The sequence below is a fragment of the Eptesicus fuscus genome, chromosome 11, assembly GCF_027574615.1.
Source record: "Eptesicus fuscus isolate TK198812 chromosome 11, DD_ASM_mEF_20220401, whole genome shotgun sequence".
In the NCBI taxonomy this organism is placed as follows: Eukaryota; Metazoa; Chordata; class Mammalia; order Chiroptera; family Vespertilionidae; genus Eptesicus; species Eptesicus fuscus.
The window spans coordinates 67,215,636-67,287,724 of NC_072483.1; positions in this window are offsets into that span (position 1 = coordinate 67,215,636).

The window sequence follows — 72,089 nt, forward strand, 5'->3', positions numbered from 1 at the left end:
CCTAGGCATTTTTGGTTCTTTTTTAAAGATAGAGGTAAGCGGCTGTAATAATAAATATTTTACTTTGGAAATAATATCTTAATCTCAACATGCCTCAGACTGATGTACTCCTAAAAATTCCACTGAGGTGACAGATTCCTACATTTTATGTGATTTTTTCCCTTCCTCTCTCAGGCATGTATCCTACCAAGAAGTCTATGGTAGTTGCTGCTTCCTGCTCATATGGTCTAATCAGCATGATATCATAAATTATCTTGGATTGGCTTTACTGGTGAGTGTGTATGTGTGTGCGTGTGTGTGTGTGAATGAGAGAGAGAGAGAGAGAGAGAGAGAGAGAGAGAGAGAGAGAGAGAGAGAGAGAGATTTGTCAGATGCCAGGGGATGTGTTGATTTGTTCCAGTAATGATACTACATCTGGACCAGCAGCTGCAATTGGATTTCACCACCTGATTAAGTTTACAATAATGCACTGTCACTTTCTAAGTCCCATCTGTTTTCAGCACAGGCCAAATAGACAAGCTGAATGAGAATGTGGTAAGATGACCACACTATATTTTTCAAAACCTTGTTGATAGAATTTATCTCTGAAATCCCTCCAAGACTACGTTATTTGCTTTGCTTTCTTATTCTGGTAGATAGAGGCAGTTTTACAGGCTTCCCTCTTGACTTTTTATCATATTTGCTATGAGTCTACTCATGTACTTGGTTCATGTCTCTGAGAAGCTGATGAAGGAGATCTGGTAGGAGCAGAAGGAACTAAAGGTCTGATAACTGTCCCATGCTAACTAGGTGAACTGACAGATAAGTGACAACACACACAAACTGTCCCAGTGCCTGGTGCCCTATGCTGGTTTCAGAGTAAGAAAAATGATTACCACTTTACATAATTATGAATATAATATTTTATCTTACAGAAGACATGGTTTACTAGAGTCCCTGTGCATGAATTTGTGCACGGGTGGGGTCTGGCTGGCCCCGCCCCCCAATTGGGGTGGGGGACTAACCATGGGCGGGGCCAGCTGTGGGGAGGGGCCACAAGCGGTTGGCTGGCCTGTGTCCCCTGGTCGAACTCCCAGTCAAGGGGACAATTTGCATATTAGCCTTTTATTATATAGGATTATTGAAATTTAGGTCTATAATCTATCTGGAATGGACTTTTACATGTGGTTTAAGAGAGATACAGAAGCACATAGTTTTCCCATACTGATAATTATTTACTTCAGCATAATTTATCATGGAGAAGCCTCCTTTCCTGCATTGCATTGCTGTGGCATCTCTGTGGTAAAACAGGTGAAAGCAATGAAATAAAATTGAATATAGTGATTGTGCTTTAGTAAGAAGTCTTTATATGTAATAGTGCAAGTTCTTAAAAAATTTTGTCTTCACTATTTTGGCCTTTTGCCTTTCCATAAATACAGGATGAGTAAAAGTAGGTGTAGAGTTGTGAGTATGCAAAACACAGAGCTTATTCTTATATTGTTATTCATTATGTTATTTTCTATACAAGCAACTATAAATCTGCTTTTGCCCCACTCTGTATTTCAGAATTCACTTGTCAGTTGACGCATACATTTTTGTCAAGATTTTTGTTTGAATGTATTGAATGAATAAAACAATCTTTCGAGAATCAACAATTTTATAACATTGAGTCTTACAATCTATGGACAGGTTGTATTTCTCTACCTATTTGTCTCATCTAATTCCTTTTAATAGTTTGGTAGTTTACTATCTAAGAGTAATTCATATGTTAGCTAGGTTTCTTTTCATAGACATTTGATGTTTTTAATGCTATAGTAAATGGTACCTTTTAAATTTTTAAAAATTGTTTTGCTACTATGAACTACTCCACATGATCTTAATTATTAATTGAATTTTCTATATATTTAATTATGCTATCTTGAAATGACCCTTTAACTTCTTCCTTTCTGATTCTTATAACTTTTATGTTTTTTTAATATTCTTTCTGAACTGTCTAGGACTTCCTGTACAATTTCACCCATAGTGTTAGCTGTAAATTTGTTTTTTGGGTTTTTTTTTATTTGTAGATATTTTTCTACAGATTAAGAAAAATCTTTTATTTCTCTCCCTTGTTTGATAATGTTATTTTTTAAAATTAACTTCTTTTTCTACATGCACACTCATTCATTATTCTTCAGTTCCACCGAACACTTGCTGTTTCTTGAACACATCAAACCCAAAGCCCTGAACATGTGACAGGGTCATCACATGTGTTATTCCCTCTACCTAGGAAGTTCTCTGTCTAGACATTGCATGGCTCAGTCTCTCACATCCTTCACTTCTCTGCAGAAATGCCATCTTATTAAAAGGACTTGCCTGACTCATGCCACCTTCCCATGCAAATTATTCACAGAGGCACTGCGAGCCATGCTCCTTGCCCTCTCGCCCATAAACTAGTTTCCTTCACCAGTTCCTTTGACCTGTTTCTGGCCTCCATAGCCTGTATCACCACCTGACATTTTAAATTCATTTCTCTAACTTCTTCAAAAGAATATGAACTCCATTAAAAGGCAGGGCAATTTTGATTTCTAGGGCCCACATGAGTATCTGTTATATTATAAATTTATTTTTTACACAAAATATTTTTTGTATGAAAGAATGAGTTTCCCAGTGTCAAAAGTTACTTGATTTCTCAGAAATCCTAATTGTTTTTCCCTGTGAATTTACCTTTTTCTTCTTCTTCTTTCCTGTGAATCAAACCCTGGAGAAAGAGTAGCTTGGTGCTGCTATCATTATCTTCTTTTTATAGCAATCACTGCAGAAGGTGTTGATAGATATTTAACACATCTTTGACATGCATCCTGACTATGCCCAAGGTAACTTAGAGGAGGGAACATTGATCATTTGCCATGTGATAAGCTTCTGTGTTTGCTGGTGGTGCAGCAAGTACATAATGCCCACTTTATATGCAATATGCTTGAAAAATGCTAGATTATTGTTTATATCAAAGTAAGATATGCAATAAAATATGTAATTCGTTTCCCTCAATGGATGCCCTTTGGCTATATTCAATTCTGTCCTTCACACCTAGTCCCGAGATAAATGTAAAAGTGGGGTCCTGTGTATAAATGGTGCATCTATATACCAAATTGATTTCTGGGGCCAGAGAAATAATTGTAATTTATGAGATACACTTGTGACAGTCATGAATGTTAAGCAGTGTAGATAGTCTGGGTGGTATGACTTTGATTTTTAATTATAGGTCAACTCAACTTAATTCTGTAGTGTGACACTTCACCTGTCCTTCTTTCTCTAAACTGAATGCTAAGAGTACAAGTGAACTAACTTTTGAATGTCAACCTGAGTTCCGGAAACTAGATGTGCAACTGAGCTAGTGATGTGATTTCCTGGGTCCTTACTTGACCTATATGATATCTAATATCCTTAAATTTGAAATGCAATGATTCTGTTGCAATTATTTATTAAGGGGACTGGTTTGTATTAGAACTTAGATGAGAAGAAGGGATAAAGAGAGAGGAAGAGAGAAGAGGAAGAAGAGAGAGAGAGAGACCTAAGTTATAAATCTTTTTTTTTTTTTTTAATCCAGCCCCCATTCTAAAAACACAAACCCAGTTTGCCAGACTTTGCCTACCTGGGGGACAGATGGAGGTCAGATTCAGAGACTCTAGTTTTATGGGTGTTTTCCTTTAACTGCTGACCTGGAATTTCATTGTCTTCTCGAACATTCTTATTCTGAATTAAGGCCTTTCTAGGAATTCTCTAGAGAGTACATATAAGGGTGAGGAAGGGAATTGGAGCCAGGCTCAGGGAAAAGGGTTTTGGTTACCTCAACACCAAGAGTTGTTTCTATTATCTGACAGAGCATGGAGCATCTCAGAAATGATGAGGTTAAACCTAAAGAAGTAGAGGATTGGGGTAACATAAGACCAAAAAGAGAGGCAGGAGTTAGACTAAGCAGTGGGCTGTGCTATAGCATTTTCGCTTTTCTGTCTGATATGTCTGTTCACCACAATTTTAGGGTAGGGCTGAAGTCTAGGTAGGGAGGAAAATTCAAGTGCCAAACATCATGCTGCATTTAAGATGGGTCCTCCTCCCACTGCCAAGGTTTTCCTGGCTAGTTCAAATTCCTCCTGGGTGGTTCCTTTTCACCTAAGCATTTAAGAGGCCTCCCAGGAAGCCCTAGATCTTTCATAGGTTTCTTGGAGATCAGCCTTGAAAACTCACTAGATATGCCTGGTCATGTCAGAATCACATTTTAGGTAGACTGTGGAAGTACCTGTACTCAGGATGCATTATAATCAAATATCATAATACAAAGTTGTGATGCCCCTAGTCTAATAACTTTCATGCAAAGTATACTTTGACTTCTAATTGGAGAGAAAATATATTTTAAATAAGGTTATTGCTTTCATGTGTCATCAAAAATGTTTTTTGTTTTTTTTTCATTAGCTCCTTTGCTATCTTCGTGTTGGCCTACTAATCCCAGCCATTCCCACTGCTCTGTCACAAAGCTGAAGGCACATCCCTCTTGGAATACTAGTAGATCTCCTTATGAGTAGAACCAGGCTGGTATAAACTCTGTCTGGCAAAATACATTCAAGCACCCCTGTCTGGCCTGATTGGACATTGTTATTTCAAAGAGTGGCATAGAGTCTTTTGCACCTCCTTAAAGATTGATTGATTTCATATAAACATGTTAAGGGCAGACACACTGGTTTCCCATTAAAAAATATGATCAAATATATTCTCATGTATATGTGGCAAGACTGAATAGCAAGGACTGACAAAATATTTGTTTCAGCCTCAGGGATAAAAACAAATGACTGCATTTGGGAAACTTCCACTAGTGAAACCAATCATTTTAATGAAAGTAACACACGATGTTTATTTGAGGAAATGATGCTTTATTTAGTAATATTTACAGAACTTGATGAGGAAATGAATGGGCTACCAAACTGAAGTAATGCATTAATTTCTTTGAAAAACATTTTACGTGACTTAGCTATTTTGTAGGCCGGCTTAAGGGATTTTGTTTCTGTTTTTAAAGGGGAAGAATTTGTTTGTTGATTCTTTTCTCCTTATTGTGCTCATTAAATGATTTCAGGAACATTATTTAAGGTTTTTTATTGATAAGCTCCCATTGGGTTAATATTGTATTTATTTGTTTGTAAGATTTGATTCTATAGTTATTTGAGATGAGCTTGTTCACACCTAGATTTGGTGTGTTTTGTTTGTTTGTTTGTTTTTTGTACAAACAACAAGCTTTAATCACAAAGTTGTAAGAAGCATGGAGTTAGTGATATCTGCCTTGTTAATCTCATTATTTTGAAGGGCAACTAATAAGGACTCCTACCACACACCAGCCTAATAGCTTTATTAATAATTACATAGGACTTCTCAGCTCAGATTAACTAGAGATTTAAATGCGGGATTCCACTTTTGGGAATATATCCTAAGAATCCTGGAATACCAATCAGAAAGAATATATGTATCCCTATGTTTATAGCAGCATTATTTACAATAACCAAGATCTGGAAACAGCCCAAGTAGCCATCAGCAAATGAGTGGATAAAAAAGCGGTGGTACATTTACACAATGGAATACTGCTTGGCTGTAAAAAAGAAGAAAGTCTTATCCTTTGTGACAGCATGAACGGACCTGGAGAGAATTATGCTAAGTGAAATAAACCAGTCAGAGAAAGACAAATACTTTGTGATTTCACTAATATTTGAAATCTAATGAACAATATAAACTGATAGACAAAATGGAACCAGAAGCATTAATACATGGAACAGACTGGCTGGTGCCCAAAGGGAGTGGGATAGGGGGTGACTGGATAAAGAAGATGAAGGAAGTAGCTAAAGAACATATATGCATACCCAATGGACATGAACAATAATTTGGTAAAGGCCAAGAAAAGGGGAGGAGGGAGAGAAGGGAGGTGAGCAAAGTGGGAGGGGGGAAGGGGGATTCATGCAGTAATGTAAACATTAAAATATTTTGTAGTGAAAAACGTTAAAATAAATAAATAAATACAGGATTCCTTCCTAGCCCTGATGATAGCATGAAGAATTACATACTATTGAACAAGTGTTTAAAGTCTCAGTAATTTCTTTGCATCTATGGAAGAAGTAGTTTTTTATCTTTATTGTTGAAAGTATTACAGATATCCCCTATTTCCCCATTGACCCCTCCACCCTTCTCCCATCCCCACCCCTAGTCCTTCTCTGCACTATTTTCTGTGTCCATGGATTATGCATATATGTACGTAAGTCCTTTGGTTAAGAAATGATTTTAAGAAATCACTTGTATTAGTCAATTGTGTTGATTCATTTGCCCAGAGTAGAAAAATATATAAGGCTATGCATGACTAATAAGACTGTGCTGAAATTAAAATTTTCTTAGAGGTGAAGGTACAATTTACAACATGAAAATCAAAGAAAAAAACATTACTTTTGGTGCTATTAACTCTTGAAAAGTTTGTGTGAATGGCTGACAGTCAATAACATCCACAGCACTAAAAAAATTGCTCTAGTAGGGGAGGCTTTGTTAACTTGTCCTGAGGGCTTCCTGGACATTATTAATATTAGGTCGTTTAATTCTCTGGAGATAGGTTTCTTATGCTATCTCCCCCTTTAAAGATGATGAAATTAAGATGCAGAAAAATAAGTGTGTGTTCAAGTCTAGACAAAGGGGGAGCGGAAGGGGGCGGATCTGAACTCAGGACCTCCAGCTCTGGAATCTTTGTTCTTCATAAATAGGTCCGAACCTTTCATCCTTTGCTTCCTGTCTTGGTAGCAGGTGGTGGCAATCAAGTTAGTTTTATGAACCCTGTGAAAAAAGAGTGGAATGGGGGTCAACACTGAACTTTCTTCAAAAGCTAAAAATAAAAATGGTAACAGAGTCAAGATTTTTCAAATAATAAACTTAGAGAAAAAAAGTGAAAAAATTTCTACATTTTGCCATAGCCTAGAATTGGTAGTTTTTTTCTGCATCAACTCTACTGACATTTTAAAACAGATTATTTTTTTGATGGCAGGAGCCCACCCTATGTGTTGTAGGAGGTTGACCAGCATTCCTGGCCTCTACTCACTGAATGCTGGTAGCACCTCCAGTGTGATAACTAAAAATGCCTCCAGACATTGCTCATTGTCCCCTGGAGATAAAATTGCCCCTGATTGAGAACCATTGATACACATATCTATCTATCTATCTATCTATCTATCTATCTATCTATCTAAGCCTAAGTGACCGTTATGACCAGATGACTGGATGACCAGCTGGTAGCTATGATGAGCACTGACCACCAGGGGGCAGACGCTCAATGTACAAGCTGCCCCCTGGTGGTCAGTGCACTCCCACAGCCAACCTCCCGCAGCCGGCCAACCTCCCATGGTCCCTCCCCCCAGCCGGCCAACCTTTCACAGTCCATCCCTTCCCCACCCCCCACACTGTCTGGCCAGCCCCAATTGGCCAGAATCACCAGCCAGGCAAAGGGACCCCACCTGTGCAAGAATTTGTGCACTGGGCCTCTAGTGTGTGTGTGTGTGTATATATATACACACACACACACACACACACACACTATATATATATATATATATATATATATATATATATATATATATATATATATACACACACACATATAAACATATGATGAACATATATCTAAGTAAGATGAAGTTTTTTTTATAACTTTATTAATGAAATTGCTGTATTTTTAGAAAATGGTCACTTTTATTTCTATGTGGATTAGAATTATTATTTGTCTTTTATTTAATTAACTGATTCTTGATGGAGTGATTAGTGCAGGTAATATAGAAAAGGCAGAATTTATTTTTCAGGTATAAAATATTGAAGGCTAAACAACCTAGAGTGCAAAGATACTGACTTATTAAGAAATTACAGAAATAGTTCAATAGAGATATTTCTAATCCAAGCAGAGTGGAAGTTTACCATATAAAAAGGTAGTGGAGCTTGAACCATCCTGTCAAGAATTATTGACAATGGCGACTTTCATCAACTTTCTTGAAAGAATAGTACCATGACACATCAGAGCCCAGGGCCCTTAAATGAGCTAATCTTATTAAATTCTCTCAGAAACAAGGTGGACACAGAGTTCCTGGTGGCCGAGGAAGGAATAGCAGATGGATCCCCTGATTCCCATTTCTATTGAATACAGTTTCTCTGGGGAATGCATGCAATTTACTAGTAAGTTTGTTGCCAGGAAGAGCCTTTAATTCCTATCTATAGAATAAAGGGCTCTTTTTTTTTTTCTCTGCTCACATAACTGTTTTTATCTCTTTAATATTTCTGTTATACTGCTGTCACCCTGTGTCTCTCTTTCATTAACTAAATTTTGTTTGTGTGTTTTGTGGGTTTGTTTGTTTGTTTTTTTTTTTGTAAAGAAGAAACTATCTTTATATCATGTCAGTGCCTAGAATAGTTATTCAAGTATTTAGAAAAACAATGTTCTTTGCACCTTAAGAATGATGAATTCCAAGCATTGTGGACTGATACAGAAGCTCCTGATAGCTGCCCCAATGACCCCCAGGCTTTCCCAATATGGGCAAAACTATAATTAGAAGCTATTGTTTTATTTGATTGATTTTCCTGTCCTCTCCTTTGAATGCTGCAGTGAATACAGGGTTCTGGCCTCTGTTGCTCAATTTTGGTTCCCCCGGGCCTCACATTGTAATTGGCAAATAGGAGGTCCTTCATAAATGTATTTGTTGAATGATGAAATAAAGTAGTGACTTTGCCAGGGTGGACATAGTGGAAATTTTCAAAATGAATTCCCATGCAACACCAGTCTCTTGACAACCTTTTGCCAAACAGGGCATGTATCATAATGTTTAGAAACAGCAGACACAGTCAGCCAGACTGGGATGAGAATTCCAGTTCAGATCATTAGTAGCTGTGACCTCAGTCAAGTTGCCTAACTCCCCTAAGCCTCATCTTCTGCATCTATAAAATGGTCATAATATTAGTATTTATCCCTTAGTGTCCTTATGAGGATTAAATGAAGGAATGCACTTAATAATTAGGGGCTGGGGTTGGGGGAAGGACACGTCTCTCCTATCCCATCTGGCTATTTTACCATGGTTAAATCTTTATTGGCCAAACCCCAGATTTTTGGAAGGAATTTTATGTGTAAATATCAAGAGTTATGCTGGGCAGGCCTCTCATTGCTTTCAGCATACAAGCAGTAGGTGCCCTTGTTTTCTTCCCTGACTGACACAGGTGCCAAAGGGCCAGGGTATGAGACCCAGCCAGGCTACCATCTTTGTGTAGTAACTACCTGTGTTCATGGACCAAGAACCTCCCCACAGGCAAATCATTCTGGATTCATAGAAAGGATAAAAGAAACAGCCCTTTGAAATTCAGCCCAAGTCCCTTGACAGAGCAGTGCTTTCCAGGGAAGTCCGATATGAGGGGAGGTATTGAGTGCTCAGGAATTATCAGTGAAGTGGATTTTATTTTTCACTTGACTATGTTCTTTTGTGTGAGGGAGCTCTAGAGAGCTCCCAGGGTATACTACCAAGACCCATCTCTTTTGATTATTATAAAATATAAGCTTTAGGATTCTACCCTTTATTTAAATGAGAAAATAAAATATCAATAATAACAACTAGCAAAGGGATGGCATCCATATACAAGTGATGCGAACTGAACACACCATACTTAATTGCTAAAAAGATATACTAACAAATGCTGGGTGCATTATAGTCCGTTCCTGCCCTTATACATACTACCATTCACCTTATCCTAAGTTCTATTGACATCTATTTACTTCTGAACCATGAAGTTGCAGACCTCCATCGTTGCTCAAGTTTTGGAATATATATATAGACTTTTTGAGACATTCTAAAATGGGATAATTAGAGAATGAGGACACTGAATGTTGCAAGATGGCAAAGCAGAAGTCTGAGGTGAATAGCATCCCTTGAGGGAGATGAAGAAAAGGGTCGAGGTGACATAGCCCAGCCCTAGGAGAGCAGGAGGAGGGGTGAAGTAAGAGACTGGGCAAATGTGGTCACAGAGAATGGCTGTGCTGCACTGGCAATGTTGAAGTGAGTAGATTATTGATTTAAAAAATTAAAATTAAACAATCACTTTATTTGTTTTTTGTCAGGCATGGAAATTTTTTTATGTCTATGGACCACTCTGAGCTAGAGAAAATAAGTAAACAATTCAGAGACTTAAACAGGCCTTGAACATGAAAGAGGGTATTCATTTATTCAAGTTGTTTATTCATTTATTCACTCATCCACTTGTTTATTCCTTTAATTAATACTTAGTGTCATTCCTTCTATGTTTCAGACAAGAAAAAGAAAACACATTGAGACATACATCTTAGCTGTATCAAAGCTTTTACTGAAAATCCTGGAGATAAAATATTTGGAAGGAGTTTAGCAATCCAGTGATGGCAGATTAAAAATAACTAAGAAGAAAATGTAATACCACAATCAATAAAGAAATTTTAAAAAATAAAATAATAAAATAACTAAGAAGTAGCCATTATTATAAATGAAGCATGTGAGGAATAGCAATATGTTTTTTTCATTATTTTATTTATTTAATAAATATTTATACATATCCATATAATTTTATTAGTCTTCTTTACAGGCTCTATCCTATAAAAGAATAATAAGAATAAATGTAAACTTTCTTTAAATTAAATCATTTATCACCCAGTTACTGGGTGATAGATGATTTGTTTTAGTTCATATCGTTGATTGTCTGTTTATGATAATTGCTTTTTGCGTTTTTTTTTGCAAATTGGAACTCAAAATTCCAAGGTGAGATTTACAATACCAGGAAGATTTTTATTAAGTTCTGAACAAAAAAGAATGTTTATAAAGTGTATTTTAATTATATTCCTTTGAAAAAGAAATTAATTCATATTTCACAATTAAATAAAAGCCACTTATTATTAAGAAATTTCTATTGAAATATTCTGAGTTCCTTGAAAAGGGTAAGGTATAAGATACTAAAAAATGAATTCTAATTTTCTGCCTCTAATAATCAATCTTACTCTAAAAATCATACATAAACTCAATAATTATAATGATAATGATAGATTACATTTATTGATCACTTGGGATGTGCCAAGCTTAGGTCCAAGCACTTGTCTACAGGTCATTTTACTTAATGCTTACTCATCCATATGAGAAAGGAATCATTATTCTGACTTTAAAGATGAGATTTTGTAGCACAGAGATGTTGAGTGATTTGTTCAAAGTCACACAGCTGATAAAAAGTGGAATGTGGATTCTCCAATTCTGTCTGGGTCCTGAGCCCACTGGATTAAGTATGCTGGATGCTATGATATAGAAATCACTTTCTTTAACACTGTCAACTGAAATTTGCATTAGACAAATTAAAAACAAAGCCATGCTGTGATCCTTGTTTGATGTCAGAACCTAGAGAAAATGAAGAGTGAACCCTGTCTTTTGATGAATCGTAACTTATCTCTCAAAGGGATGCACCCTTTGTTATATTCCCCTCCATCCTGAAGCACCGCCTCCTGATTAGCACTAAAAATCAATTTTTCTCTAAAAACATCACCTCCCAAAAATATAGACCATTTGAGAAAATTCAATGAGTGTGCATTATGTGGCTAAAACCCCAACTATAACCCTAACTGAAATGAGATGAAAAAAAATTTTTTTTGCTCTATTTTCCCCTTCTGCCCAGCACCATATTCTCTCACAGCCTCCATTTGGAAACACTTTCTCAACCTTCTCATGGTTTGAGCACATATTTAACATTTTGAGAAACCGCTATTTGTCTTAGGCTAGAATGTCCTTTGTAAACATTCTCTGCCTACTTCTTTAGAAGAACTCCTGTTTCTTCTCACACACTCTTCTTGCAAGTTCACTATTGTGGTAGCAATCATATCCTCCAAAATGTAATAATTAGCACTTAGTAATAGGAATGTAGGAAAGTTTATTCTTGGTTTCTCTTACCCCAAAATGGCATTTTTTTTAATCTCAGGGGAAAACTGGGTAGCGTGACAGTGTTCTTGAATTTCCAAATCTCATTCTTAAAGAATTCCATGAATAGTGATCCACCAGCTAGCACTGTGCTGAGGGTTGAGCTTCTCCATAAAAGATCTTGAGCGAAGAATGCCACCAAAAATGACATTTTAGTCAGAGATCCCAAACTGGATTGATTTCCTCTGTTCCAGTTATTTTTTAAGCCAATCATATATGTGTGTAGTATACATGCATTTGGAATGACAAGCCAGACAACTATCAGGCCGATCAAATAAAGATGAAAATAGAAAATGGAGCTGTAAGACAGATTGGGAATTAAAATGAATGCTTTAGGAATGTGCTGTGGTTTCAAATAAAACATCGCATTTATTTGTGGTACAAAGCCAAATATTAATTTATGAATAATGAATTATTTGGGTAATAATTATATGGGAAAATATTTGGCTTTCTTAATTTCATTTTTTTATACTTCATGGTATTTTCAATTTCATCCCGATTCATCCTGATTCTTTCTTCTAATCATTTAGCTTGTCTGCTAATTGATTTTTTTCTAAAGCTGGTTTTAAGGAGCCTTTGCAAACTATTCTTCACAGTCCTATGTAAGTTGTCTTAACCTCTTAAAATATCCCAGTTTGAGTTTTCTATCACTTCACCAGGTTCCCTTTTTCATTCCACATTTTGTGTTTGTTAATAGTTTCTGGTACTGTCTAGTTATAGGAATATTTGCTTCCACTTTTATTGAGGAGGAAAAAAGATTGACCTTTTCTTTTCTTTGAGCTAGAATACCTTGATTATAAAATTTTAAGACATCACCTTTTGGTATGTGTTTCAACTTTTTCAAGAGTGGCAAAATTGTCAAGATGGTAGAAAGGTATAATTGTTCCTTCATGACAATACAAAAAAGAAGTGATATGAAATACTTGGTCCTCTTTCCCCCTGAAATAAAACAATTAAAATGGAGTAGGCCTCTCTTTCTAAGCCTGTGTAGGTCACTTGTTTCTGGGGTCTTCAGAAGTATTAGCCGCTAGCTGTAGTGCTTTTAACCACAAATGAAGAAAATCCCAATCAATTTTGAAGGTTTATCTTTCGTTATGTTGATATTTTGTTCTTGGAAACATATCTTTATGACACTTGTAAAGATAAAAAGAAAATAAATGCACCTGTAGATCCAAACTATTGAATATAGGTTAGTAAAGTCATTGACATGTGATGGGTTTTGAAAGATTCTAAAATGATCTGATTCCTGGTCCCTTCCCCAAACTCTTTCCATTCCTCCCTACAAAGAACCATGTCTACATACTGGGGTAACCCTCTATTTACTCTACTTGAGTTATATCTGTCTGATTTACAGTTTTAAGTCCTATTAAAATGCAAGATCATCTTTTTTGTTGTTTTACAAGAAAACGATGTATTTACTTTGCAGTAATAGCACTATGGTTGTTGCAGACTGTGAACGTGATTAATATCACTTTAAGGTGGTGCCTGGCCCAGATCATGCTTACCTAGGATGTAGCCTCATTAAGATGGAATCTCATCTTCACTTTCCAAATGATGAATATGGGAGAAGGTTTTGGTAGGGCAGTAAGAGGTTGGGGGGTGGGGTATTTAACTACCTGCAGTGCAGGTAACTAAGCCAATGAAGAAGCAAGAAGGCACAGAAGGAGATAAACACTGAACACCGACAAAACCCTGCTTTATAATTGCACATAAAGCCGCTTTGGCAAAAACCCTCACTTATTTTCATCTAACTTGTTTACAGTTTTCTACCTGCATGTTAACATCACCTCAACCTTCAGATTACAGCTAAGACACATAATTATATAAATAAGAACACCTAACATTAAATAACACACTGTTACGTCCCAGAAGCAAGGTTGACAAATGATAGTCCCAGATTGCTACAATTGTGAAGGTCTTTATTTAAAACCTCAGCTCTCTTTAAACTCTGTTCATTCTGTCTTTTGCAAGCAAGGTTTCCACAGCAGTATCATAATGTGAATAGTTAATGCTCCTATTAAAACAAGCTTTTTAGGTGAGCCCGAGTTGTTTTTTATTCTTCACCCACACCATTAGCATATTGATAGTTGGGTATTTTAAGCATAAGTAAATAAAGTGTCTTTGCACCCACTGAATAATCCTATCTAATAAAGAGGGAATATGCTCATTGACCATCACACCCTCACAAAGATGGTGGTGCCCACAGCCACAAGATGGCAGTGCCCAGTCCCCTCAGCCTCGCTGGGGCGGCAGGTGCATGGCATGGCTGGGCCCGTCCCCAGGCAGGTCCAGCCGCTCTGCGTGCCTGCCTCTGGAGTCCCCCAGTCCCCTCAGTCCCCTAGCCTCTCAGGGCTAGCCCGAGGCACAGGCAAGCCTCGGATGGCAGTTGCCCAGCTGCCCAGGGTCGTCCGAGGCTCAGGTAACCAGGGCCGGTCGAGGCTTGTGCTGCCGGCAGTGGCAGCAGCAGAGGTGTGATGAGGGTGTCGCTTTCCCCTGATCGCTGGGTCACCTCCCGCCCCTGAGGGCTCCTGGACTGTGAGAGGGGGCAGACTTGGCTGAGCGACCCCCCTCCAGTGCATGAACTTTCATGCACCGGGCCTCTAGTATATTATATAATACATACATATAAAACACACATATACATAAGTGGGAAACAACCTTCTGTGTTTCTCATTAGCTTTAATAACTGGTAATACTTATTATCTCATGAGTCTAGGATTGTTATTATTGTTTCTTATTTGACAGAGGAGTTACCTTGGATAACCTATACCCACACAGAGTGTTATGGCTTGTTTTCCAAATTATACAAATTACTCTGTAGTGAAAACCACAGTGGAAATATTCCAGAATCACATTCCTGGCCCTGGAACACAATGCCTTGGTTGTTTGCCAATTTCCTTCATCATTTAGAGTAGTTTATAAAAATGTTTTTATATGCCAATATTGAGAACTGGCACTAAAATGTTCTCTTTAAATGTATTGCTGGCAGCGACCAAGATAATCTGGAAGAAACATATCGTTATCAATTGACTACTACATCTTAATCCAGGAGATCTCTCATTATCCTACATCGATAATTAATTTGTGACATGGAGACTTCATCTGAAATGTATGGTCAGAGAGTCAAGGATGAACCAAGATTTATAGGAACTTGTGATACAACAAGATGCTACTTCCAATTCAGGGTCTTACCAGGGTAAACTTTTCAATGCCTCAATAGTTTTATTACCAGTGTCATCAAAAAATCATTTAAGAATTCTGCATGTTTCCTTAAGCACTTAAAGAGTGCTATAGAAAGGAAACAATTCTAAAATATATATTTTATGATCAACATATTAAAACATGTCTACATAAAGTCCATTCAAGCATGCAAAAATGTTTAATATTAGGATATCTGCTTATCTACTTACATAATTCATCATATTAATGGGTTAAAGAAGAAAAACATGAAACCTAATAGATATTAAAGGTATTTGATAAAATTTCTTATCATTCTTATTGAAAAAAATTTTTGAAATGGTAATGTATATTTCCCTAATATGATTGGGGTGATCAAATGCAACCAATGAGTTGCATCACAGTAGAAGAAATCTCATTAAAGTAGAGAACATGAAATGAATGACACTATCACCATCACTATTTAATATTATTCTTTAAGAGCCTACTCATCCTATATAATAAAGAGGTAATATGCAAATTTAACCCATCGCACCCTCACAAGATGGCTGCCTACGACCAGGCCAGCAGGGGGGTTAGTGAGGCATGACCAAACAACTGAACAAGCAGGCTGCGTGGGGTGACCAGGCTGGCAGGGGAGGGGCACTTGGAGGCGACCAGGCCGGCATGCAGAGGCAGTGAGGGGTGATCAGGCTGGCAGGGGGGGACAGTGAGGGGCAACCAGGCAGGCAGGCAGGTGAGTAATTAGGAGCCAGCGGGATCATGCCTAAACCAGCAGTCGGACATCCCCCAAGGGGTTCTGGATTGGAGAGGGTGCAGGCTGGGCTGAGGGGTCCCCCCCTCGTGCACGAATTTCGTGCACTGGGCCTCTAGTATATTAGAAAAGAACAACAAAAAGTTGCAATGATGATAAAAAAGGAGGCAAAATGGTCAATATTTGTGCATTTTTAAATTATATAGATCTACAGACATCAATATAACCATTTGGGTGGAGGTTGGAGTATTAGAACTACTCAGAGTTCATCAGGAGAGTCATTTAAAAATTAATTTACAAGAATTTTTTTGCTCCATCTTGAAAATTATCAATCAAAATATAGTAGAAACAAAATAAATGTTTAAGAATAGCATAAATATGTGTTACCTCCATGAACAAAATTATAAAACATTTTCTTGAAGCACATAAGGTAATAATTGAACTATGTGAGGTTGTTTTTCTAAGGATGTCAATTTTCTTTGAATTAATATAAGGGTAATTCAATCTTAACAAAAGCCTTCTTTCATAGAATATGATCAAATGATTCTAAGATTGATGTGGACAAGTAAATATCTGACTAAAGGCAAACATTTAAAAAAATGAGTATAAGAGGGGATCTTAAATTGCATAGAAAATACATGGTAATCAGAAGATTCTAGTATTGAAATAAATATATAGAAAAAGGGAAATTTACACCTAATTCTGTAGGATACTCCCTGAATATATATATTAAACAGAAGCATTGTTTCCTAGACATGATTATTAATCACTTTAGACCCATTATCCTGTAGCTATATATATACCAATATTTGTTGAAAAATGTACATTTCTTGCTACTATATCCAATAAGTTGATTTTCTTAATTTGAACAGATAATTTAAAATTATCTGGCCTGCAATCAGGGCCATCTTCCCTGGCTGCCTGCAGTCAGCACCCCCCCACCCCCCCCCACCCCCGGTTCCCCATTAACCATTGGGCGATCGGAGCCTGACAGCCGGGGGAAGGGACCAAGAGGTCAGCCATTCCCACCAGCTCACCGGCCTCACCCCCACCGTGGGTTGCCCTCTGTGTGTGGGGTGACCAGTGGGGCAGGGGCCTTGGCCTGGTACCACCCATGTCCCCCGTCACCAACCCCCGTTCCCCATTCACCATCGGGCAATTGCAGCCTGCCGGCCGGTGGTAAAAACCAAGACATCAGCCATTCCGCCCGCTCACTGGCCCCACCCCCTGCCACCACCCACCCCAGTTCCCTATTAACCATTGGATTTCAGAGCCTGTCAGCTGGGGGGAAGGGACCAAGAGGTGGTCAGTGCACCTCATAGTGACTGGTCCAGCAGTCATTCTGGTCATTCCACTGTTAGGGTCAATTTGCATATTGCTCTTTTATTATATAGGATAGAGGCCCGGTTCACTGGTGGGGGCCGGCTGGCCTGCCCTGATGGGGTCCCTGGATTGGGTGGGAGGTCCCTGCTGGGGGGCAGGGCAGGCTGGGGTAAGGGGCCATGGGAGGTTTGCAGGCTAGCCATGTCCCCGATCGGGATGGGGGTCCCCACTGGGGGGCAGGGTCAGCCAGGGCAAGAGCTGCAATCGTTCTGGTCTCTGGTTGTTCTGGTCATTTCACCATTTCAGTCACTGGGCTTTTATTATATAAGATGTTAGAAACTATACACCTTTCCCCAGTCTAAGATATTACCCTTTTTTTCTTCATTGGCAATTAGATGTAGTATACTCAAATTGTGTGAAAACTTTGAAGCTACATTAATGTAAGGGAAAGGAAACTTATTATTGACAAGTAAACTAAGAAGATACAAAACTTTCAATGAGTCTGTTCCCTGGACTAGCTTTAAACAATGAGCTCAAATGTAAAGCTAGTGAGCAAAATACCCTAATATTCATTCTGAATATACTTATATTTTAACCCAGCACCTAGCATGTTCCATGTCCTATGCTAGGCATTTAGAATTGAAAGTTGAACAAAATTCAGTCTCTGCTCTGCCTTATGGAATGCACAGCACAGTGATGGAGAGAGAGGCAAACACAGGACAAATAAATACCTTGGAACTAAAATGTGGGAAAATAGAGAAATACAATGTAGGAAAAGGAATAGGGTATTTAGTGGCAAATAGGGAAGAGCATTATTCTCCTTGAAATGTTATATTTATCTTTAAAATTTTATTTTTTTAAAATCATGGTAAACTCCCTGCAATTCTTACTTTTACCATAGTATCACTAGTCCTTGTAATTTTTTTCTTTGTTTATTTTTACTTGCTAACTAATAGAACACCATGATCTGGGCACTAATTTTATTTGAGTAAAAATGTTTATTTATGAGAACTTAAAAAACAAATGGGTCAGTTTCAGTTGATTCCTGAGAGGCCTCGGCAATAGTTAATTGTTTGTATCCTAGGGCTATTATAACCAGCATTTCCCATGACTGTGACTTGGAATTCTTCCAGAGGTGGTTGATGGGCCTAACTCCAAGAAAAGTTTCCAAGTCAAATGAATTTTGGAAGTTCTGGATTAAACAAAGTTAAATAAGTTTATTTACCTCAGGATTACTTAGAATCTTTAATATTCTAGGGACCAATATGACTCACCAAAAAGTGAGTATTTCATTTGGGGCTTAGAAAACATAAGGGGTCATGGGCCCCTTTTTCCCCTAAGATTTGGCAGTAATATAGACTGTGGATCTTCAGTTACATCATATAAGAATATGTGCTTCAATGTCACCCTATCAGAGAAACTTTTGCCTACTCCCCTATCTAAATTAGTACCAGGCTCACATTAACATCTCCCTTCTTACCTTGTCCTAACTTTGTTCTTCATAAAACTCATTGGGACCACCATCCTTAATGCCTATTTCTCACTACCCCTTAGAATTTGAGGTCCATGAGAATAAAGTTTTGCTTTTCCTCAGTGCTTGCCACACAGTAAATTCTCAAAATGTATCTGTTGACTGAGTTTGTTCCTGCGTCACCATCTTAATGTGTGGGTTCTGTGTCCATGCCACAAGACGGCTGCTCTATTTCCAGGTGTCATGGCCATATTTTAAACAAAAAGAGAAGCAAACGGAAAAAGTCACGTACCTGCTGGGACTGTCCTTCCCCTCTGGAAAAACCATTTTTTCTAAGTGGTCCCACCCAATAGACTTCTTTTTGTATCTTATTGTCCCATTTGTGTCATGTGACCACAATTTGCAAGGGGTCTTACACAAATGAGTATTTTAATTGGGCTTTCCATTCTGAATAAACTAGGATTTCTGTTAATAAGGAGCAAGGCTATGCTGGGTATTATGGGGGCTACTAGCATGTATTCCCACCACCCTAAGAGGCTGTGATTGTTACACCGTTGTCTTCCCTCATGACACTTGTTTGGCTATCATAGGCACTTGAGTTTACAAACTTGAACTAGCGAAATTTAAAAAAAATACTTTTATTGATTTCAGAAAGAGGAAGGGAGAGGGATAGAGCAATAGAAACATCTATGATGAGAGAGGATCATTGATCAGCTGCCTCCTGCATGCCCCCTACTGGGAATAGAGCCCACAACCCTGGATATGTGCCCTGACTGGGAATCGAACTGAGAACTCCTGTTTCACAGGTCAGTGCTCAACCACTGAGCCACACTAGCCAGATGAACTAGTGATTTTTAAAGTCATTCCCAGTCTTTAAATTATATGACTTATGATCAATACATCTCCAGAAAATGATTTTGACTTATCTATAAACAAAATATTTTCATGTGTTAGTTTCAAACTATAAAGTTAATGATTATTTAAGGGGTGGGGGCACCTTTCCTTCTGCCCCCTTTCTCCCCCCCCACCCCGATAAAAACAAAACAAAACAATACTTCCAGGTGATGGTCAGCTCTGCTCTGACCTAATTCTTGGTCATGTTCACTGAAATAAAACAAATGTTCTGGAACAAGTGAGCGCCCCTCCCCTGGGAAGGCTTGTCACGCAACCATCACTGGTCCTAATCATGGTCTCAGAAACAATGATGACACTGTCACTAGGAGGCTAGGAGAGGAAACTGAGAGGCTCTGAAGTCTAAGCCAGAACAAGACTAACAGAGGACACAGGAAAAAACAAACAAACAAAAAAACACACTCAGATTCTCATAAGAGGAAATGAAGACACAGAAAAAGCACTTTGTGAAATGTGTTGAAAATTGGAACATTTGCTTCTGTAAAATATCCTGTCACCTTCTAGCAATTTTCCATTTTGCTGTTTGATCAGTGACAAGTTTCACATTGCACAGGTGGCCGATTTTACTAAAAATAGTTTCTTGAGCCCTATCACTGTCATTTATCAGAGGCATCCTGGAATGTTGTCTTGTACTAGAGACATTCATTCCAGGCCCATCTACACTCCTGACGGGCCAGTGGACTTCAGGATGGACGACGATGAGAGGTTGATATACATATATTGAGTGCCTACTAAATGGCAGGCATTATAGCAGACCTGTTCACATAGATCATATTACTTTTTGTAATATCCCTGCTAACTTCTGACAAAGGAGAAAACTGAAGCACAGGATATAAACTTAAACATATTACTTAAACCTGATGATTTTTTATTTTCTCAAATCTTATTGGTATTGGGCAGAGTGGTGTTTAATGTAATTGTCAGCAAATTTCTTAATTTCCTTAAAATTTTGTTTCCTCATTATAGAACAGACATCATAGTATATACCATGTGTATCTCACTGGGTTTTCATAAAAATCAAATGAAGTAATATTACATGAAAGTATTTTATTACTGTCAGTGATATGTAAAATTTAGTTAATTTTAGGACTTTCAATTTATATTCTTATTATGTTTTCACACACAAAAAAGCTGATTTTAATTTTTACTTATGTACAACATACAGGGTAAAGAATTATTTATTTTTTCCAATTACTCTATCACCATTTTTTTCTTTTAAATATACTTTTATTGATTTTTAGAGAGGAAGGGAGAGGGAGAGAGAGATAGAAACATCAATGATGAGAGAGAATCACTGATCAGCTGCCTCCTGCATGCCCCCTACTGGGTATCGAACCTGCAACCCCGGCATGTGCCCTTGGCTGGAATCAAACCTGTGACCCTTCAGTCCACTGGCTGATGCTCTATCCACTGAGTCAAACTGGCTAGGGCTCTATCACCATTTTTTAATCTATACTGACAACGCTCCTCCCATTGTACTGTGGTGTCACCTTTATAATAAATTAAGTGAGTTATGTATACAAATCTGTCTTGGGACTCTGTTCTGTTCCATTAGTTTGTCTACCTCTGACCAATTCTACGTTGCCTTAATTACTATAGCTTTAAAATAAACCTTGACACTTAGAACTGTTAACCTACTGGATTTGTGTTTTTTTCCAGATTGCCTTAGCTGTATTTGGCCCTTCACAATATTCAGTTTCCCAATCCAAGAACATGGGCTTTAACACCATTTATATAGGTCTTCTGTATTACTCATAATAATTTTTATAACTTCCAGTAAGAAGATATTACATATCTTCCCTTAGATTTATTCCTATGCATTATTTTTAAAGATGCTTTGGTAAATATAATTTTTATTTTAAATTTTATTTTGATATATTGAGTATTTTTGTTGTTGTTAATCCTCACTGAAGGATATTTTTTCAATTGATTTTAGAGAAAGTGGAAGGAAAGGGAAGGGGATAGAGGAGAGAAAGAAACATCTATGTGAGAGAGCCACATCAATCGGTTGCCTCCTGCAGGCTCCCAACCAGGGCGTGGAACCTGTAACCCAAGTATGTGCTCTTCGAGTCTTGGGCCAACACTCTAACCACTGAAAGACACTTGCCAAAACAATACATTGAGTATTTTTATATTGACCATGCATCCAGCACTTTGGTAAATTTACTTATTGATTCTACAGTCTGTTTTGAGATTCATTTGGAGTTTTAAATGTACACATTCATATCATATATGAATAATCAAAGTTTTATTTATTTACATATGTCCTATGATTCTTGTTTCTAACACATGCCTGTTGCACTGGCTAGGACCTGCAGTATATTTTGAATAAAAATAGTGACAATGGATATCCTTGTCTCATTCTCAATATCAAACAAAATGTTTATAATATTTTATTAATTCAGGTGATGTTTGCTTAAGTTTTTAATAGCTATTCTTTATCAGATTTCAGAAGCCACACCTAGACATACTACCCAGAAGGCATGAGGGTAGAATGGAAATATTGTCAGACATGCACAGTCTCAAAAATTTCACTCAATTCCACCCTCCCTCCTGCACCCTCCCTCTGTCCTCCCAATATAGCTGTGCATCCTTCTCCTTTCTTCAAAAGTTATCACAACTGTGCTTCACATGCAACATTCCTTCATGAAATACAACTAAAAATGAATGACAAGAGAAAATGAGCTGTAGACCAAAGTTTTATCAAATTCAATAGATATTAAATTACATTTTAATAAACATAATCAGAACAAACAGCATAAGGAAAAAAGAATTGTGAAATATGCACATGTTTGTCATTAAAAGTGAACATAGAGATGATTGAAATAAAAGTGGACCACCACCAGTTATTATTTTCAAAGACCAACCTCAGTACATGCTTGTAAGTAAATTAGCATGAACTCTTTGGTCTTTATTTCTTTGGGATCCCTTTGCCCTCAACTACCACATTCAGAAAATCTATGGCTCTTCTTAACTAAAACTCAGTAGAGCTTGTTTTACCATCAGTAATTTAGGATCGACAATAAATAATACAAATTATATAATTCTTATTTAAAGGATAAACTATATTTAGAAACAATTACTTAAATCATTATAAAGTAAGTTGAAATTAATGTTCACTTTTAAAATATTTTTATACACTCTTGGATTATTACAGACTAACCTTAAAATATCACTCAGTGTGATGTGGCCCTATTGCACCTGCCTGTTGTGTCTTTCCATGCTCCTTCAAAGATGCCTGAACTGATTCATGGCTGGTTTAAATGTGGCAATATTTGAACAGAGTGGCAATATAGAACTGGTGGAAATGCTTTTCAATGCTCACTGTTTATTTCTGTTCTTGTCTTATCACAAGCAATGATAGCCTTTGGATCAGTAGTGGTTTGTGGATCCCACTCCATGTGGCATTGCATTAGAGGTTCTTCTCCACCAAAACAGAAACAAAGCATGAAAGAGAAAGACACCTGCCCTCTGAGGACCCAGAGTAAATTACCTTGCAGGACTGTAGCTGAGGAGCAGGTATAGAGCTCGACTTCCAGGTTGGCCAAGGGCAGTGCACTCAAGGAAGAAGCTGCAAGAAAAGAAGAAACGCAACTCAATTGTTTGCTCCCTGAAGTGCTTGTCCGTGTCAAAAGCACTCAAGAGCCTTCTTAATTTACATCAAGAGCTTGGAAAACACTAATGATAATGACAGAAACTCATGAAAGCAAATAAAAAAGACACAATTATTAACTTCAGGAAAAACAAAGTCAATCATGCTTTAAATGAGCATAATTAAAGTGTGAAATAACTGCATTGGAGGATGCAGGGAAAGGGATGCAGGTAACAGGGAGATGTAAAAATGCTTCCCGTTTTCCAATAAGAAATTAATTGATGATGTCTAAGAATTAAAAATCTAGAGGTCAACGGAAATGTTTATGTACCTGTGGAGGTGGATACCAGAATAAACTGCTAAAGAATTGTCAGTAGTCACTTCAGGGCAGCAGCATGCAGAGTAGATGTGAAGTAGGAAATCTGATTTTAGGATAAGGTTTGTAAAAACAATTTGACTTGTAAAACTCTGCGCATGTATAAAATAATTCAATAAAGATACTAGCCTGATTTAGTATTTGTATTCTTAAATTCATAACATTTTGATCTAATAAAATATTTGTTTCATGCATATTTTAATGTATATATTTTTGCTTAATATGCCAATCTGTATAAATCTTTTCAAAATTAATCAGTTATCATGACCATATTTAATATTATAATGTGAGTTTCAGCCATTCTTAAAACATTTAAATTTTTACCTGAAAAATAAATTAAGTTTTATTCCATGGGTCTTGGTGTGTAAAGTTCAAGAATCCTGACATTTTAAAAGTTCAGTAAGGGTTATTGCTTTTTGTGCTTATGACTAAAAAGTGACTCAGAAGCCTTCAAATTATCTTTTTAGAAAGTCATCTCACCTCTGAGCAGAGAAACCCCTGCCCCTTAGAGGAAAAGCATTTGTACAAATTTCAACCAAGAAGAAATGAGGTTAGAGTGGAAAGTGTTTGGTAATGATAAATTTTAGCCCTTGCCAGGATTACAGTTATTATGCTTTAAGTTTGTAAAATTTCATATCATCATGCTTAATATAAAGTATAACTATGTTCTTTGGATATATAAGTTAACATTTATATTAAAGCAGGTAAAAACATAGATGAACTTGGCTTCATCAACTTGCTAACAAATTCCAACAATATTTGTCGAGATTTATTTTCCTATTATTGTTATTTTTAATCACAAAGATAATAAAACCAGAGGCAAATATTTTAAACCTGGAATGCATTCTATTCTCTGTTCAGTCGCCTGAAATATTTCCCTGGGAAATTCTTACTTTAGCCACATGATCCTTGCTTGTTCTTTAGTCCTCCATAACCCAAAACCTTTCAGGGATTCCCATCCTTCTAAATGAAAAATTACTCTCTGGCTGCAATTTAGAGCTTCTTAAATTCCCACTGGAAATGCTACTCGGGGTTGTAGAGAGAGGGGTGTCTGGAAAAAAAAAAACACATGAGAAATTGCCATGAGTTATTCTGGGGCAAAATGACACTGTGGTTAAAATGGAGAAGAGATTGCTTTCTTGCACAATACCGATGTTCTAAGTAAATCATACCCTGTCTGAAGATTCACTCTAGGGTTCACATTGACCTGGAAGCAATTCAATCTCCAGGGATCAAGGCCAGGGGGAAAGAGAGAGATGGCGTAAAAGCCAATTTATGACACTAGTCGTCCATTCCCAAAATGAGTGTGCCATCAGGTTAACATGAATGTTAGGGTCACAAAGCAGCATAAGCTGACCATGTGAAATGGCAAGGTTCAGAACAGCTTTTTTTTTTTTTTTTTTTGCCTGGGCCATAGCATGGCAGGTAGATTTTAATCTCAGGTTTTAGGCTGCTTTGTTTCTTTTCTGCTGGCTACCTCCCCAACCCACTGCCTAATCTGTTTTTATATAGTTCCCAGAGTCTCTGGGTTCAGGTCCACCCATTCAATTTCTATACCTTTGTGGTGAGTAACCTGCCACAGGGAGCAGAGCAAGAGAGATTGTAAGGATCCATCAGATCTATTGGTTCTGATCCTCGAATTATTCTAAACCATAGTTGGTTAAATTCAATCGTGACCCCCCATTGAAGGCTTAATTACCACAGCCAGTTCTGTCCTAAAGAAGGATCATTTGAACAAGCTTGAATTGTGTGAAGGGTAATAAGAACTGCCATCCTTTTTCTCTGGGAATTTCCTCAATGCAGTGAATTTCAGCTCAGACTCTCCATGATCTCCAGTTCTACTTGACTTTGGGATCCATGGTGTGTTCAGTATACCAGGCATGTTAGGATCAGGAACGTGTCTGAATTTTTCCCCTTGGGAACATTAAAAGGAACCTCAAATGTACATATTCCAAACTGCAATCATGATTTTTTTTTCTGCCTCCAAACACAATTCCCCCTTTCTGTTCACTTCTATAATTGGTGGTATTGCACTCCCCTTAATCACTGAAACCAGAAACAATGGTCTTTTCTTTAATTTCTATTTCTTCCATGCCTCATTCCCCACATCCACGTCATCTCCAATTCTTGATAATTCTTACCCTATCCTGTTTCTGCTATTAACTTACGCTGTGCTCTCCCTCCTATACTATTTAAAGATCTTCCTTCCTGATCTGCTCACCTTGCCCTACAGTCTTTTCTCTCTCCTCATTCTGCTGGTGGAAATCACAACTAGGATGATGAAAATCTGTCACTGGCTCCTTATTACCCCAGAATGAAGTTTCTTTTGTTTGCTAAGGCTTAAAAGGATCTGATCTGACTCCTGTGCCCCCTCCCCCATATATTTTGTTATATCCGACCATTCCATGCCCTTCAATGCTTTGATGATGCTAAACTTTCTTGTGTTTTCCAAGTAAACCAAGTTGTTTCATGCCTGTGATTTTCATGTGTTCTTACCTATAAAACCACCTCTTCAATCTAGCTGGCAGATATCTAAGTCTCTCCTCAAAGGCCATTAGGCTTCATGTTCTTGTCTGTCTCTCCCACCCACAGAATCCCCAAAACAGTCTAATCTTATTGTCCCACTGCATCATTTCCTTGGGTCTTATTTACTTCTCAGCCCACTATATTCTAGTTTCTACTTTCTCTATTCCTCTGGAAGTACCCTTACTAAAATCCAAAAGGACTTTCAATTTTCTAAGTCTAATGCACCTTCTTTTGAGCTTAGCTTATTTGGCACAACTGCTGTGTTTGAAACTGTGGACAATGTCCTTGTCTGTACTATTGTGGGACCCCACACTGTCCTGATTTCCCTCCTCCTCTCTGATCAGTTCTCTGTCTAATCTTCTGTCTACTCTCCTTACATTCTTAGCCCACCAGCTTACTTACCTCCTTGATGTTATCCACTTTCATATTATCCAACAATCCATTGAACTTCTCTATCCCAGATCAGACAAAAACCTGCAATTCAACATGCTCAAAACTGAACTCATCTTTTCCTTCTAATATCTACTTTTTCGTAAGTGAAATCAATTTTGGCCAATCATCCAAAATAGAAACAAAGTTTTCTTGATTCCTCAGTTTTTCTAAATCCTTAATCAATCACAAGGTCTTATTTAATTACTTCCCCAATATGTGTTGACTCTGTTGACTCTCCATCCTACACTTCTTGTTAGACTACTATGCAGGTTTGCAATTGGATATATGTCTCTCCCTAGACCTATATAATCCTTCCTCCCCATAGGTTCCAGAATCAACTATTCTCAGCATAGAACTTCCCACATTGTCCTCTTGCCTAAACATCTTCAACAATTCCCTCTTACCCATGATAAATTGAAGTCCTCATTCATTAATATCTCAATATAATTTGATCCCCTCCTTCCTTTTCTATATTATCTCTTGCACCATCTACCTTGCATTTTAACAGCATCCACACTGAAACAGTTCTCATTATCATGCCCAATACAATGCCCTTTTCTTCTATTTTTGGTTGACATTATTACTTCTCCCTGCAGTCTCACCAGTATGAAATTTCTACTCATCTGTAAAGATTCAGGAAATTTTTCCTGCCTCCCATCTATACTTCTATAACATTCAGCTATAAATTGTTTAATTTTATTCTCTCTTGCTCCATGTTTTCTTTTTTTTCCACAGAAAACTCATTACTTATACCTAAGTTTTCAAGTCAATCCCTTCTCTTCTTTTTTGTCAACTGATTTCTGAAATTATCCCTTGCTTTTATGCATCAACACAATCTCTAACTCCACTGGATATTTCTTTTCAGCCACCAAATGTGATCTTCTCTTTCAATTAATTTTTTAATGAAGGTAATATTTAGTTAATAACATTATATAAATTTAAGATGTACAGTATTATAATTCAACATCTGTACACTCTATTTCATGTTCACCATCCAAAGTTTGGTTTCCATTTGTCACCATATATCAGATGATTTTAAAAAATCTTTCCTTGATCCTACCTGCATCTTTTTTTATTTCTTTTATCATCACACATTTTGGAAGAGTAGGCTATACTTGTTGCTTCACTTCTCTCACTTTCTACTTAAGGGTGAGATGTGTGAATGGGCTAATTCTAGGCAAGAAAAAAAATGGCCACGCATAGCATAAAAGTTAGAGATATTGATATATTGAGTATCCAGAATATCAAGGGAAGAATGCTGACTGGGGTGAAGCGATAGAGTAAGAAAACCCCAGATAATGAGGGTACTTATAACTAACACAAGCACTTTGAGTTATACAATAACCAGTTGAAAGTCTGTTTTAAGCAAGGGTGTGATAGAGTTGTATATGTATTAGGAAGAACCATTCTGCCTGCAGTGTGAAGGGTAACATAGAAAGAAAAGGCCAGGGTGCAAGGAGTGTTTAGGAGCTATTGCCAAAATTCCTGGGAACAGCCACATTGGTCTGACCAGATTCTTTGTTAATGAAAGCAAAAGACGCATTGGTTTAGGAAACAAGAGAAATAAAAACTAGGATTTAGTCATTGTTTCGTTGTTCGTGGTAAAAGGTTAAGTAGAATATATGATGGGCAGTAGTCAGGAGATATATAAATCTAGAACTCAGGAAAGGAATCAGGGCTTGAGATGTAGATTTGTAATTTATTACCATATAGGTTTAACTAAAACTTTGGAAGTAAATAAGAATGCTCAGAGAGAGTGAATAGAATCAGCAGAGTGCCTAAGACAGTACCTGCAGGAATGCTAACATTTTAACAATGGTTGAAAGAGAACAATGTTGGTCATAGAAACATCAGAAAAACTCTTTCAATAAAGAAAGAATTAAATACAGTAAAATACAGCCAAGGGGATAAATAAGGGTTATTTTGGGGAGGGGATGGGCATTCAGTATAAAAAAATATCATTAGTGAGCTTGGTGAAAGCACTTTCAGTAGAGTGTGGAGATGCAGGCCACATTGTTCATTTACCTACCTTCAGGTCCATCTCCTGGGTGGCTCAGATAGGCAGCAGCCCTTGGCCTTGCACTTGGTGGTGGTTATGGGAAGGGACAGAGACCACAGGCCACTATACCTTACTCCTCTTTTTCACCATAAGTACAAGTTCATTTGGGAATTTCTGTTTATTGAAATATCAAGTAGCCTATGAAAGATGGTGGCAGCAAAACCTCCTTTCAGGTGTGATTATCTTGGGCTTCCTGTCTTAGCTGAATGCCCCAGGTCACACAATCTTATAAGGACAGAACTACCTGCCATCTCCTTTTCCTTAAAATTTCATTCATTTTTTAAGGAGAAGATAAAATATCACTTCCACCTAAAACATCCTTGCTCACAAGAGAAGTGTTGCTCTTCTTCTGTGTTTTCAGAGGATTTTTCATATAAATTCAACAATTCTTTAAAATGTTCTGCTTCATTATATAGTTACTAGAGGCCTGGGGGGGGGGAGGGTGTCCCTCAGCCCAGCCTGCACCCTGTCCAATCTGGGACCCCTTGGGGGATGTCTGACTGCTGGCCTAAACCGGCAGTTGACATCCCTCTCACAATCCTGGATTGCTGACTCCCAACTGCTTGCCTGCCTGCCTGCCTGCCTGATTGCCCCTAACCACTTCTGCCTGCCAGCCTGATCACCCCCTAACCACTCCCTTGCCAGCCTGATCAATGCCTAACTGCTCCCTTGTCAGCCCAGTTGCCCCCAACTGCCCTCCCCTGCAGGCCTTGTCCCCCCCAACCGCCCTCCCTCCCCTACAGGCCCGGTTGCCCCCAACTGCCCTCCCCTCCTGGCCTGATCACCCACAACTGCCCTCCCCTGCCAGCCATCTTGTGGTGGCCATCTTGTGATGACATGGGGGTGGCCATCTTGTGATGACATGGGCATGGCCATCTTGTGACCACAAGGGGGTGGCCATCTTGTATGACATGGGCACAGCCCACTTGTGACCACATGGGGACGGCCATATTGTGCGAGGGCATGATGGTCAACTTGCATATTACCTCTTTATTATATAGGATATCTGTAGGTCTATCTTTCCCTCTTGGGGCACTGTTTTGTTAATCTTTGTACCCCAGGTTTTGCCTAGTAAGTTGAGGTATTTAATCTTTGAAATGTTTATATACCATGGTTTTTCTGACTACAATATATTATTTGAAAAATCCAGACTTATTATTCCAGATGGAGAACTGCATTTTTGTAGGGAAAAAAAATCACTTTGCTCCTTTCTCTATAGAGCTGTTGCCTTTAGTTATAGTTCTGAGTCAAGTAGACTGTTACTCTTTGTGTCTGAGAAAGGCTTAGCTAATACTTTCTTGCTTGCAGGCAGAGAGATAGGACTCAATAAATAATATTTTGTGACTATAGTCTGTGAGTAACATTCTGAAAAGTGCACAGTAATCGTGGATCTGCCTATAAACTGGATTTACTTTGGATAAGCAGCTTACGTCATATGACAGATAAAGAAATTGCTACTAAGAGTGATGGACTAATTTATAATGTTTACCTTCAAGAACTTATTGGAGCTGAATTATGCTCCTACATAAAGAAATTCTAAGCTAGTGACTAAATGAGATTTATGTTTCCTGCCAATCTTTTGCCTTTAAAGGATATAATTTTATTTATACGTTCTTAGACCTAGAAAAGTTATGGTTAGTACTTTAAGCTGATTATTGCCAATGTAATGTTGGATTTGTAACATGGTTTCTCTGCAGTAGGCAACATTTAATTTTCAAGTGTCAAATGAATTCTCAGTGTGCATGAACATCATAAAATCTGAATGTCAACTAAAATATGTATAACTTTATAATGTAGCCAGTAGCCTTAAAGAAGTTGTGAATTTCCATGTCTTGTTCTTTTCTATCCAAAATATTGCCTTTCAGTGAGCAAATTAATACTTGACTGAAGACTTACTAAAAATAAGTAATATTAAAAGTGCTAAGAATCCTTGATATGTGCACAGACTTTAATTGCTATTTAACCCCATTTGTCTTTCCACCAGACAGAGCATAGAAAAAGTGATATGATGGATGACAAATGTAGATTCATAATTCACCACAGTTAGAAAGACTTAGAACGGTGCATTTTCAAATTCAATGCAAATGCCCAAGCAGGTCAACATCCCATTTAGTAGAGTCATCACCCATATAATGGAGTGTTATTGTTGTTTTTTCAGTATATTCAGTGATGCAGAGTAAGGGTTAGGCTCTAATTATTTCTTATGATGATGGAGGTGAGGTGTGCTTACAGAAGCAAGTGTAAATCATACATGTGTCCTCTTCTATAGAGTGTGTTGCTGTGTGTGTGTGTGTGTGTGTGTGTGTGTGTGTGTGTGAGAGAGAGAGAGAGAGAGAGAGAGAGAGAGGTGAGTCTATAGAAAAAATTATCTTTGAGTATTAAAAATAGTTTAAATTTTCTCAAGTGTTACACAAGGAAGAGAGTATCATTGGTAAAACAAATATTTCTTTGGGTTAAGGTTCTGGTAATGCATTTTCATGAATGAGTTTCCTATCATTAATGCTTTAAGCAGAATATTAAGCAAACATTTAATAAAGTGGAATCATTTCTTCAAACTAATAATGAAACTTTGCTTATATCTGTTTACAATGGAGAACAGCAATAGGTATTTTAGGCATTTGATAAAAAATTATTCATTGAGAGTTTTCCCTGAATAAGTGATCCCCCCTGCCTCTTGTCTAAATTCACTGCCAAAATATTTGGGACTGGACACCTGGGGCACTCGCTTCCTCCTTAGGCACAGCCTCTGTCTCATTTCCCATACTGTTGATCCAATCAATTCCATCTGTTACAGTCAGAACCCATACACAGCCAATTCAAAGGGAACAGTCTTGGCATTGGTGTCCACAGCTTCCCTTCCTGTTTCATTGACCCCACTCCATGGTGCCCCTCTAAAGCTCCCCTCTTTCAAGCAGTGGAGGCATTCCTGACCTCCCTCTGCCACTTCACTAAGCTTCAGGTAGTTTTCAGTCATTTAGGGCTCATTGTGAATTTTGTTTTACTGGTACTTTTCCAAGGTCATGGCATTTTATCCAAGTTCTGACTGGGGCTTGAATGGCTCTGTCTTCCATTATAGGATTTCCAGGCATCAGTGTGCAGGCTGAAAGCAATGGTTCCTTCCTGACCCTGTGAAGTCACACCACACAGACCTGTTCTGCCTCCCAGTCATTCTCTGGACATCCAGAGCCATGTGACCTAGGACCACTGAAGCTGCTTATCTCCTTAAAACATTTTACCCTTCTATATTTCTTTGGATAACCTTGATAGTCTCTCTGCGATCTTTACATTACAAGAAAAAGTATAACTATATATATTTGGACTCTTCTAAGCTTTTCTTAGAAAGAATCTCTCCTTTGATTCTCTGTGTTCCCATTATTCAAAGTTAGCTGTGTTCTATGGTGCAAAACCAACCATTAGATCCAATGTGGACCTAATTCCAAGGTCTATTCTCTTGTTTTTAAAAAATGCACACAATTTTTATGGGTTTCACCTCTGGTACTATTGGGCACACAATTCTGCTGAAGCCACAGTTATTTTGCAAGTCAGCGAGGACTTCTCCAGCACTGGGTTGCAGTTACGTTGGTAACTTTGCTCTAAATTCCCCTTTTAATGGAAAAAAACATGGACGGGAGGCAAAAGAGCATAAATCTTGCAAGTTGCTTTTCTGAGACCAGCCAGAGTTAGCCCTAAATGAAGACACTGTACGCTGCTGGCGGCTGTATTCTCATTCGGCTTTCAACAAGTAGTCGCCAGCCAGAGAGCATTAGAAGGTAAAAAGGATCAACCAGTTGTTAATCCAGTTGTGCCTTTGGTTTGGGGTTCATTTCTTCAAATGGCCAAGCTGTGCGTTGTTCTGTGATTGAGTGCCTTTGTCCTGACAGAGCTTTTCATTTTGTACCTTTCACCATTGTTTTTGGCCCCAGATCAAGCCTCACATCTTCTGGTCATAGAATTCCTTTCTGCAGACTCCACTGCAGGCGAAGGCCTCCGGGTAACATGAGACGCCTCTATTTCCCAGCAGACAGCACATTAAAGGGAGGCCTGTTGGCCAGCTGCAGAGACAGGTGTTATTCTCCTTTAATTTACACCCACCCCCATCTATTGGTCCCAAGAATTCCTCTTCCAGGGCTGTTCCCAAGTGCTAACGGAATGGGGCAGATTTTATCCACGGCAGGGTCTGGGATTAAAGTGCTTCACCTGCTTGGTAGTTTAGCGTCAGGAACAATGCTTCCAGATGGAGTGATGGAACGCGCCATCGTTTTGTTGTTTTTGCTTGTTTCTTGTTAATGAGCCAGAGGAGGTGGTGCAGCTCAGAGGCTCCCCACACAATGTGTTTACCGACTGGGATTCAGTCTCTGCTCTTTGGAGGAGGCTGACGCATGCTGCTTTCTGAGAAACTGGAGAAGTAAAGTAAACACTATGATTAGTGTCCTTTTTTCATCCTTAGAGCATGGCCATGAAAACCTGAACTAGTTTAGTCCTATCAAATTTAATGCTGGTAGGGCTAATCCAGATCAATTTTTTACAGCTTTATTATATAGATTATATAGATGAAAAGGGTCAAATATCACAGTATTTAAGACAGACTCTGCTGTTGCTTAAAAGATGCCTTTGGAGAGTGTGATGCTTTTCATAGAAGGAACTTCTAGGCTGAGTGATGTGTCGAGATGTGGTCTGTCGAGTATAGATCACCATGAGTCATTATTACCTCTTCTGGCATTGGCAGCTCTAAGGTGAAATTTGTTTCTCTCTCTGATCTAAAACTTAGATCTATAAATCCCTCTTTGAGTTGTCAGAATTTTTTTTTCACAGGTCACACTCCACGGGCAACAAGGCCACCTTCTGAGACTTCTCACATAGGGCTTGGGTCACTCTGGTTTTTCTCTTCTTTGCAGGAACTGGGGTGAATAGGAATATTTTTTTCAGGATTAGAATAAAGGCTGTTTAGTACAAATTAGTATTATAAATCATTAGCCTCAGATACTACTTTTTTATTTAGTTAATAAATGGTAAGTAAATACTCTCCATCAGTAAAACTAGGAACCTACCAGGCTGACTGTGAGTAAATGGATTCCTTATTAAGATTCAGAATTGTGTCTTTTAAGATGTTTGGATGGGACCTGGGTCACATAGAAGAGAATATCTGGCTTTCTGCTTTCCAAATTCCTGGATGGTCCTTAAGGGAATTGACACAGTCTTCATTTCAGTGCCCTAAGGTTGTCAGCATCTTTAGACTCTTCCTCCCTTCCTTCAGACAGGTAATCAGATAAGCAGGATGGTAGCAAGATATTGTAGCAAGACTTTATAAATAGCCTCATCATGGCATCACTTGTAGCCTTTTGAAAACACCTGTGTCGTTCCTATTTTTGCAAACCCCACGCTACCCCAAAGTTCCCTGCATTCCAGCCATAAACATTACTAGTCAAGTTCTGAGCATACTCACTTCTACTAGCCTTGGTGTCTCAGCACCTGACCTTTTCCCTTCCTGTGCTGGGTCCTCATGCCCTCTTGTCCCTTCTTCACCTGGCTAATTCCTACTTTCTTTGCAGTCCTAAAAGCAAGCCTCTTCTCATTTGAGAAAATGCCCCAAACTTTCCTAAGCAGAGCTAGACACTTTCTTCTTTCTCGCTCTCTTTCGTTTGGTCACGCATCACATGATTTTTGTTCTGATCTTTGCTTGCTTTGCATGAATGGTTTAACTCGTGGGTTCCTTGAGGATAAGGATGATGTCTCATTCGTTTTTATGACCCAGGTATTTCTTCATACCCCTTGACCTGTCTCCCATGCTGCTGGCTGGTAGAGACGTAGATACAGAGTAGTGTTCAATTAATATTGGATAAATTAAGAAAGACATGAGTGATTAAAGTCATACTTAGAATTGATCTTAAAAGGTTTGGGAGGTTGAAGGCAGCCTATAAATCTCTGAAGGGGAGAGTGAATGGGGGATGTGGAGAAGGGAGGCCCCTAAGTTGAACTGCTTGTTTTCTGAAACTTAGCACCAACTAGATAAAGTGGACTTTCATCTGATTTTTTCCTTTCCGTCTATCTACTGCTACTCTGTTCAGGAAGGTCACATGAGAAGCAAGGCGATGTTGGAAATTCATAGCATGGCATCTCGCTGCCCCAGCAACTGATGATCCTGGTCCATTTTATATAGTGTTTCAAATTTACAAGTTAAAGATTCAGTTTTTTTTCAAAATAAAATGAAGATTCATACAATTTTTATTTTATTTTTAGATGTAGATATGTATCTTTGATGCCAAAGATAAATATCAAAGAGCATGGCATTTTTTCTGTGTGTGGAAAGTAGTTGTTTTGGATTTCCTAGTCTTCCTGTGCTGGTCTGCCTCATCTTTCTTTCTTCCCCCACTTGCTCACCTCACAAGTGGGCAAACAGTTCCAGGCAAGCTTCTGAGCACTTTTAAAAAACATTCATCTAAAGTGGGGCATGGGGGTGTTATGAAATCCCAGTTTTACAGGAGAAGAAACAGAGGCTCAGCGAGGCCAGGTGGCTTGCCCAAAGGGTACACAGCTGTTCAGTGGCACAGCTGGGATTCAAGCTCATTCAAGTCCAGAATCTGTGCTCTTAGCAGCCATGATAAACTCTTCTTCAGAAGTCAACTCTGCTGTAGGAAGGAAAATTTTTTCTAGGGGGAAAAATGAGCAGCCAATTTAAAGAATCCCTTGGAAATGCCTCACAAAAGAAAAAAAATAATTTATTTGTAGCTCAAACCAAATAACCAACTATTTCCTGAAGTAAGTAACTAGTTCTGTAACTTGCTAATAATTTCTGACTATATTTAACCCATGCAGAGGGTCACAGCACAAATGCCTGAGAAATTTAAGTCAAAAAATTGTTACGCAGTGAAACTGTTTTTTTGTTTTTATTATTTTTACCCTTTCTTCTTGCTTGGGAAAATTTTTAAAGTTTAAAGCTATCTACAAATTATATTTTTTCCTAGAAAGTATGGATGACACAGACAAACGTTAGCTGTCAGAAAGCCACAAATAAAGGTGATTTTTTATGGCATCTGAGAAGAAAGCCATCAGGCTGAATGAAATCCAGTAGCCCCACATTTCTGACTCCATGTCTACTGAGATGTCCAGTCTTGAGTGTGGCCCTTGATAAAGCACTGGTTGTAAAAGGTAGCTGTCTCATGGGGGATCTGGAATAAGATCTAGTAGAAACTTTCATTTAAGTTGAATGGAACACATAAAAGCGAGGGTTCTGTGGAGCTCCGAAGACGTGTGTATTCAAGTCATTTACACACGCAATAAGTCAATGATTTGACTTATTGCGTGTGTAAATTACTTGAATGAGTGTCCTTCCATAGTTGATGTATTAATTGGTTTATTAAGAAAGTCCTATAAGTTAATATCTAAGTACCCTGTTTGAACAGTTATAAATGCCTAAGTACAGAGCCCACAAATCAAATATGAACACTCCAATACCCAGCAGGTGGTGTTTTAACATCTACATATCTATCTATCTATCTATCTATCTATCTAATAATTTTCTAAGAAATAATAGTGTGCCTGATTTGAGTAAAATACTGTTTTAATTTAATTTTTAAATTTAGATATTTCTAAAGTTGATCAAGTATTAATTTATAGGGAAATTGTTATATTCTTTCTTGGAATATGTCTCTCTAATTGTGAAATGCACCCATTTCTGACAAAATTTCTTCAGTAATACTCTCTCATTTTATGAGATTCCATGGCACCATCGTGTGACTGAGTTAGTTACCCTCACATATATAGCTTAATTACCCATCGTCATATTTCTTAAAGATTTTTCTGTAAGATATTTTTTTTTCCAGTAAGAGAAATTTTGTAAAACGATCAAATTCATTATTTTGGCTGATGGACATAATTGTACCTGAACTGTCTTAAAAGTGCCTCTTTTCATTAAAGTAAAAAAAAGCTACAGCAAGTAAAAGGCACCTATTATATAACTCCTTGGCATGGATCCCTCTCCTGTTAACTAACTCAGATTTTCAGGAAGCTTGAATTCCTCCAATTCCATTTTAATGCCATTACTTCTCATTCTATGTCAGTGGCAAGAGGAACAGCTGGGCACCATCCTCTGTGATAATAACCTTCCTATAGTTGAAACGTGAATGGCTTTGGACATGGTACTTACAAAAACATCTCCTTGCAAATGATGTAGCCTATTTGGTATTTCCCCCTGTAAATAGCTAGATTTCTTAATAGCCAACCCTTCCAGCGACTATCAAATTTTAGCTCTGTTTAGTATAATGCAAGCATTTTCTGCCTCATCTATTCAGGAATGTCTTCCGAGGGGATTTCACAATAAAATTTATTGTGTTTAATTTATGACATACAGTGTAAGAAGAATGGAATGCTTTTCTGTTAGGATTTGCATTGATAATGAAAGGTTACCATAGTGCCAGTCTGCTTTTACCAAATTTGCCACAAATTCTGAAGGGAATGCCAATTAGAAGGCAGGCGTGCTTTTCCCTGCGACAGATTGAGACCAATGCGTTGTGTTGGGGACTCGTCGCTGTTGGCCAGACCCTACTTCTAATTAGGGGAGAAGGCAAACGCCAGATCAAATAGAGTGCTTATGAAGTGATATCAATCATTCTGGGTAATAGCCACACCCCAAGAAAGCTGAGGAAGTGATTCAGTCTTTCTGAGGTCATCTTTTCTGTTAGGAGCTGTGTAGCCAAAAAGTCTGAAAAGGCTCACATTTTGCTCTCTTTAGGAAAAAACAACATTGATTTTAGAGGCTTTTGTTACGGAGGCCAGGGGGATTTTCTCACTGCAGCACAGAGGAAGCTGCATTTGGATTGGGAAGCCAGACATTTCTTGGCCTGTGTTTCTCCCTTGAATGGGATTCAATGTGCCCCCTCCTCACCTCTCCAACCCCCCACAACAGCTAGAAGCCCCACCTCCTCCCTTGACCATATGGGGAAGCTGGCTCCGTGGCTGTTATTCTACGGACTCCAAGTTCACGCAGCTGTTCATTCCCTGCTTAATGTACTGGTAATTACAGCAATGTGCTCTTCTCTTTTCCAATCATGTAACTTTTTCTAATGGAAAGTGATTTGTTTTTTAACAAGTTCCATGCATTCTGTTCTTTAATAAGAAAGGGTGCCTTGTGTCACTGAGGGGTTGAATTCTCTAGAAAAAGCAAAAGTTGCTATCTATATCAGTTCCCAGCTCCATAGGGGGGCTCTCTAGCTCTAGCCAAAAGTGGGGCTGGGGGAGGAGATTAAAGTGGGTGTAACTAACTTGATATGAATAGGTCAGTTGGGAAACAAAGCAAGCTCATGCCTTCTGCACATGGAGGTGGTGAAAGAACTTTTTTTGTTTTGTTTTTTTGTTAATGGAAAACTGGGAAAAATCAAAAGTACAAATTGAGCTCTGCTTTCATGGTCCAAATTCAATGTGCTCTCAGGGGATTTTAAAAACAAATATCTGAAGAGCTTTTCACTTATCTCAGTTCTCTCTTTTGGAGCATGTAGATTTTCTGCTTTGATGTTTGGGTTTGGGTGGGGACTCAAATGATAGCAAGAGATGCATCCTTTCCCTTCAGCCTGCCAAGCTCCGGGGTGCAGATCAAACATGTGTTTGCTTACACGATCATTCCATTTGCGGGTAAAAAGTATCAGCCTTGGCATCTCTGTCCTAGTATCTCCCTAAAAGGCCAGGCGAATCCCACAGGATGATTTTTAAATTTAAAAAAATAAATAACCATTTTTGAAAGCATTTTTAAAAGCAAAATATTTGCAACTCCTTACAATATTACATTTTGATGCTTTTTTTTTTCCAGTGGGTAAAATGGGGACTTCTATTTTATTATTTATTTATTTATTTATTTAATATATTTTTATTGATTTCAGAGAAGAAGGGAGAGGGAGAGAGAGATAGAAACATCAATGATGAGAGAGAATCATTGATTGGCTGCCTCCTGCACGCCCCCTACTGGGGGTGAGCCTGCAACCAGGGCATGTGCCCTTGACTGAATTGAACCTGGGGCCCTTCAGTTGGCAGGCAGACGCTCTATCCTCTGAGCCAAACCTGCTAGGGGTCTATTTTTTAGATTTATTGAGGGTATTCTCCTTTGCGCCCCCCCACCCTCACCCCCCACACACACACACAGTTAGGCAGCATTTGTAGGAAAGCACACCAAGTCAAATCCCTGTGTGTGGATGGAAGGAAACACTAGTTCTATGAGGCACACAATTTGATCAGAAGGATGACAGGAAACTGTTTTTATATGAACATTCAAACTTTGATGAAGTTGTGAGGATGACAGATGATGATTACAAATTAGATAGATTTCATTTGACATTTGAAAGATTCATATAATTTAAGATTTAACTAAAGTTACAAAATATGTATTCTGAGCCCCAAATCCTTTGGTGCTAAAATGTACCCATATCTTCTAGGGGCATTAATTGGATTAGTTGTGTACTGCTTTTATGCTAATTATGATTGGTGACAACATGATTGCCAGAAATTGTCTGGCTGTCCTCTGCCCGCCTTGTCTAGCCTTCCATCCAGAAGGCTTTCATTTTTTTCTTATGGATTTCTTTGGAAATTTTATTACACCAAGGTGAGAAAATTAAAAATATTCAAGTTGAACATTGGAACTAAATAATTTCTGATTTTGTAATAACTTGGGCAAAAACAGTTGCTTTGCTTGAGAACCACAGCAGTCACTACTGCAGCAGAGAGGCACTTTTGTCCTGTGACATCTTTTCTTAAAAGCTCTACATGTGACAGAGGGTGACTGTGTTTCATTCTTCATACATGTACATGAGTCTAGATCAACACAGTCCATTTTGATAAGGACCTTGAAATGGGTCAAGTGATGGTCTGGTGTGTGTCATCTTGGTCTTCATCATCCTGGTTCTCCATCACCCTGATTCTACAGCTGAAGGTCAGCAAATCTCCCCGAACTGGGATGACTTAAGGTCGGAGTTTGTATCTTCTGAAGTTAGTTCCTAGGATTCTTATAAACATGCTATTTATCTGCAGGCTACATAGTAGTCATTGTCAGCATTTACAGATACAGTGTCAAAGAATGGTGAGGTGGGTTATAATTCCCCACTGCTACATATACACTGAGTGGCCAGATTATTATGATCTCTGAACGCATAATAATCTGGCCACTCAGTGTATATCCTATATAGTAAAAGGCTAATATGCTAATTGTCCCCTCGACCAGGAGTTCGACCAGCAGGCAGGCCAGCCAACCGCCCATGTCCCGCCCCGCTGGCCAGGTTGGCTGGACCCCACCCATGCACAAATTCATGCACCGGGCCTCATATATATATATATATATATATATATATATATATATATGTACACTGAGTGGCCAGATTATAATGTGTTCAGAGATCATAATAATCTGGCCACTTAGTGTATATGAAGGTGCTAGTTCTATTTAGATAATCCCAAAAGAATCTCTGGAACTACAGAATCAGGGAGAGGATATAGAACTTTGCTGGGTACACATGAAACAAGGCTGTGACTGGTGTTCCTCCCTGTTCCCCCTCTTTTCTTTTTGTAAAATTTGTTTTAAAATTTTTAAAATAATTATTTTTTTCTATTATTGAGGTAAATTGACAAATAAAATTGTAAGATATTTAAAATATACATTATGATGATTTGATATATGTGTGGAAAGAATTCCTCCCATCTAGTTAGTATATAATACTTCACATATTATTTATCTTTCTTCTTCTTTTTATGGTGAGAATATTTGTTTCACTCTCTTAGCAAATTTCAATTACACAATACATTGTTATCAACTATAGTCACCATGTTATATATTAAATCCTCAGACCTTATTTATTTTATACCTTGTCCACCTTTCTTCTAAACACACACATCTGGAATCTCTATAATAGAGGGTACTTTAAAATCTTCAAAGATGTGATAGCAAATATTAATTCACACTCAAAGCAATTATTTTCCAGGTGTTATAGAAATAGGGTATATTTGAACATGAACCCATCCATATGGTTGTTTTTTAAAGACTAATTCTAAATTGCACACTTCATTCCTATTGGCTTTATCAAATGTGATGACTCATGTAAGTCCAGGTGAGTTCCTGAATACCTGAATCGAGGACCTCCTATACACCTAAGCATTTGGTCAGTTTTAAGATAGTCTGATTGACAACATTTTAGACACAGAATACTGTTTATAAAAAATATTGCAGGCACACCACTCATCCATAAATGCTCACTTCTGAGGGCAGGTTCTCTCGGAAGGTGCAGGAGGCTCTGACCGAGATCATTAGAGATTCAGCATTGCACCCCAAACATGATAGAGGGGGGAGTCAGAGAGGGATTTTGTTCTGAGCAGGAGCAAAAAGACAGTGTCCTTGACATCAGTCATGCAGGAATTAAGTAGCAGAGTTGACAGCACTAACCTTGAGTGCTTTCCCCTGAGGACTCTGCTCTGTTTTCACAAAGGCCTCGGAAGGCCGGGCTATAAAAGGTGGAAATGTAAACACAGCACACCAATTGCCCTTTGGTCTGAGAGTGAGCCACACAGGCTTCCAAGGAAACAGTTTCTAGGATTCCAAAGTAGTATCGGACAGCGATTTTATAGGAGAGACAAACCAACAAAAGGTAGAACGCAGTGGGTAGTGAATCAAATCCAACATTATTCCCTGGTGGGGTGAATGCAATTAAGTCCTTCAGGAGCCAGAGGGTTGCCAGCATCTGTGGTTGCTGGGGTCTTAGCTCATGCTCATTACCAGTGGTTTACCAGATAACAGTCCTTGCCAGGTCTGATATGCTAAGGTGGCCCTGCCTTTGAAGAGGAGGCTGTGGTGCACATGAGGGACAGGGGATGGAGACTGTGTTTTCATTTGCTGAGTTTGACTGTTCATCCCAGATATTCACACCTGAGACCAGAAGCCCACTCCATGCTTGGCTTCTCTAATATTCCAAAGAGATCTGTGTCAACTCACCTTGAGAAGTAGGTGAAGGGGCCTAAGCCATAACAACAAGGTGAGAGAATGGAGTTATTATAATAACATTAAATGTTATTGCCACCAGCCAGAGACTAGTTCTATGTGATGAACTGACTGGAGCACAGCTCATGATGTGAGCAAAATACAATGTTATATTATTTATCTATCTGGTTAGCTAGTTAGTTGCTCACTTGTATTTTAAAAATGTAATCCCTGACAGTAATCTCATCTTGCTTGAAATGAAAATTCTAATGTCTATGAATTTGCTACTCACTTTTGGTCCTATAATCACTTTTATCACACAGTCTCAATTTAGAAAATGAAATGTCCTGTTCAAGACATTAATCAAAACTGTAGCTTGTTATGACATCAAATATCAAGTCTTCTCCCTTCCCAGATTGTACCTGCTTCTGACTGGAAATCTGCAAAGGGAGAGGGACCATGAAGGCAAGGTTTCAGATACACTGATTCCCTGTTTTTTTAATAGAGCATTCTTCCTCTCCTTCCAAAAGCTTACCAGCCTGTGTCTGTCTTTCAAGTCACAGCAGTCAGGGAGACAGAGGAAATATCTTACTTGAGCTGGGCCTCTCCTTAACAAGCTTCAAGTTTCCAGGGGTTTAACCGATGACTAAGGTTGACTTTTTCCTCAAGAGTTCTTTGGATGTGCAGAGGAGCCCCCTTCTGCAGTCCCCTTGACCCAGGCAGCTGCGTCTCTAACTAAAATTGCAAAGCCTACCATCATCCAGGAACATGGCATCCATTTCTGTCTTTTCCAGCTGGGATCTCCAGCCATCTAATTGACTTTATTGGAAAGACTTGAGGGCTCCAACTTGGTTCTCTCTCCCATGTAGTATACATAAGTGAGACACATATGCATCCTTATTCCAGAACTGTGGAGTTCAAGCAGGTCCACCATAGGGCAGCTACCCTTACTCTCCTGCCTCAGAAGAGTCATTATGTGTTCATCCCTCACCAGGTTTGGAACAGATGGGATACCACCATTCTTTCTCCCAAGACAGGCCTGCAGTGTAGTCTCTTGTCATCCCCTCTGGAGGCAAATGAAGAGATGCAAGAATCATGCAACAGATTTTCATCCATTTTCTTTGCAAAATGTGTTTAAGGCAAACTCTTTTACATATACTTTGATATCCGATATTAATTACTGGGAGAATCTCATTCAAGTTAAGTCAGGAAGAACCCCCATTTTGACCTCCTATTGAATTTGTAAAAGAAATTGTGCATGAATAAAATTGGACGGAAAAAATATTGATTTTCTGTGTTCTTCCATCCTTGGCTTTTCCATATGCTCATCGACCTCTCCACTCATCTTTTGTATAAGTTCTTTTCACCAGGAAATATGAAACCTATGGTGCCTAACAGAGGATAATGTTATCACATCTATTGCCACCCCCTTCTCAAGCAACAGACTTTTTAAGCCTCTCATCTCTATTAACATTCTCTACCACAAGATACTTATCCTGAGTGCCCAGCAATGTAAAAGGCAAGAGGCTGTGCTTGAGTCTCTCTCAAGCACTGTGTAGAGTTCTAATTGAAGAAGGTGACAAACACAATTCCCTACCCTAGAACAGTTCAAGATTTATTCTAGTTATTTTCACTAGAATATTAAACAACACCTAGTTTTGCCAATACATTTTTATCACCATGAAAATTCATTTTTCAACATAGCTAGGAATTTATAGTATATATTGTGATGTCTGTCGGAACAACTGAGCCTAAAGATTAGGTTGGGTATGTGGGGTGGGATTGACTAAAACGTGCTCCTCTAGCTCAGAGGTAATCTAATGCCACAGAAAGGATCCCTTTTTACTACGACCCTGAGAATTTTTTACTTCTTTGTGCTTGCACTTTATTTTATAAGACAAAGTCAGGAAAATAAACTTTTTTACTCAACACTCCAAATAGTACTAAAAGAATACCAAGTAAAGAGAGTTATAATGCAATGTATTACAGATTGTTGTTAAAGGAATTGGCATTCACCTTTTAATCCATTCAGTGTCACCCCAAATTCCAGTACTAGTAACACAAAAAGTTTAACAACCACAGGTTCATTCATTATTAAAGAAAACATTAAAAACTCATTTGGATTGTGCTGTTAATTGTTGGTTTTAAGGTTAATGGTTGACATTAGCTTTTCTTAGCATCCTGGAATAACATTTGCATTTTATGTTTTTAAAAAACTCAAATGTCCTTAAACCTGAAGGACTTGGATAGATAAACATTTGAGAAACCATGGAAAGCCAGCTATGGATATTTCTTGACAGGGTGGCTATGAGCAGTAGCCAGTACCCCCCAGTAAAGACACATACCTAAGTCTAGTGTTAGTACTTGGGAATGATAGAGAAGCATCTATGGAAAAATGAAAATGAAGTTTACTTGAAAGACAGTATTTGACTGTTCCATCTCCTTCAAGAGTGCTATATCTCAGCCAATAAAAAAATCAGTTTTGGAGGATTTAAATATTTAACCGTTCTTTTCTGAAAATATGACATTGAATTTTTTAACATATGATCTTTTAGCTTTGAGTCTATTTTCCATTTTTAATTTAATTTGAATTTATTTGGGGTGTCATTGGTTAATAAAATTATAGAAGTTTCAGGGGTACAATTCTATAATACATCATCTGTATATTCTGTGTGTGTTCGCCATCCCAAGTCAAGTCTCCTTTCATCTCCATTTATCTCCTCCTTACCCTCTCCTACCTCCCTTACCCCCTTTTTCCTCCAGTAATTATCATACTGTTTTCTGTCTATGAGTTTTTAGAAATTATCCTGTGGTATGTTGCTGACTTGGAGACAAAATGTCAAAACAAAACAAAAATTGGTCATGCATGGCCAAGAACTGATAAAACTCCATCTGCTTCAGTCCCTATGATGGGCCTTCATAGAGAAAGCCCCAAGAAGAACATTCCCCTCCTCACACTGCTCACCCACCACAAGCTGCTAAAATGTGGGATAGATAATGATTCTTCTTCAGTGCCTTGCCAAACCACACTGGAGCCAGGGGCAAAAGGTATACCTTACACATCCTTAAAACAATATCCTCCCATAATTTGAGCCACACAGAAAAAGCTAAATAAGGTTCCACAGCCAAAACAATGACTACAAATAAAGCTCTGGCCCAAGCCAGTTTGGCCCAGTGGATAGAGCGTCAGCCCTCAGAATGAAGAATCCTGGGTTTGATTCTGGTTAAGGGCACGTACCTAGGTTGCAGGCTCAATCCCCAGCTCTGGTTTGACACATGCGGGAGGCAACCAATCAATGTGTTTCTCTCACATTGGTGTTTCTCTCTTTCTCTGTCTCTCCTCCTTTCCACTCTCTCTAAAAATCAATAAAAATATATCCTCCGGTTAGGATTAAGAAAAAATAAAGCTCTGCATTGCCCAATATGCTTTTCACCATTGTGTACCCTCAGAAACCAGCCCAGCACTGGCAGCCAGGGACCTGAAATAGAGGACTGATTGGAAATAACTTCTAATTCCCCAATAACACAGGATCATAAAACAAACAACAGCAGCCTGTCTTGATTTAAAATTCTGATATTTCATTCATGTGGATTTCCAAAATTATTGCAGTAAGTATTATTTATTTTGGTTACTGAGTATTTTGAAGACTCTTTGTTCTGCATCTGAAGCAAGTAAATCACTTGCCTCATTTTAGTTCTGGATTCTGTTTTGTTGCAATCTGAGCATGTCTAAATCTGAGTTTAAAAAACATCAAAACCTGCCCATGGAGCCAAAGGGTGTCCTTCAATGGAAATCTCATGGTCAGTCTATAGAGACTGTTTCCTTCTTTGTTTGGTCAACAAGCAATATACATCTTGTAATGAATGAGAATGTTGACTCCTCCTTAGCCAATTCAGTGATCAGAAAATGGTCAGAAGTCCAGAAAACAAATAGCAAGATTTCTGTAAAGGCTTTAGAGGTGATTTAGAAGATTTAAACTATATAAGTATATTTTAAGCATACTTTTGTGTCAGGGGATAATTTTCAGAGGTGAGTCAAGAGTTAGGGCAGGTTCCCTATCTCTGACCCTAACTTAGCACTTTCTTTTTTCCTTAGCTTCTGAAGTCAAGTTGCCTGATAAATACACTATGTTGAATGCAGGTCAGATTTCCTAAGCTTTCCAAAAAGTTAGTTTAAAAAAAAAAAAAAAAGGATAAAAACATTTCTAAAATTAATAGAACATTGAATTGGCTAAACAAAACAAAACAAAACAAAAAACTCTCTGGGGTGGGTGGATGGGGGCAATGGGAGGATAAGGACACATAAGTAATACCTTAATCAATCAATAAAGCAAAAAAAAAAAAAACACCCTCTCTGAATATGTACTATAAAATGATTCTCAGAATTGAGATCCATAATGCTAAGAATTTAGAGTCCAATGATATTACTGGGAAATATCTTTGAACAGGTATGGCTGTTTTGCAGGATGACAATATAAAAAATTGAAGGGCTACCACAAAATCTACTATGCTGTCGTGCTCATCTTTTATAAATGTATTATCCATTGAGTAATAATTTAAACTTTTATAATAACTATTTCTTTTTTCAATAATTATTCTAATACATTTACAATCTTCTATTTAATTTTTAAAGTTTTTAATGTTTTTTTTTATAAAGTTGCAGTTAAACACACATAAAATTGATCACCTTAGCCATTTCTAACTGTACAGTTCAGTACTGTTAAGTATATTCAAATTGTTGAATTTTTTCACCTTGCACAAATGAAACACTGTATCCATTAAGCAGCAACATCCCCTAGCCCTGGACAACCGCATTCTGATTTCTCTTTCTTTGAATTTGAATACTCTAGATACTTCATAGAAGTGCAATCATACAGTATTTACCTTTTTGTGACTGGCTCACAAACTGAAGGGCTTGGGATTCTCATATACTAAGCTAGGATAACAAGATAATATGCTATTCTTTGTCCATGAAATTCTGAAAATGCCTAGGGCTAAGCAATCCCCTCTGATCCTGTGGACTGATTGATCCTTTAAAGGATTCTATGAATCCTTCGTGGACTCACCTGGGCACCTTTTGGAATAATCACTAAATACATCCATGAAAGCAGCTCTATAAGCATCTGCAGTTCTAGGGGAAAGTTTCACCTTCAAATGTCACTGCAAACACAGATTCAAATCCCACCCCTATATAGCTGGTTTTTCTTTCAAACTCCCAACCATGTTTTCATGGGAATGTACAATTCTGAGGAATTTATTCAGTATTTCTCATTGTATTCAGGCTTAATAATATTCTTTTAGACTGCTTGATGCCTTTTCTGATTCCTGACCATATCATAGAGCAGCCATTTAATTCATCTCAATTATTCTCATTTTAATTTTTTCACATAGAACTTCCCAGTTTGTGTGTGTATGGTTATTTGTTTGCTCCCTGACCTAGACTGCAAACTCCATTAGTGTTAGAGCTTTCCCGTCTCTTCCTTTTAGTATTCCTGGTGCCTAGAATATTGCCTGGTGATACTCAATAAATATTTGTCAAACAAATAAATGAAACTGAGTCAGTAAACTTTGCTTCTATTCAGCTGACAGTGGAGATCCAACATTAGGCTGAGGAATTTGGACTTTATCCTGTGGATGGTAGGAGTTCAAAAGAGTTGTAATCTGGGCAGTGAAAGGATAAAAAGTGCATTTTAGAAATTTATTCTGGGAGTTGAGTGGAAGATAGATTGCAGAAATCAGAGCTGGAGACATGGCAATTAGTTAGAAGAATTAATAAGATAATAATAGCCTAGACAGAAGACTAAACAATGAGAGTATCAGTGAAAACAGAAAGGAGTGGACAGTGATGAGAGTGACTGAGAAGGAGAATGATAGGATTAAAGAACTCACTGGATTTTGTGAATAATGAGGAAAGAAGATAAAATGATCCCTATTTTGGGGCTTGGACAATTACATATATAGGAGTGCTGGATGATAAGCAGTTTTGAAAGAACAAAATAATGACTTTGACTTGAACAGTTTGACTTAAAAGTGCTGGTAGAACATGTAGTTTGAGGTTGCAAAAGGCAATTAAATATATGGAGTTGGTACTGAGAAAATAGGTAAGAGCTGGAGATAAAAATTTTGAGCATCTGCACAAAGGTGATAGTGAAGGACTAGGCAGGGATGAGGTCAGCCAGAAAGAGTAAAAATCTTGACCAGAGAGAGACAACCGTGTCAGGATCATCCAAGGTGCCTTTTCAAATGAGACATAATTTCCCTTGTCCAATCTGGTTTTATAGATGTAATGTTGTATTGCATATTGGGGTTCTCAGTATACTAGGCTTGAAACAGGCTTGAGAACCAATGGGCTTGGAAGATACATGATGACCAAGAAAAGAACCCTGGAAAACCATTTTAAGAGTTTATTCACGAAAAAGGATTTGGTAGGGATGTTGAGATATACTACTACAAGACATAGGAGAATAAACACAAAGAAAACAAACAAACAAACAAAAGAACAACCAAGAAATGTCCCTAAAACGCTGGGTCTTGATATGTTCAAGAAGCAAGAATGGTCATTAGTGGTGGATGCTGATAAGTCAAGCAACAAAGACACTTAGGGGTCAGTATTGAATTTGATAATTGATCTGTTTATGATCTTGGTGAGAGCAGCCAGATTTAATGGTGAATTTATCAGTGAGCAGAACATGAGGAACTAAAGACAATGAATTATAAGTTATAACTCTTTTAAGAAGTGTGGGCTGTGAAAAGTGTGAGTGATAAGACTATGAAGATCCAGGTATGAATAAAAATTGTTGTGTACTATTTTTTCAGATGAAGCTGAAAGACATGAAGCTCAGTGGAAAGGGAGAGTTTGATGGTCCATTGGAAGAGTGTTATGAAGGGATGAAACAGGAGAGTAGCTACAAATATCACCTAAAATCTAGGGATACAACTAAGGGTTTTAAACTAGATGCACAAAGGATTACATTTTAAAAACTGAAAACAAAAACTATGGAGCATTATGGTAATTAGATTAGCTAAGGGCAAATAGATGACAGAAAACCAGCTAGGAGGCTTTTGTAGTAATATAAGTGAAACATTATAAACTAGGTCAGTGGTATTGCAGGAGAAGAGTGGAGGTTGAACTGAACAAATATTTGGGGATGAAAATCAATATGAACTTTTGAGGGCTTGGAAATAAAAAGTGATAAAGAGGAAGGTGCTTAGAGAGCATCCAGATTGAGGTATGTTGAAATTGTGGTTCAAAGAAATTTGCAAGTGGATGTTCAAGGAAATATTGAGAAGGAGCTCAACAGAAAGAGCTGGAGTGGTTGTGCATATTTGAGAGATCTTAGTAAATGCTCTTCTGGAATGAAAGAAAAGCAGATATTGGTTTATAAATATGGGAAATGTATTTGAAGAATAGCCAAAGAAAGGCATTTGTAAAGAAGACTGGAGTGCTGAGATCAGAGAAGTAGGATATAAACTAGAAAAGATTAGTATCATTGAGACCCAGTGTAACTGGTAGAGTTGATGGTCAATGACTATTAAGTTCAATTGACTTGGTGACATTAAGTGGGACCAAGGAGGACCAATAAGAGCAAGATGATCATGTTAAATATGAGTTCAGAAATGTCTGGTTAGCACAATGGGGATCACTGGATATCTTATTGGCCAATTTTTAAAAATTATGGTCTCGATGGAAACAAAATTTCAGTGGTTACAGATAGAAAAGATTGTGTGGAAAAATTAAGACAAAATGTGTCATGTAATCTTTTGGGGTTTTGCCTAAAACCTTACACTATTCTGGTTCTGAAAAAATTTATAGACTTATTAGTAGATATTTAAGACTTATATAATTTATGATAATATGAATTTGATAACTTCTACATTTTTTTCTTAAAAATGTTTCCTAAGTAGAATGTAGATCAATAGAATGTAGAAAAGGATTCTAATGCATGTCTACCATGATGGCTCATGTAAGTACGCCTTATCAGATATTGAGCATTGTGGAATCCATTATGAGTTATTTTTTAATTTATTTTTAAAATAATTATTTGATTAAAATATTAAATAAGCTAATGTCTATTAAAAACTAACTTCTTGCCAGACATTATAGTCAGTATTTTATAGAGATAATCTCATTTACTTCTCATGTCACTTAACCAGTGAGTACTAATAATCTATAATAATAAAAGCATAATATGCTAATTAGACTGGATGGCCGAATGACCTTCTGGATGACCTTCTGAACTAAGCTGTGGCTGAGAGGGCCGAGGCAATCAGGGGCTGTGAGGGCTGAGGCAAGCCTCGGCTGCCAGGGCTGAGCCCCTTGTACAAATTTCATGCATCGGGCCTCTAGTGTTCTTATAAGTGATAAAACTGAGGTACAGAAAAGTAATCTGTCAACTATGGCCTAGCTGATAAGTGATAGATTTAGGTTTTGCCCATGAGCCTGACAAATGCACCTGTGGTCTTATCCTCTGTACCTCAGTTTCTCCTGCAATTTTGCACATTCCCCATGTGCTTTAACACACACACACACACACACACACTACCAAAAAAAGTGTTTCAAAAGTAATATTTTTTTCAAGAAAATCAATTAATGAAGTATGTTAGGAAGAGAAATAAAACATTTCAATTTCATTACCCCATACAAAATAATCAAAATTTTGACCTAGCAGTTCATTTTTGCCAAAACCAGGTGAGCACCTGAAAATCTTTTGTATTAGGGCTGGCAAAATTTGTTTGTGTTTTTACTGTGTCAGAATTTTTCAAGCAGGTAATTTTATGCACTAGGACTGGTCTCTGAGTATTCCAATTAATTATTTTTTCCAAAATTAAATTCTGCCAATTTATACAAACAACTACAGCTTATTTGAAACATTACATTGTATTTTTAGCACCTTTGGTTTAAGTTGAAAAATTCCATAATGACACCACTCAGTATTTTGGAATGCTCTATGTAAAGTAAGGGCTTATCAATAGACCATGCCTCTCAATATTTACTGAGAAACATTTAACCAGCATCTTGTAAATATTTATCACTCTTATGCAGTGAAAACAGTAAAATAATTAGACAAGAGCAGGGTAGTCACTGATATACATTTTATAATTCCACGTAGCTGCATCCAAGTATTTTATAAAATTTCATTGCTCATTTTCTCTCTAATCCTGGTACATTGTTTGCAGGAAAAAAAATTAGAAGGCATTGAAAATATCCTTGGAAATGTGGATATTTCTCCAGTTGGTATTTAACTATATCATTTGCTTTGTTTTTCTATGTATGTATGTATGTATGTATGTATGTATGTATGTATGTATCTATCTATCTATCTATCTATCTATCATCTTTCTATCTCCCTATCATCATCATCATCTGTCTATCATTTATTTATCACAAGCTTCCAAATATGTCATATACATGGTATAGGCAGAGGAAGCAGAAATATTAGAGTTGAGTGTGATTATACCTGTATATATCTATCCAAAAATGAAACTGATACACAATCATTACAGCTTCCACCATGTGGTAGAATTGACTAGCTGCAGATGGTTCATGAGGGAATCAAGTGAGTGACTCAGGTTTCAGCAGTCACTGCTACTGTGAGCTCTAGCTGACAGGCGCCACTGGAGTTACAGGTAAGGAGCTGTTACTGATGGCTCACACTTCTGACATGTAGGCACAACCATTCTCTCACATCTTAGAGTTGATATCAGGAGAACACTAGACATTCTTGTTCCTGAAAGTGCTACTAGGATTCCAAAGCCAGAGATGTAATGTACTTATGTAATCTTTCTAGGCCTGGTTAATTTCCCTCTCTTCCAAAGAGCCTCCCCTCTCCCTGTAGTAGAGATGATGCTGAATGGCTCTCAGACAGTTTCATTTCCTTTATGGGCACACAGAAGGAAAACATTTTGCACTCTGAGTCTCTTAGAGCAATTGAATTCTGGCTAATAGGATGCCTAAGTCACACAGGTTAAGCAATTATTTTACATCACGTAGTATATTCTTTTTCAGTTAAGAAAAATGATCAAATCTTTTGATAATAAGAATGTGCTTTTTTTTAAAGATACTTGGCCGAATGTATGAGTCAAAGTATTTCTAATAGTTTAAAAAATAGTTAATGGCAGGATGAGTGAGAAAGTTGAAGGGGAAGATAGTAAAAAATATTATGGTAAGTTTGCATGGTGACATGATTACTACAATTAGTGGGGTGATTACACTGTAACCTATGAAAGTGCTGAATTACTACATTGTACATTTGAAACTAAAATAATTAATATAAAATTGCAGATCAATTATACTTAAATTTAAATAAAACTGCTTATATTTATGCTATTTTATTTAATACTAGAGGCCCAGTGCACGAAATTCGTGCACGGAGGGGGATTGTCCCTCAGCCCAGCCTGTACCCTCTCCAATATGGGACACCTCGAGGGATGTCCGACTGCCCGTTTAGGCCCGATCCCGGTGGGCAGTCGGATCCCTAAACGGGCAGTCGGACATCCCTCTCACAATCCAGGACTGCTGGCTCCCAACTGCTTGCCTGCCTGCCTTCCTGATTGCCCCTAACCACTTCTGCTTGCCAGCCTGTTTGCCCCAAACTTCCCTCCTCTGCCGGCCTGGTCACCCCTAACTGCCCTCTCCTGCAGGGTTGATCACCTCCAACTGCCCTCCCTTGCAGGCTTGGTCCTTCTCAACTGCCCTTCCTTGCAGGCCAGGTGCCTCCCAACTGCCCTCTCCTGCTGGCCATCTTGTGGTGGCCATCTTGTGTCCACATGGGGGCAGGATCTTTACCACATGGGGGCAGTTATATTGTGTGTTGCAGTGATGATCAATCTGCATATTACTCTTTTATTAGATAGGATAGAGGCCTGGTACAGGGGCGGGGGCCAGCTGGTTTGCCCTGAAGGGTGTCGCAGATCAGGTGGGGGTTCCCTTGGGGCATGGGGCGGCCTGAGCGAGGGGCCTGTGGTGGTTTGCAGGCTGGCCACGCCCCCCTGGCAACCCAAGTGGAGGCCCTGGTATCTGGAATTTATTTTCCTTCTACAATTGAAACTTTGTAGCCTGGAGCGGAGCCAAGCCTGGGGCTCCCTCTGAGGCCGGCAGCCATTTCTGTTGGGGTTATAATTGAAACTTTGTTGCTTTAAGCTGGTGGGCCCGGCCAGGGTGTGCGGAAAGCTTTGCTTCCCCTGTTGCCAGCGGCAACCCTGGCCTGCTCTCTCAAGTTCCATTCTGCCGCCATTTGTTTGAATTTGTTTACCTTCTATAATTGAAACTTTGCAGCTTGAGTGGAGGCTTAGGCCTGGCAAGGGCAGACGGAAAGCTTGGCTTCCTCTGTTACCTAGGAAACCTTGCTCTCTGTGGCTGTAGCCATCTTGGTTTGGGTTAATTTGCATAATCGCTCTGATTGGATGGTGGGCGTGGCTTGTGGGTGTGTCAGAGGTATGGTCAATTTGCATATTTGTCTATTATTAGATAGGATTTTTCTTTTTCTATAAAATATAGTTTATGGATTTCAGAGAGGAAGGGAGAGGAAGAGAGATATAGAAACGTCAATCATGAGAGAGAATCATTGATTGGCTGCCTCCTGCATGCCTCCTACTGGGGATCGAGCTCACAACCTGGGCATGTGCCCTTGACTGGAATTGAACTCAGGATCCTTCAGTCCACAGACTGATGCTCTATCTACTGAGCCAAACTGGTTAGAGTTTACTTAATATTTTTTTCTACTAAAATGACATTTCAAGTTTAAATATACACACTACATTCTGAAAGGTCTTTTTATTTTCCAATAGATGTCCCTGTCTGGGATGATGTCATGGATCCCATATCAGCTTAGGGAACACATAGAGACAATACTGAGTTGGGACAGGAGACTGGAGCACAGGTGTTACTTAAGGCTAAAGGAAATAAAAAGATTTTGTTTTGTGTTGCTTTGCTTTAACAGATGAAACTCTAGAGAAAAAGGGCCATAGTGATTGAAGATGCCCCAAAGAGCAGACAGCAACTGAATTTTACTGGTAAGTCAACCAGCTGGGCCTGGGTTGATCCCAGGTACCATTATTGCTTCCTCTGGGATCCAGCATGTGCAGGTCAGTCATGTGGCTTCAATTTCCTTTCTGGAGGCCAGCACACAGCACTTCAATCGCCTGGTGTTGTGTTGCAGAAGGAAGTGGGGTCATTGAGGCATGTCTGGACAGCAGGTGGCAAAATGCAGTAAAAAGATGAATGACAATTGTTTTCAGTGGGCTGCCCCTGTGCTTGGGGTAGTTAAGGGGTATGTCTGTGTGAAACAGAGCCAAACGCCACCTCTAAGCTCCTCTTATTTTGTTCTCTTTTCTCAGTCCCACTCAACATATATCATTTGAAAGATTTTTTCATTGGAAAATATGAAATTGTCATGTACGATTTATCTGAAAGTTCTAAATGTGGTAGCAATCAGTTAATTCTAATGTTATTTTTGCTGATTTTATGTTACTTTCCCCTCTTCTGGCAAAAAAAAACCCCAAAACAAAACAAACAACAAAAAACAAAACATACACACACAAACAAAAAAACCACACACACAGAAAAACAAACCTCAACTGTCCCTTGGGAACCCATTCTTTCAATTTCTTAGAGTCAGTTGATGGCTGGGGTGCAAACGTTGACTAGGGTAGGGTATGGCACCTAGGCTTGGCCAATCCAAGCTTCAAATCTCCCTACATCACATTAAGTATTTCGTATTTCCAAACATAGTGAATTTGTGTTTTTGTGCTGTAGAGACTAGGAAGAGATGTTCTCTTATTCTATTGGAATTGAACTGGGGAGAACATATGGAGAGACACACTGCTAGCTTCTCCCCACCACCTGCAGCCTGAGGATGAAGGCAGCAGTTGGAGGCAAGCAGAGACAAACTAAGCCAAAAGAAAGAGAGAAACAACATCCTTATAGCACAATTTTAACCCCTAGATTTTTCTAGACAACAAATTACCTCCCTTTTTTAGTTTTAGTTTACTTTCTTATAGTAGACTAGAGGCCCAGCACACGATTAAATCGTGTGTGTAGGGTCTCCTAGGCCTAACCTGCCATCAGGGCCCTGTCCACAGCCCTGCGAAGCCTCGCACGCTCCGCGGACGCTGCAGGCGGCCCAGGACGCTCCTCAGATGCTGTCAGCACCCCGCGATGCTCCAGAAGTCCCTCCTGCCGAGGGACCCAGAAGTCCCGCCCGATTTTTTTGGAGAAATTAAGTGCAATCAAAAATAAAACTTCTCAGAAATGCAAATTTAGGTATGTTTAAATTTTGGTATGCATCATTTCAGACTTTGGTATCTATTCCGAGCAAAATATGTATCAGTGGGTATGTCAGTACATGGTGCTAATGATGCTGCCTATGGTGAGTGTACTTTACCATACTCAAAGGTATTTTCATAGTTTTGCCTTGTCTGTTTTTTTAAAAAAATATGTTGTTGGTCAAAGGGAAGTTAAATAAAAGAATTAGGAGAAATCAACATCTACCATGGGAAAGCTGGTATAGTCATTATTCCTAGAAGAATAAACAGCCAATATTTCAAGATTTGATCCATGGCTTAATCACCACTTAATGATCCATGGGTATGTGTGCTGGCATCAGTGGAATTGTTCCAGAATTCAGACCTAACCTTAAACTTTTCTCGTAAAGGACCAGATAGTAAATATCATAGGCTTTGCAGGCCACAAGGTCTCTACTGCAACCAGTCAATGCTGCTGTGACATGAGTGCAGCCATAGACAGTATGTAAATAAAGGAGCATAGACAACATATAAATATAGATAGTACATAAATGACTGAGATGGCTGTGTTAAAAAAAACTTTATTTATGGAAACTAAGAGTTTAATTTTGTATATTTCTTGCATTTCATTAAATACAATTCAATTTTCCTTTTTATTTTTTCCAAACATTTGAAAATGTAGACAATGTTCTTAGCTCAAATGCAAAAACAGGTGGTGGGCTTACTTAGCCCATTCCATTGGCTGCAGTTTGCTCAACCCATGACCTTAAAGACATGTTCAGTCTTTAGATGATTCTTAGTCTCTTAGTTAACCAAAAAGTTGTGGTTATTTTCCTATGTCTGATTTTTATTCCTTTGTTAGTCAATGAATCATTTGAAAATACTCTATTTACCATGTTAAATTTCATTTGAAAATACTCTATTTACCATGTTATATTTAGGTTTCAATTCCACATTTTTGCTGACTCAAAATTAGGTTGTTGTTTTTTTCAACTTTAATTTCACCATAAAAGAATAAGAGAGAAGTATAAATGGATAAGTTTTATAAATTGGAAGGAATGTTAGGTATAGTTAGACATAATATTAGAATCAACCTACATGACAAATACTAAGAATTCTCAGATGTCTTTCAATGCTTTAGAACTACGACTCAGGAGAGAATTAACCCAAATATTGAAAGATGTGTTGAAAATATGCAAAAATAGGGGGAATGTTAAGAGGATGTTGATCATTAGTGTTGATTGGTAAGCATGTGTGAGTTTAAAAATGAAACATTGTTTTGGTAGATGTTTGATCAAATGGCAAGGGAATATTTTCTTGGTGGCAGCTACTTTTATTATACCATCAAGAAAATGTTGGTTCATGGCATGTTTTGAAAAGCATGATCTTCTTTAAATAGGATCATTTGGAATAGTTTTACCAACAGAATTTCCCATAGGGTAATTTCTGTTTCTGGCTTTTCAGGGATTGAAAAGGGACTATGTTACAAACCTCTAACCTCTAAAGCAGAAACTATAGTGGTAAAAAGGGTAGAGTTCAAATTTCAAAAGATTTTCTGGTTAAAAAGCAAGAACAAAACAAAACACTTTTGAAACTGACAAACAGACATATCTCTTCCCTAAGTTAAATTTACCTTTGGATTTAAAAACAGAAAATGCCAGGCAAAGCACAAGTGAGCATCCAATGAAAGAAGTTATTGTTTTATATGCTGGGAAGCCCACATTCCTGACATTCCCCTCTAAAGACCCTTAGACATCTTTTTGCTGCTTCCAACCTTTTTGTATTTTAAATAAAACCCAGACATCTCTTTAAAGCACACTCCTAGAATATTTACATATAAGCAGATAATATTCCCAAATTTATGTTCTATGTGTACAGATATGATAAGCAATATGCTTTTATTTGTATGTACACCTGAAATGATAAGAAATGGGCCTCCAGATTTTCTAAAACCAGAATTTGTCCACAATTTCAAAAAAAAAAAGAATCAAGAGAAATGATTATTTTAGGAAAAGATTAAAAACAATTCTGTAAGTATTAAAAGGCAAATACATAAAAAAAGATAAAAAGCCTATGTATTAAAAAATTTTAAGTGTAAAAATAGAATATGGTAATGGTAGGTTAAATAAATGGTGCTGTGAAGGGTGATAGGAATTTGGAGGAGATAATCAATTTGGGCTGTGCAGTTCAAGTATTGCTGAGAATGGATTTGTGCCAGACCAGCTGGGTAGGTGAGGTTTAAGGTGCACTGCAATGAAAGGAAAAGGCTTTGCAAGCAAGGACAACCTGGAAGGCAGGACTTGGCTTGGGTGTCTGTTACTAAAGCAAAATTGGCTGGAGTAGATGTTGTATGGAACTGAGGAAAGAGTCAATAATCTGTATAAACTTTACACTGAACATACAGACTCATGGGGTGTAGCGACAGCACCATAAAAGTTTGCATTTAATTGTCCCTTTAAAAGTCAGTAGGGGAATTCCTTTCTCTTCCTGAGCTGCATCTTGGACTGTGAAATAATTAAGCTAAGAAGTCCTAAGTCACCAAATAGAATCTTGGTTCAGGAATTAGTGTCCAGATGCATTTACTATGCAAAACTCCAAACTTGATTTAAAGTTCAATTTTGTCACCACCCCCAGCTGGGTTGCAGACAGGAAGCCAAGGGAGGGAGTGTAGTCTTCATTACCCCCATCTCTCCCTCCCCACCTGCCTAAGAGTGGTTTCTGATTCCAACCCCTGTCCAGCATCAGGGCGGGGTGGCAACCAGGGAGTGGAATAAAGATAAGAGGCAGGTCTCACCTGGCTCACAATGTTGCAAGATGGCTTTGTGCTCAGCTGGACCTGCCTGGTGTTCTGAGCTACCTCTTACTTTGTAAGTAGCTACCTGGATTATTTGGAGGCTCCCATGGGAATCATGAGACTTTGCTGCAGTGATGCAGGCCAACACTTCCCCCTCTTCCTGGGGACTGTCCACTCCTCACAGACTCTCTCTGGTATGGTCACTCCTCCAGTTGTTCATGGTGCAGGATACTCATTTTTTAGGGACTTACCAGTAGCTCAGAGGTTACTGTGAAGGAAATAAAATCTGGTTCCTAACTTTTGTCCTGGCAAGCCCAGGTTTCTACAGCCCAAGGCTGCCTTGGGGAGACTCTTAGGTTTAAGTAAAGCCTCCATCCTTGAGTAGATTACATATTTGAAATATGTCATAATATTTGACATATTTAAAAACACGCCTTATAGACCTTATTTTAAATGCCATTGTTTGTACATGCCATCATTGCATCTAGACCTTTGAAAGTTGGGAAAACAATTCTTGGAAATTGACTGGGTTCATTACAATGACCTGAATCGGTCTGCGGCTGTGTATGGACATCACATACACATACATACGCAACCCAGGAGGTACATTGTTAGTGGCTTTGCCTAATTGATGCACACCTGCATAAGGTAAAGGTTCTCAAGTCTTTTTGCGTCATAGACTCTGCAGTATAGGAGGGGTCTATAGACCCCATCTCAAAAACATCTTTAAATGCACAAAATAAAACACAGAATTCCAAAGGAAATCAATTTTATTGAAATACAGTTATCCAATTATTAAAAATTGCAATAAGAATGTGTGCATTTTTCACTATATAACAAGAGCTAGTGGCAGGTCCAAGAATATTACACTTTTGAAATAGTGGTGGGTGCAAACACTATTTCATAATAGCTCTACCACTGAAATGTGATATATGATAGCTGTGGTTTCTGTTGATGACACAGTCAGAGGTATTGCACATGCTGCTGTGGTTTGTTTCATAAATTTCTAGTTAAGTGAAGTGCTAAATTTCAGTTAAAGAACAGGGAGAATAAAGATTTCTGAATTCCATCCCCAATCAAAAGCAATCTATTTGCATATTGTCACTACCCCTTCCTGAGAAATATTGCCAGTTGCTCTATTGAGAAGGTTTCGCCTGTAGAATTCAATGAGAGATTTACCCTTTCCTTGACTCACTCCTTTTATTGATTTCCCCCCATCCCTGCGTTTCCCCTGGGAGATTGTAACAGGCTGTTTACAGTGCTCCATTGGGCCTGGCTTCCCCCATCAAATGGCTTGGTCCCTAGCTACTGAAAAATATTACGTTTCGCAGAACAGTAGTTTATTTTTTTTCTTAGAATGTTCCTGCACATTGGGCCATTCATCCACACTGGATATGACTTTTGAAACAGCACGAAGAGGACTATCAGGACCAACAGTTTTCCTTTTGCCTAATAAGGTGATGATGGCATCACAAATAAAACGCCTCCCTTCCTCTGCAAATGCAGGCCTCCTGATGGGATTTCTACTTTGCCTCTTCAGCAGTGTGAAATGACCCAGGGAAAGACTTAATAAGTAGATGTCAGCCACAGGGGAAGCAAAAAAAAAAGAAAAAGAAAGAAAGAAAGAAAAAAAAAAAGAAAAAAATGATAAATGCAACCCTGGGCAACCCTATCGTGACACAGTTTGGTTGCACACTTTGCATTCGATTCTATAGTTTTCCTGTGTTAAATATGGTCAGGGATTCCCAAGTAGCTTCAGCCTGAGGCTATTACTTCTAATAATTGAGACTTATGAAAGGTCATGGGTTTTTTACAGCTTAGCTGTGACATGCAATATATCACTTTGCTTCTGTCAAAGAAAATATTATACACTTCATTGGCAAAAGGTTTGATCCTGCCCTTTTCCTCCCTCACCGTCGACAATGTATTTGCTTGGTTTACTGATAAATTTTATATTTAATATGTTCCAGGAAATTGTCTGGTCCTAGAATAAGACCATTCAGGTATAAAGCAAATGTTTCAGGATCATTAGGAAATTAATTATGTGAAATGACTGACACATTGCCACCAGAGCGGAAGTTTTACATGCAGCCAGGCCTGTTTGAATACAATGCCACAGATCTCTGGTGAAAAACTGCTTATTGTATTAAAATGGGAAAAGTCATTTTCATAGAAATCAACTGTTTAGAAAATTGTGCATTCGTTGGATTTCAACTCTATGGTGATTTTTCCACCTAAGTATGCTTAAAAGAGTGGTAGTTTCTGAATTCTTATTTATGAACTGGAACCCCAGCCATCAGGGCTTAGAAATTTTTTTGTAATTAGAAAAAAATATATGTATTTTAATTTTTTTGGAAGAGTGAAGAAAATCAGGAATAAAAATAGGTTATTTATGATAAAGGAAATGGCACATATTAAAAGCCAGGAAATATAGCCAAAGAGTTATTCAGAGGAAAATTCATTGTGTCAAATTAGACTTAAATTGAATTACCCATGTCTCAAAAGAACTGTTGGCCCAGAAAGAAACTCACTACAGACTGATTCATTAGCCTGTCAGCATAACCATTATTGCTTTTCTCATTTTCGGTTCTTATAAGTGTATTTCTAATAGCACATGATCTCACTCATCTAGGGGAAATAATGAACAACATAGACTGATGAACAAGAACAGACCCAGAAACAAGGAGGCATGGATCAGACTGTCGGGCCTCAGAGGGAGAGTAGGGGAGGGTGGGGGTAAAGGGGAGAGATCAACCAAAGGACTTGTGTGCATGCATATGAGCCTAACCAGTGGTTAAGGACAACAGGGGGCTGGGGGCATGCGTGGGGAGGGGTGTGGGATGGGAATGGGGGGATGAGGGCAAATATGTGATACCTTAATCAATAAAGAAATTAAAAATAAATAAATAAAATAAATAAATAAATTGAATTACCCATACAGAATAATAGAAAATATGTATACTGAGCCTGTAATCTAAGACTTCTCCCAATTCTCAAAGATGATAGGAAAACTGATTTAGAAAGATAAAAATCAGGATTTTTAAAAAAGAGAAATACTGAGTTTAATAAATTCTAGAGCTATTTTATAAAAATATTACCCATATGCCTTAAATTGTAATTTAAATAAGTAGTTACAAGTAAATAAAAAATCTGTATAATCAGACATAGAATGTAAAATAGAAGCTTCTAGTACCTGTTACAGTGGTGAACTTGGATGGACTGCTGGCTGTGTTCTCCTGAATCAATCCTGTAAAAACTACAGAAGTTCATGGAGGCTGGAGGGTCAGGGAAACTAACAGAAACTGAGAAAAATACACATTGGGAATGAAGACCACCAAAAGCCACGCCTGGTTTGCAGCCAAGGCACACAGTGACAGGAGGCAGATCAGAGAGAGTTAGTTGGAGGAAAGCTATTTAGTTTCCTGTACCTTTCAATGATCACATTGACATATTTCTGTCTCTCCCTTTGCCATAAATGGCTACTGGTGCTGTGAACAGTAGGGTGACCACTGTCCTTGGCATTCACATTTTCAGTCCTCTTTCTCCAAACCCCCAAAGTAGGCTTATAAACTAAGCAGTATCAACCCTGTGCTCACTATAAATTAGTCTTGCTTGATAAATTTATATAGATGGAATCCTAGAGTATGTACTTTTTTGTGTAAGACTTCTTTCACTCAGCATGACAGTTTTTGAGATTCATTCATATTAATATAGTATACATATATATATGTATATCAGTCATTTTTTTATTGCTGAGTCAAATCCTACTGTAGGAATATAGCATGGTTTATCCATTCTCCCATTGTTGAACATGGACTGTTTTCCTTTTTTAAGTTGTGACTAAAGCTACAGTGAATTATTTCATGCAAATTTGTTGTTGTTATTGTTTTTTTAACATATATTTCTTTGGAATTACTGGGTCACAGGTGAGGTGTTTGTCTACGTTTTTTTTAAAGAAAGTAGGAGAGATTCTTCTAAAATTATAGCATCTTACTACTATCCACAGTATATGAAAGTTCCGATTGCCACACACAACATTTAAGAGTATATGTTTTTTATTTTAGTGGGTGTATGGTGGTATTTCATTGTAATTTAAATTTCAATTTCCATGCTTTCCAATCATATTGTGTTTTCATTTTTTTAAATTTATTCTAGTAACTAGTCCTATGGTAGGTATAGGAGTTGCAAATATTGACTACTTCTAGATAATAAGATCCAGGATGAATATTATCTATTTTCTGTTTTTCTGTCTTTTCTGTATTTTACAATGAGTGCTTATTATTATAACTAGAGGCCCGGTGCATGAAATTCGTGCACTGGGGGTGTGTGTGGGGGGTCCCTCACCCCAGCCTGAACCCTTTCACAGTCTGGGAGCCCTCAGAGGATGTCCTACTGATGGCTTAGGCCCACTAAGCAGAAGTCTGGCCTCCCTCTGCAGGAGGCAACCTGGCTGATCAGGGGAAGGCACTGGCCCCTTCCCCACTGCTGCTGCCACTGCCGGCCACCGCAGCTGCCAAGGTGTTTTCATCAACACGGACTCCAGTACCTTCACCACGAAAAAATGACAACTTTCTTTAGGCATTTTCAAGATGTCTCTTTCATAGGATATGACATTTCTTTATTTCTTTTTTTATCCTCACCTGAGGATATTTTTCTATTGATTTTTAGAGAGTGTGGAAGAGCAAAGGAAAGACAGAGAGAAACATCAATGTGAGAGGGACACTTCGATTGGTTGCCTCCTGCATGAGCCAAGACCTGGGCCCCAGCCAGGGAGGAGCCTGCAACCTAGGTACATGCCCTTGACCAGAATTGAACCCAGACCCTGTGGTCGGCAGGCCAAGGCTCTATCTACTGAGCCAAACCAGTTAGGGCAGGATATGACGTTTCTTAGCTCCTCCAACAGTGGACCTTTGTTTTTTCCTCCAAAAGTGAGGTGGAAAAACCCTATATCAACTTCTTGGATTCTTATTAGGCAAGTTACCAAGAACACTGCAAGTGGCATACCAGGAGCTTAGCCAATGAGCATTCAGAAAAGGTGTTTCTTCTGCAGCTCATGCACAGAGGCGGGACTGCCGGCGAGGGCCTGCCCTAGGCCATGGCGGCTGTGAGCAGGTCCTCTCCCCTCTCCCCTCTCTCCTCTCCTCTCTCCCCTCTCCCTTCTCCCCTCTCCCTTCCTGGCCTGCGCTCACACACACACACACACACACACACACACACACACACACACACACACACACACAGATAAACATTCTTTGAAAGGTCAATTGGTTTAAGAAGTAACAAAGTACTGTGAGAACACACATCCTTGCACCCTCAGAGCACCTCTGAAAAACAGAGCAAGTCCTTACATACCAACAAGGAATTGGGGTGTGTTGCAAATAGAAAAGTCCAGCACTAGCGAGCTAGGCTAAGAAGGACTCAGGCACATAGGGTGCTGCCTCTTTGTCTGGGCTCTTTTACTCTTCACAGTGCATCTTTGTACCATTTCCAAATAACTAGACCAGGGGTCCTCAAACTTTTTAAACAGGGGCCAGTTCACTGTCCCTCAGACTGTTGGAGGGCCGGACTATAGTTTAAAAAAAACTATGAACAAATTCCTATGCACACTGCATATATCTTATATTGAAGTAAAAAAACAGAACGGCAAAAACACCCGCATGTGGCCCGCAGGCTGTAGTTTGAGGATGCCTGAACTAGACCATTCAACCAACCATGATGGTCATGTCAAATAATAGATGATTAACAGTCATTCAAACTCTCTGCTAATCTGTGTGCCGGCACAGAAAAGCAGAAGCAAATGATATTTTGTAACTACAAATTTGTTTCATCTTAATGTAATAATTTCACTCTGCTTAGGACCTTGTTGTGGTATAGTCTGCATGTGTATATTTAATGCCTATGGTATATAAGCCATTATGTGAGATCTTTGGAGGTTCATAGATGGTCAGCATATGTAGAACCAGCATTCATTACAACTGCTTCTGGAATGAGCAAAGTGAGGTGCTCTGGCAGCCCTGCGGTCCATCCACTGTGCCATGCCTGCTTTAGGAGCATCAGCCCACTGGCTGAAGCTGACAGTTTTGCAGCCTTCTGTTGCCAAGCATAATGCAATATATGCCATTGGAGAATATAAGAAACAACATTTAATTAAGTGTAAATTGTTTCAGCAAAAGCATTCACTTGTAATGCCTTATAACCAATGCAAACTTTTGTTTGCATCCTTGATTTGTTTTGCATCCATTGACAGAGTGTCATGGCCAATGGCCCATATTTTGTTGTTAGTGACCTGTGTGTGTAATTGGGAGAATGGAAAATGTTTAAATATATCAGAGACTTTCTTGAAATTGGGCTGGTTTCTACCACATAGTATGTTTTAGTGTTTTAAAAATCCAATTGCTATATCTGTTTTATAAGCATAAACACACACATCCTATATAATAAAGAGGTTATATGCAAATTGACCCTCACACCCTCACAAGATGGCTTCCTATGGCCAGGCCGGCATGGGGGTTAGTGAGGGATGACTAAACAACTGAACAGCAGGCTGCATGGGGTGACCATGCCAGCAGGGGGGGGTTAGTGAGGGATGACCAAACGACTGAACAGCAGGCTGCATGGGGCAACCAGGCTGGCGGGGGTGGGGGGGACAGTTGGAGGAAACCAGGACAGTAGGCAGGGCAGTTGGGGGTGACCAGGCTGGCAGGGGGGTAGTTAGGGGCGATTAGACTGGCAGGGGGCAGTGAGGAGCAACTAGGCCGGCAGGGGGGGCAGTTGGGGGCAATTAGGCCAGTGGGGGGGGCAGTTAGAGGTGACCAGGCCAGCAGGGGGGCCAGACAGTTACGAGTGACCAGGCCGGCAGGGAGGGGACAGTTAGGGGTGACCTGGCCAGCAGTGGGGGGCAGTTAGGGGTGACCAGGCTGGCAGGGGGGCAGTTAGGGGCAATCAGGCTGGCAGGAGGGGCAGTGAGGGGAGATCAGGATAGTGGGGGGGGGCAGTTAGGGGCAACCAGGCAGGTAGGCAGGTGAGTGATTAGGAGCCAGCAGTCCAGGATTATGAGAGGGATGTCTGACTGCTGGTTTAGGCCAGATCCTGGCAGTCGGACATCCCCCAAGGGGTCCCGGATTGGAGAGGGTGCAGGCTGGGCTGAGGGGACCCCCCACCCCCGTGCATGAATTTCATGCACTGGGCCTCTAGTTATAGCTATAAAAACAAGTAAGTATCTTGGGGAAAGTGCCGAGGGGTAGCCATTTATATGGGAAAGGTAAACAAAATCCAGTTTGGCTCACCTCTTGCCACCCCATCGAAGGTGCTAAACCAGTGTAAGAGTAGACTATCAGGACAAACCTGATTTAAAACCCTTTGCACTCGCTTGCTTTTTTCTCGACTCCTTTATTCTAATGCTAACCGTGTCGAGTCACACTCGACATCCGAGTGCAAAAGGTTAATTTCTCTAATTCAAAAGAAGAAAATCAATTTGATCTCAGTTTTAGTGATTGAATGAAAATGAGAACATCACAAACAACATCTAGTATATAAAACTAGTGAGGTCTCATTTATAATTGGACATACATTTCCAGTGAAAACATTACTTTTTTTTTATTCTCTAATACAGAATGGAATACATTGGGCAACATGTTCTTGAGTGACCGTGTTTGTCAAATTATCTCATGCAAAGTATCATGTATTGAACCCGTATTAAACCCCTGTGGTTTGAACAGTCGGGCCCCGCTCACCATGTGGAGAACCTGGAGTTTTGGCCTTTCTTGGAATGTTCACAGGCTCACTTGGTGCTGAGATCTTGGCAAAATCAAAAGGAATGACCTTCAACACTGACATTCTTTTACATTTTCATCTTATTTTCATGCTGGGGTGGACTTGTTCATTCCTCTTTCATCCCCTGCTAGAGCAAAGCTTCCCAATTTTGCAGACAGCGTCTCTCTCCCTCTTGATCGTACCATCTGTCTCCACATTACAGCTTACTCTGCATGAGTACCAGGTAGCAGACGTGGTTTTGCCCAATAGCAAGTATAGCGGAAAGTCTTTCACAGGCTCCCCACAATCTGTGAACATATGATCAGTCTAGGATAACACGTTGTACTAAAAATACACCAGAGGAATGTTCATGTGGGAATAAACAAGGAACCTGGATCAAGGGGGGGAAATGTGCCATGTGCTATGAGCTTCTGAAATGTATGTTTCTATGTGTCCCAGAATGATGACCGTCTGTCAATAGGAGATGACAGGATCAACTGATGTTTGTGTCTTGATTGCATGTGTTAATGTACATTTTACAGTGCAGGCATGGTGTGTTTGGCCTAAAACACAACTGTGAGTTAAATGACTAGAAATCTAAAAGTATTTGTCGTTAGGTGATTGGTTTGATAAACAGAAATCTGTATCATTTCCATGATAACTTCTGAAATGCACATCGACATAGAAGGAACATCTCAGTAGGTCTTGAACTTGACAATATTCCCAAATGTTACATGTATATATTATAGAGACTTTATGCAGAGTGACTGCCAATTTATGCAGAAAAGATTTGTGCTACATGTTTTAAATACAGTATATCATTTTATTACTGGATACTGGGAACTGGTTTTTTAATCTTAGAACTTGTAACGTGCTTTAATTCATATGATATTTAATATCCATTTCTATTTAATCAACTAAGATGAACATTATCTCATGTCATATCACTTATTTTTATTTATATTTTCTGGAGGAGGGTAGGCTGGGAAGTTTGCTGTTTCCTTAGATTGGTCAGATGACTGTGTCTTGGTCTGGATTCAAATTTTGGATCTGCATTTGGTACAGCCAATTTCAGTTCACACACTAGTCATAAAGGTTCTGCACCCCAGAAGCTATCTGGTCCCCCAGGTGCAGGGGAGCAGTGGGATATAGTGGAGAAGCAGTGCATTCAGGGTCATGGCTGACATTCACACCTGGGCCCTCTCTCCTGTGGCTCTGTGGCTTTGAACCACTGATTGAAACTCTTTGTTCCTCTCTGAAAAAATTTGGAAAATAATATGTATTTCATTGGGTTATTGTGAATAGAAACACCTGATTCATAAACGTTCTTACTTGAATCTGTATGATCAGTTGGCTTACAACTAACACACCACCTGCTGTTCTCTAATACACTGGTTTACTAGTAAGTGTAGATCTAAGGCAATGTGTGGTTTCATGGTTAGCAGAGTATGATGCCCAGGAGTGTGCGAGCACCTGATTGAATCTGGCCCCACTCGCTGGATGATGAGAACAAGGCACTTGAATTGAGCCTGCCATGGGAATGAGAGTAGTATTCCCCTCAGGGCTGTTGGGAGGATCAAACATCAGTTAGGATAGCATCCTATATAATGAAGGGGTAATATGCAAATTGACCCTCACACCCTCACACAAGATGGCCACCCCCATGTGGTCAAAGATGGCTGCCACAAGATGGCCAGCAAGAAGGGTAGTTATGGGTGATCAGGCCAGCAGGGGAGGGAAAGCAATTGGGGGAGGGGGGACTGGGCCTGCAGGGGAGGGCAGTTGGGAAGACCAGGCCTGTAGGGGAGGGCAGTTGGGGGCAACCAGGCCTGCAGGGGAGGGAAGTTGGGGGCAATAAGGCCTGCAGGGGAGGGCAGTTGTGGGTGACCAGGCTGGCAGGGGAGGACAGCTAGGGGCAACCAGGCCAACAGGGGAGGGCAGTTAGGGGTGACTGGGCTGGCAGGGGAGGGCAGTTGGGGTGATCAGGCCAGCAGGGGAGAGCAGTTGGGGGCAACCAGGCTGACAGGGGAGGGCAGTTGGGGGCAATCGGGCTGGCAGGGGAGCAGTTAGGCATCTATCAGGCTGGCAGAGGAGTGGTTAAGGGGGTGATCAGCCTGGCAGGCAGGTGAGCGGTTTGGAGGCAGCAGTCCCGGATTGTGAGAGGGATGTCTGACTGCTGGTTTAGGCCCAATCCCTCAGGCCTAAACTAGCAGTCGGACATCCCCCAAGGACATCCACCTTTTGTCTCTCCAGATTGGAGAGGGTGCAGGCTGGCCTGAGGGACCCCTCCGCAAGTGCACGAATTTTGTGTACCGGGCCTCTAATTTGACATATAATAAGTGTTCCATAGTGATATTGTTATCAACATGTATGAATGCAAATTTGAAATACCACTTCCACAGAACTGATCACTTTTTTAAATCCAAGACTCCCTTAAATATTACAGAAGTAAAGAGGGAACTTTGTTGTAGTTCCTTCAGATGGAGGTTTAAATCTTTTGTCTTCTCTGAATGCTGCTCATGTATCATTGCATCACATTTCATTGTGACTATCAGTTGTCAGGTATATTATCTCCACTGAACAGTGGCTACTCAATAACAGGTACCTATGTATTCTTATAGGTCTGGTAGCATTGGTCGCAGGCTTATTGGCAAATAAGTACAAAACAAATGCTGATTTGATATAGTTATTATTGAATACAAGTAAGGTGTTTATTCTTTGAATTTTCCCTTATAAAAATACGTTCTTAAACCGTGATCTGTGGATGTGCCTGAGCTCGTGGGTGTTCCTGAAATTAATTATGTCTGTGGATTTTTCCAGAAAAGGGTCCAAAGTTTTATCAACTTCCCAGAGCAGCCTGTTGCCCTAAATAGTTTGGGAACCATTAGTATAGAAGCTCCTTACATTTTGTCTATGAACATTATTTTTCAAAACTCATTAAACTTCTAACCTGATAATTGCTCTAGATTACCTTTACCTGAGACTTTTACCTTATTTTATTCTTGCTTCTTCAGTTTTGCTCAGTATCTGCTGCCTAAAGAATGCAAGTACCTCTGTGAACAACACAGATGCAATATCTGCCGATGAGACTCAATATGGTCAAACAGATTCCTTTAACAAATTATTTGTTCTCATGTCAGAATGTAATCAGTCTTGCCAAGTGAGAGATAATCTTAATTAATCATTATTATATCCAGAAAATCAAATTGGCTATAATCCATTATTTGCCTGACTGATGAAGCATAGATGTCACCTGAGGTATCCCCTCTTCTTAGTCCAACTCATAAGAAAGGAGTGGCAAAGTGAGGCAAGTAGAAAAACAAAAGTTTAAGTGATTTCTAGCATACATAGTATTTTAATTATTTTCTATTTAAATTCATTTGGTCTTTAATTGGCTATTTAAACCTGTGGAAAAATGAGGAATTTTTTTTATTTAAAAATGATCAATATATGATTTCTATTAATTATGTTGTATTCATTAGCATGAAAGTCAGGTTAATGTAACAAAGAGACACAAAAGAAAAATGGTTCAGTAAAATAGAAATGTCTTTTGTGTCTCCTAATGGCACGTAGCAGGAAGGAATTTCTGTTTCTGGATGTCATGCCCTGGGCAGTAGGAAAACTCCAACACCTTCCCTTTGGAGCTTCCAAGGTATGTCTTCTCATTCTCATTTTCAGCTGGCAGAAGGAAAGGGGGTGTGAGCTATTCCAGAATAAGCATTTTCTAAGCAAGTGAGGCAGAGTTGCATATTTCACTTCTGCTCAGACTCCATTGATGAGAACTTAATTACACAGCTACACCTAACTACCCAAAACCAGGAAGATGTAGCATACCTGGGCCAGCTGTCCATCCAGATTCTACTGTTACTCTAGAAGAAGCAGAACAAATTTAGTTGACAAATAACAGTCTCTGTTGGACATGTAGAATTAAGACTGAGACACCTGCATCAAAATTGGGCACAACCAACTGCGTTTGGGACCTGATAAATGGATTCTTTGTTTCCTTTTTTTCCTGCAGACATTCAGTAATATTGAGTACTCTAAACTCAAAATAGTCATATTATTGAGAAGAATGTGAAAGCCAGTTAAGGAAATTAACAGAACAAAGATTTGGGTTTCAGCAGGATAGACAAAAGAGGATGTTCAGTACAAAGAGATAAGTCAGCTGCGCTTGAACAATATAGGTGATCATGAAAGATCCAAGCACAAGGTAATAGAGAGAATAAGAGATGGCTTTGACAGCAAGCTGGAGTTCTGGAGTCCAGGGCTGAGGTGTACATCTCTGCAGCTCCCGAGAAATCTAGAAAGGGCAGTCAGGAAGCTGGAGTTAAGAACCTGAGCAACAGGCAGAAACTTAGCTCTAGAAAATCATCCATGGCTACCGGAGCCCTGACATATGACCACAAACAATTAAGCAGGAGTCCATTTACTGCAATCAGGATGAAAAAGAAAGCCAAATCAACTATGAAGATTAACACAGCGTGGCCTAGCTAAACACAGAGGTTGTGCTGGGTTCTTATTCTTAGGGGTTTTAAAAGGTCCTATAGGTTAAGGTAAGTTAAGCCTGCAGGTATCATTAAAATAAACCCCTCTGCAGAATTGAGGAGTTGCAAAGGGCCAAGGAGATAAACCATCTTAAATTCTTGAATAAAACTATAATTTATGGGTGATTTTGAAGAATGAATGGTTGCTTTTCAGATTAGGGGTATAAATGAGAAAAAGAATCAAAGTGAAAAATATTATTAAGTAACAAATGTTGCTGGTACAATTAGACCTCCACATGCTTAAAAAAATGAATCTAGACACAGACTTTAAACCGTTCACAGCTCAAAACAGGTCATAGACCCAAATTTAAAATATAAAAGTATAAAACACCTAGAAGATAACATAGGAGAAAATATAGATGACTTTGGGTATGGTGATGACTTTTTAGATACAATACCGAAGGCATGATCCATAAAGAAACTGTAAAATAATTAAAATCACAATCTATACTCTGCAAAAAACAAACAAACAAACAAAAAAACAACTTTAGGAGAATGCAATGACAAGCAACAGACTCAGGGAAAATATCTGCAAAAGGCATGTCTGGTAAAGGACTTTTGCCAAAAATGTACAGAGAACTCTTAAAACTCAATAGAAAGGTTAAAAACGGATGGAAAATAAGCATATGTCTTCATATGTCATCAGGGAAATGCAAATTAAAACAACAAGGAATTACCACCACACACCTACTGGATTTGCCCCAGATTTAAAACACATGAAATGCTGGTGAGGATGTGGAGAAGAGGAACTCTCATTGATTGCTGGTGGGAAATGCAAAATGGTAAGGCTACATTGGAAATCAGTTTGGCAGTTTCTTACAAAACTAAACATACTTTTACCATATGATTCAGCAGTTGTGCTCTTTGGTATTGACTCAAATGACCTGAAATCCTATGCCCACACAAAACCTGCCACTGAGATTTGGGACATTTTTCTTCACAGTAATAATGCACACCTGCATAATGCATGTTGGTGATTCTCAAGCAGGGCTTCATGAGAAGCTTCTCAAAAAGGTGCTAAGGCAGATGGTCCCCCAAATCCATGATCATCTCCTCTGGTGCAGGGCTGTTGCTGGAAGCAGCTGCCATGCCAGAGACTACAATTGCAGCCCCACCTCCAGCCCTTCACTAATATGCGGGGCCATGTGACTAGTTCTCACCACTGGAACATGTGTGGACACCACGAACACAGATGTGCTGTCTCCATTCTCTCTGCCAAGCTGGATCCCTGAATGAATATGAAGAACAGGGCTGACTTGCTCATAGAAAACAGAAACATTTGTTCTCGATTATTATGAAAGAACATCTGTTCTGGACACAGAATGAACTTTTAATGGATTAAGCCCCTAGCATGGTAGGGTTTGCAGTTTTGTGTTTTAGCAGCTAGTGTTACTCTAAATAATACAGGGATACTGGAGCATAACTTAAAAAAACTGAAATAAAAGAGACCTACTCCACATTGGGAGTGTCGACCTAGTCACTAATATCTAAAGGCCAAAATCAAATGCATTCACATTTCAGAGCAATACCCTGGTTCCCCCAGGTTGGTGTGGCCTCTGGGGTAAGGCAGAGAGGATAAGACATGGATTAGAGTTGGGGAATCTCACTAGTCCAGCATCACCACATCATCAGGAGGGAGAGGGAAAAGGAAAGTTTGTGAAGTTCTTGTTTTCATCTCTATTTTTTTACACAAAAATCTTACGAAGTATAGGAGAATATGGGTGGTTCAATATTTTGAACTGATTCAAAGAAGACCAAAAGGGGAGGGAGGGAGTAGGTGGGTAGGGGGAGAAAGGAAGAGAGAGAGAGAGAGAGAGAGAGAGAGAGAGAGAGAGAGAGAGAGAGAGAGAGAGAGAATGAGAGGAGAAAAAGGGGAAAGGAAAACAGGGAAGGGAGGGTCATACAGTTTGGATAAATTTGTTCTATTTTATTAAGATTTGCCCTTTCTTAAACTCTTTCTGGAAAATTCTAAAATTGAGGCTTTTAACTTGGGGTCTAAAAAGTAGCTTCATAGGCATTTAATTCTTTAACATTTTCCACAAACTTGATATTTACACACATACATGTTTTTCTGGAATAGATGAGCCCTCAAAAGTTTAAGAACTATTTCTCTGTAGTAACTTTGGTCATATTATTGGGGCATTTTTATTTCATTTTGTTCTTGCCAATTCTTTTTTTTCTCCTTAAAAGTCTTCCTAAACAGTTATTGCC